Source organism: Eptesicus fuscus, chromosome 2, assembly GCF_027574615.1.
Source record: "Eptesicus fuscus isolate TK198812 chromosome 2, DD_ASM_mEF_20220401, whole genome shotgun sequence".
In the NCBI taxonomy this organism is placed as follows: domain Eukaryota; kingdom Metazoa; phylum Chordata; class Mammalia; order Chiroptera; family Vespertilionidae; genus Eptesicus; species Eptesicus fuscus.
In genome coordinates this window covers 89,162,203-89,234,291 of record NC_072474.1, presented here as the reverse complement: position 1 = coordinate 89,234,291, position 72,089 = coordinate 89,162,203, and the positions used below count along the sequence as shown (strand labels likewise).

Genomic DNA, 72,089 nt, shown 5'->3' with positions numbered 1-72,089 from the left:
TCAATTCCCAAGCCACTTTCTGCTTCCTGCAGGCCTGACTCCCATACTGATTTGTGATTGGACATCTGCATGCTAACATGACAAATTGTGTAAACGTGTTTGCTAAAGTTTTCTTTTCAATTATCCAAGAGGAGCAATACCAACAGAACTCTGGTTAATTAAAAGAGAACATATGTCAACGAATATGTTTATGTCTTGATCTATAATTTTAACAAGCAGCTTTTTTGTCCCCAGTATCTGAAGGAGATAAAACTTCAGAGATTCTGCCCATTAAAAGTAACTTCAATGATATATAGAAAAAATGTTGTTTTGTACTATGTAAAACATGTCAATATTCACAATATCTTTATCTCCTCTTACTCTTCCTATACATGTATTAAAATTTTTGAAAAATGGTTTTGAAATTTTCTCACGGTATAAATTTTATTTAGTAATTAAATATACCACATAGTCCTTCAAAATATATCAGTCAATAATTGTGGAATGATAGCAATGATGAAAATAAAATAGTAATAATAGGTTTTAATACTTAAATATTATATCTTAGGATCAATAGAAAGTATCTTAATTTCTCTCACAGTAGAGAGTAGCACCACAAACCACACAGAGTTGCTACGAGAATTGAATTTGGCACATATTAAGTGCTCAACACACGTTACATATGATCATCAATATATACTCCACTGCTATATAATCCTATCTAATAAAAGGGTAATATGCAAATTAACCATCACTCTGTCTCAAAGATGTCAGTGCCCATAGCCACAAGATGGTGGCGCCCAGTCCTCTCAGCCCTGCTAGAGTCCCCCAGTCCCAGGGGGTGCGGCTGCTGAGAGTGGGCAGTGTGAGCTGCCTGGCGGAATGCTTGCTTCATTGCCGTGGTGATGAGGCAAGCATTCTGCGCCCGGCCACGGAAGGCCTCTGGGCCACGGGGAGCCTCTGGGCCACGGGGAGCCTCTGGGCAGAGGGCGTGGAGCAGCCAGGCCCCACAGAGAGCTACTGGTGCACGGATTCATGGAAGGGCTACTAGTGTAAAAAAAAATATTCAGCATAGCTTTATATTAAAATATGAGAGCAAAAGCGTGTAATGTAAGGGTAACTGTATTCAGGAATTACATTATTGATAAAAGTAGAGGAGAATGTTTTTAGCTTCCTATGGGTTTTCTTTGAAGCTGGCTGATCTAAATAGTTCTTTTATCTTTAAAGACACTAATTAGGGCTTTAGAGTTGACATTTCATAACAAGATCTCCTGACATATCCTGTGGTGGAGATTACTGCTGCTCAGAAAACACATTGCCCGTCATATTATGCTATGGAGGAAAATGGCGAGGCCCATCATTTCCCATGTTGGATGGGTTAATGCAGTTAGCCCCTTTATTCAAATCCAAGGTCAGCATTTCAGTTATTAGGACAGATTTGCTTTAGTGTTTGTTTTTCTTTGACTTAGACAGCTGTAAGTAGTCTCTTGTGTATTGACATTAGTTACATAGCTTTGTTTTGTGTACAAAAATTGAAGGTTTGTTTTATGCACCCCTTGTTTATTTAATGTGTATTGTGAATTATTCTGCCACCATAATATCTCCTAAATCATACTGTTTGCTGTTTACAGAGTACTTGTTATCTCAAGATTAAAAATTTGTTCTCAGGCAACTCCTAGGAAGTAGGAGCATCTCTATGAAATAGTACACCTTATATTTATAAGTAACATTTCAAAAAATACATAGTCTTTTTGAATTCCATTCTTGAGAGAATAAACGTTAAATGAAAATTCAACAGGTTATTTGAATGGTTTTAGTTTCACTTTATCGAAGCCAGATCTGTATCTAGTTGGAGTGCATGGTGAATTTAAAAGAGATTATTTTGTTCAGATCCCCAGTATTTAATACAAGACTTCTGCTTTTCCATAGTTATTTAAATTGTTGCTGTCATACAAATGCTTAGCAATTGTATATTGAGACTAATAGAGAGAGCTCTGAATTGGGAACTTAAGTGTATTTACCTTATATACTAAGGTGAAACAACATAGTTCACTACTCAAAAAAAAGTTTGTTTTTTTTTATTAACATCAAGAATAGTAACAAGTTGTAAAACAAAGCATACCTCTTTAAAAATAATTACATTTTATAATTAATTTAGATCATACTGCTAAAGAGCATAGATTCTGCTGTCACATCATCTGTGTAATAATTCTTTTTAAAAAAAATATTTTTATTGATTTCAGAGAGGACAAGAGAGGGAGATAGAAACATCAATGATGAGAGTGATTCATTGGTTGGCTGCCTTCTACATGTCCCCTACTGGGGATCAAGCCCACAACCTGAGCATGTGCCTTTGACTGAAATCAAACCCGAGACCCTTCAGTCAGCAGGCCTATACTCTATCCACTGTGTCAAATCATCTGGGGATGGTTTAGTATTCTAACTGCCACTGAAAATTATTTAACTTCCCTGAGCATTATGTTCCATGTATCTAAAGTATGGATCATAACAGTAGCCGATGGGATGAGCGTTTATGAAGATTAAGTGTGTTAATATAGGTAAAGCATACGGAAGAATGATAGTATGCATTAAACACTCAAAATATTCTTAATTTTCTTAATATAAAAAGTCAATATAAAGAACAAAATAAGATACATATTTGCAATAAGTATGATATTTGGTTATATCATTTTTTTCATAAATATATTAGAAATAATTAAAATAGATGAACAGAGAAAAGACATAAATAGATCATTTAAAAAGAAGGACATGTTATTTAGGAGAAGGGTAAACTTCATTGATAAACAAAATACTATATATTAAAAATTGAAATATAACTTTAATATTTTAAATTTGCATGGATAATGGGGAAATATAAGAATTCTAGAGGTCCGGTGCACTAAATTTGTGCACTCAGGGGGTCCCTCAACCCGGCCTGCACCCTCTCGCAGTCTGTGAGCCTTTGGGGGGTGTCCAATTGCTGGCTAAGGTCCACTTCCCAGGGAAGCGGGCCTAAGCTGGCAGTCAGACATCCTTAGTGCTGCAATGGAGGCAGGAGAGGCTCCCACCACTGCTGCTGCGCTCACCAGCCCTAAGACCAGCTCAGGGCTTCTGGCTGAATGGCACTTCCCCTGAGGGAGCACACTGACCAGGTCCTGCATTGAACATCTGCCCTCTGGTGGTTAGTGCACTTCATAGCGACCAGTCGCTCTGCCCTTTGGTCAATTTGCATATTAACCTTTTATTATATAGAATTATGCCAGAAATTCATACTTAAAGGATATTTTTGCATAATGCTATTGGTAGTATAAATTTGTATAACCATTTTGAAAATTAATTTTGCAATATCTATAACTGAGTACTAAGATGATCTTATTATTTGACAAAAAAATTGCATTTTGTAATTTTTCTTTTAGGTTAAAAAGCTTTAGGCAAAATTATACTACAACATACCCTGAAATTGTAAATTTTTGGAAAGAATATGAAAGTACAAAATTAACTGTTAAGTATGTTAATTTAATTTTAATTATCAAAATACATTTTGTAAAATAGAACATACACTATGCTTAAGGTTAATTTTTTAAAAATATATATATTTTATTGATTTTTTTACAGAGAGGAAGGGAGAGGGATAGAGAGTTAGAAACATTGATGAAAGAGACACATTGATCAGCTGCCTCCAGCACACCTCCTACTGGGGATTTGCCTGCAACCAAGATACATGCCCTTGACCGGAATCAAACCTGGGACCTTTCAGTCTGCAGGCCAGTGCTCTATCCACTGAGCCAAACTGGTTAGGGCTAAGCTTAATTTTTAATTTAAAAAAGAATTCAATGTATGATATGTGATATGATCACAGTTATGTAAAACAAGCAAAAAAAGTACACATAGATAAAAGGCTGAAAGAAATAGATCAAAATATAATTAAAGGCTATTGTAGATAAATAAAAACATATATATTACTTATCTATTTCTAAATGTCTTATGTTTTATAAATTGAGAAAATACTATCCTACCTAATAAAAGAGTAATATGCAAATTAACCATCTCACTGCTACACCCACCAGCCACGCCCACCAGCCACGCCCACCAGCCAATCAGTGCGAGTATGCAAATTAACCCCAAACAAGATGGCTGCCACCACAGAGAGCAGGAAGGAGGCTTGGGTTTCCCCAGCAATAGTGGAAGCCAAGCTTTCCACACACCCTGGCAGGCCCAGGCCTCCACTCAAGGATACAAAGTTTCAATTATAGAAGATAAATCCCAAGAAAAATGGTGGCAGCCACAGAGCTGGAGAGAGCAGGCTAGGGTTGCCCCCGGTGATCGAGGAAGTCAAGCTTTCAACCTTCCCTGGCCAGCCTAGGCCTCCACTCCAGGCTACAAAGTTTCAATTATAGAAGGTGAATAAACTCCAACAGAAATGGCTGCCGCCATGGAGCGAGCAGGAGGCTTGGCTTCGCTCCAGGCTACAAAGTTTCAATTGTAGAAGGTAAATATATCCCAGATACCAGGGCCTCCGCTTGGGTCGCCGGGGGACATGGCCAGCCTGCAAACCACCACAGGCCCCTCACCCAGGCTGCCCTACACCCCAAGGGAACCCCCCCCCTGAACCGGGACACCCTTCAGGGAAAACCAGCTGGCCCCCACCCGTGCACCAGGCCTCTATCCTCCTATCTAATAAAAGAGTAATATGCAGATTGACCAACAGCAAACAGGCTGGCAGGGAAGCAGTTAGACATCAATCAGGCTGGCAGGGAAGTGGTTAGGGGGTGATCAGGCTGGCAGGCAGAAGTGGTTAGGGGCAATCAGGAAGGCAGGCAGGTGAGCAATTGGGAGCCAGCAGTCCTGGATTGTGAGAGGGATGTCCGACTGCCCTAAATGGGCAGTGGGACCTCCCTCAAGGGGTCCCAGATTGGAGACGGTGCAGGCTGGGCTGAGGGACACACCCCCCCACCCCCATGCACGAATTTCATGCACCGGGCCTCTAGTTTATAAAATAAGAAACCAAAATTCAGAAACTTTTAAAATATACCCTCTGTTTAAAAAATATATTTTATTTTGATTTCAGAGAGGAAGGGAGAGGGAAAGAGAGATAGAAACATTGATGATGAGAGAGAATCATTGATCAACTGCCTTCTGCACACCCCACACTGGGGATGGAGCTCGCAACCTGGCCATATGCCTTGACCTGGAATTGAACCATGACCTCCTGGCTTATAGGTCGACCACTGAGCCACCCAGCCAGGCCTAAAATATTTTCAAATGAAAGAATAATTCATAAACATTTATATTACTAAAAAAACCCACATCTGAAATAAAGTCAATGCTAGAGGAAATATTCAGATCTCATTTTAATTTTGTATATTTCTAACAATAACATATAACACCAACATATCATTTCACTGATTGAAAAACACTTTGTATTCAATTTTATCAGTCACCATGGATTCTATGTAAATATCTTAATTTTAACTTTATTCACTTATTCAATTATTTGTTTTCTATTCATTTTATAGACCATGAAGTTGCAGTTAAGAATGGTAACATGATTTGCCTTTGGTAACTTTGCTCATAGATAGTAAAGCTCGAACCATGGGGTATCTGACACTCAATGTAGGTGTCTTACTTTGTACTCTGCAGGGTGCCCCTCCACTCTCATTTGTAGGAATTGAAGGGGCAAACAACAGGTAAAAATATCCAAGTAGTTTTGTTATTTATTTAACAAGTATTTATTGAGCATAACTTGCACTAGATTGTGTGATAAATACTGACACTAGAAAGCAATTCGTTCCTAAATCTATAAATCTTGAAGTGATTAGGGTGACAATCATATAAACAAATATGGAAAATGTCATCTTGGAACTATGTCACAAATATATCCAAGAAAACTCATCTTGGAAGTGTGTGCCAAGTGCAATAAAATAATTTGCTAATCACGTATTTACTCAAAAATCCTAGCAACCAAATAAATTTAAGGACAAGTGAAAGCTCTTCCTTACAGTAGGATGCTAAGTAATAATTATCAAAATAATGATGGAGTTAGAAAAATCACTATTCCACAAGAAACATAAAAATAAATTTAGGCAAGAATAATCTCTTAAAGAGTGTTTTAGTCTGCATTACCTGTGCCTTAATACTTTGCAAATGAATAATAATTGTAATTTGTAGCCTACACAAATATAAAAGAATAAGGTTTTATAGAAAAGTTTAATAAAAGTGTGAATATAATGCTGATTGTTTTCTTTTTCCCAAAACTATTTTTAATTTAGTGGTGTGACAGAAAGAATCCTTAGCAATATTTTGACCCATTATCTAAGTTCGGTAGTTTTTTTCTCCATTTCTGTCTCTAATCTTCACAGTCATTAACTCTTTTCTTGATGAATTCTAATGTACCATATGTTCTTTTCCAATTTTCTTTTTCATATCTTTTCAGCAAACTGCAGTTAACATCAAAGTATAAAGCTGATCATTTTATCTACACACTTTATTTTTTTTCTTTTCTATAGTTGTTTTATTACTGACCATCTAATGTATAGTACTTTATAGTTACTTTAATTATTTAAAAATTTCTATTGAGAAAAACTGGTAATGTTGATGGAGGCAAAAAAGGAAAAGCTGAGTCCAGTGTATGTGTTTGTTGTTTGCTGGCTTGCAAGTTTTTGGTGGCTTGTGAAAGAAATCATACTTAAGTTGCAATCAATTTGAATAGGAATTAAAACAAAACAAGATTCCTCAAGCACTCTGTGATTATCACAGGCAGGTTGATCATTTATATTTTTTACAGTTTATTAGAAAAATGTAAGTTTGTTGCCTGGGAGGAAGAAAAGGGGATAAGGATGGGGGGAGAGGTGGGGAAGGGGACAGGGGCTTGCATGCTCCCAAGAGGGAAAGCACCTAATTTTTCAGTCTTATTTCATTGGTACTGCTCTCTTTGATCCTGAGGACAATTTGGCTTCAATTTATTACTTTGTTAATTTACTTTTGAGAGTATGTTTAATTTGTGGTATTTCAGTAATTTAGAAAGAAGGTATTGTTCTAAAACAGCATCATTTGTAAATATCCACGATGTTTGTAATATTTCACTTTGAGATCCACCATTCCTAGTGTTGCTGTAACTTGACTCTCCATTTATTTTGCTTTGTTTGTTTGTTTTTGGTTAATCCTCATCTGAGGATATTTCCACTGATTTTTAGAGAGAGTGGGAAGGAGTGGAAGAGACAGAGAGAGAAACATCAATGTGAGAGACACATGGATTGGTTGCCGCTCCGACCAGGCCCTGGGATCGAGCCTGCAACTGAGGTAACATGCCCTTAACCAGAATTAAACCAGGACCGGGACCCTTCAGCCCATGGGCTGACAGTCTACCCACTGAACCAAAGAGGGTAGGGCCATTTATTTCACTTTTTATAGAGGTAACCTATTTGTCTTATCCTTCTTCAGATCAAGCCATGAAAAAAAGCACACATTCACATGCGCGCGTGCACACACACACACACACACACACACACACACAATCATTAGTCAGGCTAATCTAAGTTCAAGTCTTACTCTGCCATTTACCAACAGCATGTCCTGAAAAAATAATTCTCTTCTCCAAACCTTTACTACCTCATTTAAAAATAACTACCACATAGGGAGACTGCAGGAATTAAATGAAATAATGTATCAAGCATTGTCACTATTTAAGCACATGTTGACAATGAATTTTCTTCCCTGACATGGCTCCATTTCCTAACCTTGCCCCTGTCCCTAGCCAGGAATTTTCCAAATAGCAGAACTGAAACATCCTAAAATCATTTAATATGCTTTTCAAGCTGATTGTGAATACAATGCGCTCTATTAAATTTTCTTGTGGAAAATAAGATTATTGAGGGAGATTGTATAAGATTAAAGTATTCAACTTGATATTGGTTTTTATAAATTGCAAAAACACTATGTATGAAAACTCTTAGTACATGTTCTCATTACTTTACTTGGTTTGCAATTTCTTCAGTAATGTTAAAATTGCCTGAAAAAAATAATTTATAAATTCTCTTCTGAAACTTATTTTTCTTGAAATATTAAAAGTATACTTGTATATGAGCACATCTATATTACTAAAATTCTTGAGCTAACAATATTGTTTGAAATTGTCCTGCTATGATTTGTCATACATTCAGCCTGCGGAAATGGAAATGCAGCTTCGGGAAAAACTCTGTGAAGCTACAGCTTTGTGATCTCTGTGAAGTATTGCTGATCACAGCCCTCCTACATTATCATTTCAAAAGATCTTGGCAATAAGCAGCCAGCAATATTCTGTGTCAGTCATGGCACTGTGATTGCTGAATTCGATTTGCTAGAATTTTATGTAAGATATATTACCTACATCATTAAAATGTATTGCCGATACCTATGCAGCAGGTCTATAGTTTTCTCAGTTCTCCTTTTTATTTTTCAGATTTTGAAATAACATTTTTTGAAAAGTCAAATTGAAACTCTTTCAAAACTTATTTCCAGTTTATTCCTTGAAATGTAAGATAATTCCTTTTTATATTTCTCTGGATCCAGTGTCTTTCTCCTTGATTCATATTGTTGTTATAATAGAGAAAACTTTCTCATCAATCACGGATGTTCCATGCTGTCTTGTTACCATTGTGTAACTGTACAAAGTATTCTCAGATGTCTCAAGTCTTTCTCTATTTCATGTTTTATCTTCCTTACATTTCCAACTTTGGTTACACAAGCTATCTTTTTTTATTCTCACTTGTTTTACCAGTGATTTTTCTCTTTTACTTTTTAATTGTTTGCCTATGTTTAGCAATTCAACTCATGTCATGTCTACCCATTTACATACTTCATGTTGTTTTTCTTTTCTAGTTTTTCTTGCATTTGAATGAATTTTAAGTCACTCCATTTCCACTTTTCTACTAAAAAATGATTGTATTAAATGTTGCCCATTTTTCTGATTAAGTATATATTGTGCCCGTGTTTTAAAACACATTTTTGTATAATTATTGTATTGTAATTATGGTATAATCATAATTTTTTTTTCTTTTGAACCATTATTTCAATGATTCTCTTAAATAATAGCTATTGATTTCCTCTTATGTAGTATCTATTTCAGCCCCTAACTTTCTGAGGTTCACAACAAACAGGACAATCAATCACATAAGCAATCAATATATATATATATACATATATTTATAGAAGTTACTAATATAAGTGCTACAAAGTGAATAAATGGGGCTCAGATCAGTTAGATATGGAGAACACAGAATAATTGTGGAGGTTCCACATTTAGAGAGTAGTCAGGGGATGCCTCCTTAGGCTACAAAAAAGCTTAGATCTAAAGTAGAGAAAGAAAGGACCAACCAATCGAATTGCAGGGGAAAGAGTAGTCTAAGGAGAAATAATAAATGCCAAGGTTCTTAGTTGTGAATACCTGAGAGTCTTTGAAGAGGCACTAGACAAACTTGTAGATGTTGGCAGGGCCTGATACTGCAGGACATTCTAGGAAATGAGTAACTGAACTAATTTAAATTAACAAACAAACTTCAAACTTCTATGTAAGTTAAAAGTATAGATTTAATTTAGGAGTTCAGTAGAAATAATGAAGATGCCATTCTCTAGCTCACAGTGGAGCTAGACAGAAATAAATCCTGAAAGTAGAAACAATAGGTATGTAGCAGAAACACGTTTTCCCAGAAAATTGAAATAGATATTGATTTAAATACCTTACTGAGAGTGTGTACTTCTCCATATCTACCAACCCACCAGTCTTAAGTAGGCTGCTTCAGAAATTGTATATTTAGTTAATGTACTTGTCTTAGAAGGCATTTAAATTAAGGGATAAATACATATCTCTACATTCGTGTAGCTCACATTTATTCAGAATAATTGAAGGATGCTATAATAGACATATATAGGTTATAGCATTATTATCACTAAAGAATCCTGAGTCCCATCACTCAGAGCTCTGTAACTTCTAAAGAAGAAAAGTTGCAACAGTTACTATTACTGCTTAAATACCCCAAAAGTTACTGCATGAAATAGCAATGTTAGTACTCTCACACTGTTTGTAGATTTGACTTTGGGTTGTGCATACACTATGCAATATATAGATGATGTCTCATAAAATTACACCCTTGAAACAAAATTTAATTAACCAATGTCACCCCAATAAATTTAATTTAAAAATGAATCTCGATATGGCACAATGGGAATGGCTTGTTTAACTCTACCACGTCCGGGGCTTCAGCAGGAAAAGAGTAGAAGGCTAAAAATGATTCAGTGCCTGAGGACTGAAATTTTCTGGGCTCATCTTCAGTTGAGTAGTTTGATACTGGTTGTCAGCTGTGACTTTAGTTATTCTAATAGCTAGAAACCAGCATATTATTTCTCCATGTGATTTCACTGCTTGGGCTATAATAGGCTTATTCACAGCATACAGGCTAGGTTACAGGCTCAAGTGCCCCAAGAGAGCCAAGCAAAGGTTGTGTTACCTCATAGGCTCTAATGTTGGGTTGCTCATACCACCTTGACTAGAATCACAAGCTAGTCCCTTTTAGAGGAATAACCTAAGTCCTACTTCTTAACTGGAGGAAGGTCAAAATCACATTGTAAAAAGATCATGTGTGTTGGGAAATGTCGCATCCATTTCTGGAAAACACAATCTACCATGCAACTGATCCAATAAGTAATGGAACTCTGGAATTATGATTTGATTAATATACTTTCAAAGAGCCAGTCACATCTTTACTTCATTGAAATGTATCACTTTAAATGTTATTTTAATTTTCATCTGGATCATTTAAAGGAAAGCAGGTCATGGTTGAAAACGACACCATTTAAAGACCATTAGAAACATACATTTTTCCAAGATAGTAGAAAAACATTTCAACTTACTAGCTTTTCCTATCATGAATCACAAAATGAATCGGCTTTACAGTAGGCAGTCAACACGGCTCAATAAGCTAATCAATGAACTAAGGCTTGAGCATATGCTATACACATTCCCCTAAGATATTTTCAGCCCTACAAAATAGTTCTAGCAGATGTGCATCAAATATTTTTAATGCAACAATAAGATCCATAGCAGAAATACTTTTTTGCAAACCCTTTGGATTATTGACTGTCTACTTTCATCGCTGTTCAACTAATCTGTCAGGTTACATTGAAGACTAGATCTGAAAAAAATTGAGGACCCTGTAATACAATTGCTATTTCAAAGTTATGTATTATTGGCAAAGATTACAAAATTGATAAAAATATTGAATTATGACCTCCATGTAGATTGCCACCAATGCATTCTTCTTCTACCATATGCTCACCACTAGAGAATAAGAAACAGAAGGTGTATGAGATTCACGTTCAACTAGGCATATATGTCTGCCAGTAATAATTTGCTGCAGGTAAGTCATGCAATTATTATTTTCTTCCCTTTGCTTCTTTTAATGTTTGCAATAATCCTGTACAGTGCCTTAAAGAATAGAGTGTTACTGTTTTTAAAACCATAAATACATGAAAATTTGGAGTCCAAGGCTTATATGGGAAATTGGCAATGATATAATAACCCTTATTGTTTCTATACATTGACTTTTGCATTATATCTCCAGGTCTTATATCTGAATTCTAAAAAGAGGGGGAAGGCCAAAAGCTGACAGGTCTTAAGACCTATTGCACACACCAGCCTAGTATAGTTCATAAGAAGAAAAAGAAAAGCTTGCTAGAAAGAATACCCAGGCACTTCCTTACATCTAATTAATGAGAATTTAATCAAATGGTCAACCTTAAATTATAAGAAAGATTTGGAAGACAAATATTTATTTTCTTCTTTTGCTTCTATAGTAGAAAAAGGCCAGGGGATAAAGGGACTGCAAATATATAGATATAGATATAGATATAGATAGATATAGATATAGATATAGATGATATAGATATAGATATAGATATAGATATAGATATAGATATAGATATAGATATAGATATAGATATAGATATAGATATAGATATAGATATAGATATAGATATTTTTTTAAGCACCTTCTTCAGTGTCTGCTGAACATCCTAGAGTCAGTGCATTTATTATCCTCCATATTTTACCATTGAGACAAATATATCTTGGGGATGGGTAAGTAGATTCCCCAATGCCATATAGAGCTGAGCAAAAAACTGGGCATCTGAATTCAGACTCACATTTTCAACTGCTCTAAAATGCTGCTTTCTATTATAGCCCGGGATCAAAAAGTCATTATTTCAAGAAATCTCTCTTTCATGAGCTTTTCCCTTCCCATAAATATCAGAGGCCAATATAAACAGTTTGGGAGCATCTATAAGATGCTAATACTTTACATAAAAGTTATCTTTGATAAATCTTTTGAAGTGTATATTAGCCCCAAGTTTTAAATTAAAAACAAAACAAAATACCAAGGCTTCTAAATTTAAGTAATTTATCTACAGCCACCCCAAAATAAGGGAGAGCTAGGATTTGATTCCAATTCTGCATAATTTAAAAAAAAATTTTCCTTGTTTTTGCTGTACAAAGCTTGTAATTTTCATAAATATAATGGTTATTCCTCATGCCATCCTTCTATGCCCGTCTGCAAAGAAGATTGTAGAGGTAATTACAGTAGATCATTGAACAACACAAGGGCTAGAGGCATCAACCACCACATAGTTGAAATCTGTATATAACTTTTTATTTTATTTTATTTTATTTCTTTATTGGTTAAGGTATTACATATGTGTCCTTATTCCCCCATTACCCCCCTTAACAGCTCCCCCCCACTCATGCCCTCACCCCCTGATGTCTGTGTCCATTAGTTATGCTTATATGCATGCATACAAGTCCTTCGGTTGATCTCTATCCCTTACTCCCACCCTCCCCTACCTTCCCTCTGAGGTTTGACAGTTTGATCGATGCTTCTCTGTCTCTGGATCTGTTTTTGTTCATCAGTTTATATTGTTCATTATATTCCATACATGAGAGAAATTATGTGATATTTATCTTTCTCTGACTGGCTTATTTTGCTTAGCATAATGCTCTCCAGTTCCATCCATGCTGTTGCAAATGGTAAGAATTCCTTCTTTTTTACCACAGCGTAGTATTCCATGGTATACATGTACCAGTTTTTTATATAACTTTTACCTTCCCCAACACTCAGCCTTCCTTCAATCTCTCCCCCTCAACTCCCACCCCACCTTTCCTCTGAAATACATCCGTCTGTTTTATGCTTCTATGTCTCTGGATCTATTTTATTCATCAGTTTATTTTGTTCAGTATGCATGGTAGGGCCATTTAGATATTTATAATATCATTCATGGGCCATACAAAATTATTAACTTAAAAATTAGCCTGCTATAATTGGTCAAACATTTAATTAACTCACCCCTAATGCCTTGGCGGGGGCCAGAGCAAATGATTTTGCGGACCTGATACAGATATTCCCCACCCCTGCTGTGGTGAGAATATATTTTCTTATCTTCATTACTCATCCTTGAGGAGACAAAGTAAGGGAAGATGGGAGGGATTAGTTGTGCAGTAAAAAAATATTCAAAAATTTTTATAATATGCCAAAGACCCAAAGTTTATGTTACAAACACAAAATTTATAAGCAAAAGGGTTGAACTTGAGATATGGTATGTTGTATAAATCACCCATGCTCTCTTCTGTCTTCTTATCTGTCAGATTGAATTGCTTACTATTGGTCACTCTTATGCCATAGGTTTTGCTACTTGCCAGCTGAGGTTAATATAAAATGCTTGTATAGTTCAGCAATATGCTAATATTAATGACTAGAGGCCTGGTGCATGAAATTCATGCACTGGGAAGGAGGGTGTCCCTCAGCCCAGCTTGCACCCTCGCCAATCTGGGACCCCTTGGGAGATGTCTGACTGCTGGTTTAGGCCCGATCCTCGGACATCCCTCTCACAGTCTGGGACTGCTGGCTCCCAACTGCTTGCCTGCCTGCCTGCCTGATCATCCCCTAACCCAGTGATGGGCAACCTTTTGATCTTGGTGTGTCAAACTTCGCCAAAAAACTGAGCATAACTCGGGTAGTGTGTCACTTTGAGGAAAAAACTAACTCCAAGATTCTAGTCGCAAATGTTTCATCCTCAGGAGCAGCAAATGTTTCATCCTTGGCATGCGGCCGCCTCAGCAGCCGTGTGTCATCAGAAATGGCTACGTGTGTCAGTGCTGACACATGTGTCATAGGTTCACCATCACTGCCCTAACCACTTCTGCCTGCCAGCCTGGTTGATGCCTAATTGCTCCCCTGCCATCCTGATTGCCCGCAACTGCTCTCCCCTGCTGGCCATCTTGTGTGGGCCATCTTTGACCACATGGGGGCCGCCATCTTTGACCACATAGGAGTGGACATCTTGTGCGAGGGCATGAGGGTCAATTTGCATATTGCCTCTTTATTATATAGGATTACTATTAATGCAAAGTGAGGTTTTCATTGTTTCAAAAACTTTTAAGTCAGAATGAATAATTAAAATTTTAGCAGAGTAATTTGAAGGTTAAAAACTAAAAAATCAAAATTAAAATTCTATATCTTAGTATTAATATAAGAACATTGTAGTAGTATACTTGATTCAGTATTCAGAGACTTGGTTATGTAAATGTTGAGTATCATTACAAAAGTTACCTATTGCATAGTATTATCTTAAAGAACTTTCCTGTATTATTCAGTGTGAAATTTTTAACAAACTATGTTTTGTGACTATTTGAAATGTAAATTTTAAAAAGTAAAGTGCATATTCTGAGATGCAGAGGGAAAGTACATGAGTAATGTGCAAGGCAAATTAAATATTTATCCCAATAAAATTATTCAGAAAGCCCTGCTTGGATTTTAATACTGTGAAAAAATTTAAAAACAAGATTTTATATTGAAAAAAACAAGTTTAATGAAGAAACATACTTTAGGCTGTCTCAGGGGGAAGAATATTAAAATATTTTTAAATTTGCATTTATTACTATTTTTGCTTAAAGTGTGTGTCCATGTTAATGTTCATTCATAAAACAGATTTACAATAACTTCTTTACAGATTCTAAAAAAGTGAACCTAGGGTCAATTAATATCTCTTCGAGAGGAGTTGAGAATATAAAGTACAGTGTAGAGCAATTACTTATATTATTTCACATAAAACTCTTTTCAACTAAGATATTTTCCTTTATTTAAAATTTATCTTTATGTATTGTTGAAAGTATTACGGATGTCCCTTTGTTTTAGGTTTTTTTCCCCCACTGACCCCCTCCACCCTGCACCCGCCCCTCTCAGGACTTTGCTAGACTATTGTCTGTGTCCATGGGCTATTCCTATATGCATATAATTTTTCTGGTTAATCTCTCCCCTCCCAAATCCCTCACCCTACCTTTCCTCTGAAATTCATCAGTCTGTTCCATGCTTCTATGTCTCTGGATCTATTTTGTTCATCAGTTTATTTTGTTCATTAGATTCCATATATGAGTGAGATCATGATTATCACAGAGATGCAAATTAATCGACAATGTGATATAACCTCACACCTGTCAGAATGGCTATCAGCAACAAATCAACAAATGACAAGTGTTGGTGAGGATGTGGAGAAAAGTGAACTTTAGTACACTTTTGGTGGTGCAGCCACTGTAGAAAAGAGTATGGAGTTTCCTCAAAAAATTAAAAATGGAATTCCCATTTGACCCAGTGATCCCACTTCTAGGAATATATCCTAAGAAACATGAAACACCAATCAGAAAGAATATATGATTCCCTATGGAAAGTGCCAGAAAGTAAATATTTAGGCTTGATTTATGTTGCACCTACTTAGCTCTAACATTATAGTGCAAAAGCAGCATAGACATATACAAGTGAAAAGGTGTGCCTTTGTTCTGATAACCACTGCTGTGGCCATAGGGTATCAATTCTCTTTCTAAAAAAGTCAATACTTAGCTTTTTCTGTCTGGCTTATTTTGCTTAGCATAATAAAATCCATCCACGTTGTAAAAAACGGCAGTATTTCATCTTTTCTTATGGCTGAGTAGTATTCCACAGTATATAGGTACCACACCTTCTTTATCCAATCATAGGGTATCAATTCTCTTTCTAAAAAAGTCAATACTTAGCTTTTTCTGTCTGGCTTATTTTGCTTAGCATAATAAAATCCATCCACGTTGTAAAAAACGGCAGTATTTCATCTTTTCTTATGGCTGAGTAGTATTCCACAGTATATATGTACCACACCTTCTTTATCCAATCATCTATCAAAGGGCACTTTGGTTGTTTCCATTTCTTGGCCACAGTGAATAATACTTCAATGAACATAGGGGTGCATATATCTTTGTGAATAAATGTTTTCAAATTTTTCAGGTAAATATTGAGCAAAAGGGTTTCTGGGTCATATGGTAACTATATTCTTAATTTTTTTTTAGGAAATTCCATACTGTTTTCCATAGTGTCTGTACCAGTCTACATTCCCACCAGCAGTGAATGAGGGCTCATTTTTCCTCATATCTCCAACACTTGTTATTACATGTGTTGTTGATAATAGCCATTCTAACAAATGTGAGGTGGTATGATTTCACTCATTTGAGGGATATAAAACTGAAAGCAACAAATAAACACACAAGAAAAACAAACAAAAACTGATAGTCACCGACAACAGTATGGTGATTACCAGAGGGAAAGGGGTGAGGGGGTAGTAAACATTAAAGATGATATGCTAAGACAAGATTTGACATTGGGTGGTGGGCACATAATACAATATGGACATGATGTATAATTGAATTGTACATGTTAAACCTATATAATTGTATGAAACAATGTCCTCCCAATAAAATTAATTTTTAAAAGTCAATATTATATTATGTTTTATTGGACAGCAGGAGTAATTTTTCAGAACACTTTAAGTACATGTTTAAAATGTTTCAGCTGAAATTAAGTTGACATTGCAAATAAGGTGATAAAGATTATGCTCTTGCTGAATAATGTAGCGTTTCTGTGCTTTACACAGAATCGAGTAGGTTGTTTATTTAGCCCTAAATTTCTATTTTGTAAAGGAAACCAGTTCTAGTGTTGGAATATGAAGAATCCCTTTGTCATCAGAGTACTTTCACGTAATTGAAAGAGAATGATCTCAACAGCTAAAGGGATTTAAATTTAATTTCCAGTTACAGCTATATGAGCTTAAAGAATGTACCTAATATACTGTGTCTTGGTTTATCCATCTGTTAAATAGGGACCTTTGCTTTGAAGAGCAAATTATTAATACACTAGAGGCCCAGTGCACGAAATTCGTGCACTTTGAGGGGGTCCCTCAGCCTGGCCTGTGCCCTCTCACAGTCCAGGAGCCCACAGGGAACGGGCCTAAGCTATCAGTCGGACATCCTTAGCACTGCCATGGAGGTGGGAGAGGCTCCCGCCACCACTGCTGCACTCGCCAGCCTGTGAGCCCAGCTTCTGGCTGAGCGGCACTCCCACTGTGGGAGTGCACTGACTACCAGGAGGCAACTCCTGCATTGAGCGTCTGCCCCCTGGTGGTCAGTGAACAACATAGTGACCAGTCATTCTGCCATTTGGTCAATTTGCATATTAGCCTTTTATTATATGGGATAATGCATTTAAAGTTCCAGACACATGGCAGGTGCTCAAGAAACATTAAACTCTCCCTCCATGTTCTTCAGCTTTTTATGAAAATAGCATTGGACTTGAAGAAAGAATCACATTTTTTTTTAGTACTGTGCTTTGGTGGCAGAAAAGGGAGACCTAAAAGGTTGAGGAAGAAGATATCCTTGATCCTGATTTTCTGGTTCTTAATTTTCCTTCACTAACTTTGTTCAAATGGAATAAGATATCTTCATAATGCAGGAGATTTGGAATGGCCTGAGTATTAATCCTAGCTAATATATAGTGCCCTCAGCAACTCACCTGGGGAAGAGTATCTGACAGTTCAAATTAGGTTAAAATCATAGGTTGTTAGAAATCCATAGTCTTTGCAGTGAAAATCATTCATAAACTTAACTATCTTTACCTAACCTTTTATAGTTCAATTTATTTTCAGAACTCTCTAACAAAGACAAATTCTAAATTTATTTTCATAATTAGAAAATTGTGAAATAACTGATCAAAAATTCAATGCTAAAATTATGATTATATACTAAGAATAAAAGAACATATCTGTATGAAACTATTAAAAAACACATTTAAGAGAGTATAACCCTTTATTTCATAACAAGTTACTGAGTTTATTTTGTACTTCTAATCATGAAAATACAGAACACTTTGAACATTTGAGATACCTTTGTCACATTCACAAAATGCTCCTAGAATGATGAGGCAGAAGCAGACAACATAGCCATTGCAATCACAAGCCATAAAATTTTATTGTATGAAGCATCTATATACACTCAATGAACACAAACAGCTGTTATTACAGTGATTTATTAAGACCCAAAATATATCCATTTAGGTGAACCATGTCTTAAAAGTCTGTTAATTAGTCCTTTCTCCTCAACTGCATTGCAGATTCTTCTTAGCCATCCACAGACTCAAAGATTGGATATACATTTCATTGTCCAACAACAAAAATGTATTTATTTTAAGACAAATTTTAAAAAATAGTTTGAGAGTCAGAAATCAAATCCTGGATTTGTCTGGTTCCACAGCAGCCTATTTCTATTCACAGTTCTGTTTCTTTCCTCTCTTTGTCTAAATACACCCTCAGTTAGAAAGAAAAAAAATTATTTTAAGAAAAAGACCTTTAATAAGTAATATTATTTTAAAAATAATAACCTGGACAGAACTGCCTTATGATTTTTACTTTAGGATATTATTTTTTTCTTTATCTCTAATGTGGAAAAATCTAACTTCAATAGAAAAAAATAAGCATTTGAATAACAATGTTCAAAGTAACAACAAATATTGTAATATATCCCGAATTTCCTTGCTGTGGTCTAGTGTCTGTACACACAAATGTGTACAATACAGGACCTCCTCTCCCCTCAGACACTCCATGTTACTCAGTTAACGTTCTCTATTAATCACAGCTTCATGTATGTCACTTGTACTTTCTTATTCAGGGGTTATCGTTCCTCCTTCTCCATTGAACTCCTATCCTATCACCAGAGTACTGACCTTCATCCTCTCTTACCTCATATGGAGCTTCCTAACTGGCTTTTCTTACTCCAAACATCACACAATGATAAGATGAAACTTCTGCAGTATCACTGATGGTTCTTTTGTACTCAGGCATCTTCGTGAACTCTTCAAATGTATGGTATTACCCAACCTCCTCAAGATCATATTCTTGCCTCTCTACCATAGGCCTCTTTCTAGCGTCATCTTTGATCGTCTCCATATAAGTCCTAACCTCCAATAAATCTTAACCTTAAAATAAAATTTTTATTTAAGTCCATGCTTCTATTTCTTTATCCAAGCTGTTTACTCAACTGGAAAGTGTGAGCTCTGTTAACTTCACCTATTGACATATTGAATCTCGAGCTCCCATCTCTAAACACATATCCTCCAAGAAACTTCCCCCAAGTTCTCTTCCTTAAATTGTATAATCATCTGATTGCATGTTCCTTGAGAGTTCATCTTTATGTACTCCCTACTGTATCTATGTATCTTATACATAAAAACTGTATAATATCTGAGTTAGGTTATGTCACTTTCAAAATGCAAACACAAAAGCAGCAGAACTGGCCTTACATTTCTAGAGCAATGTGGTCAATAGTGTTTGGAAACTCCATTTGGAAAGATATTTCGCTTTGTTTTTGTATTCTTTTGTTCTTATAGAGACTTAGTAAGGGTTTCTGTGACATTACAGTGCCTTCTCAAGGGCCTCCTAGCAGTGAAAAACAGTGACGACCAACAGAAATATTATATAAGTATGCCTGGACGTTGTGTTGTATGACATTGAGGAGTGACACAAATTTGATGATGTAAAGTAAAACACTAGTAGCTTGGTCAAAAATTATTTTCACAATGTTTTGGGTGAGATAAATGCTCAATCATTAAACACCTATTGTATCACTTCAACTCTAGCACTATGATCCATGAAATAATTGCAAATGTGGTATCTTGCTACAGGAAATTTAGCAAGAGTCAAAAGAGTCACTGGTATAAAACTTCAATAGCCGAAACCGGTTTGGCTCAGTGGATAGAGCGTCGGCCTGCAGACTGGAAGGTCCCAGGTTCGATTCCGGTTAAGGGCATGTACCTTGGTTGCGGGCACATCCCCAGTAGGGGGTGTGCAGGAGGCAGCTGGTTAATGTTTCTCTCTCATCGACGTTTCTAGCTCTCTATCCCTCTCCCTTCCTCCCTGTAAAAAAAAAAAAAAAAACTTCAATAATTTTATATATGTATGTATTCATTTGTTATGTGATTATTAAATCTCTTATATAATCAATATACAAGATGCAAGTACTCTCAAATATTTTTTTTAATGCTAAATCATTGGCAAGCATGCTGCCCTCAGTTTTGGCCTTGCTCTTTAGCAAATATATAGCATATTTTATGACTATATATTGATGGGAACACATTAAAGAAAAAAAGAAAACCCGGTGATTGCCCATTTATTTACACAAATTTACTTTGCTTTAAATTAGAGTTCATCCATTTTAAAAACTCCTCTATAAAATATGTCTTTAACTTAAAATAAATCGAATAAATTGTGGAATTCCTATTTAAAATAAAACTGTATTTAGACGGATTTACTGAGGAATTTTTCCCTTTCTCTAGTAAATCCCCAGATAATCTTAAGTGACTTTTGTTTGTTTGTTTATTCTTTTCAGAAACTATTTGGTATTTTAGGAATTAATTTCAAGTGAGTCTAAGTTTATCTATGCAGTTGAAGAATGAATAAAGTATTATCATGCAATTGTAAATTCAAGAGAATAAAGGTGTAGCAGTCGTAATATTCCTTCTCAGAATGCCTAGATCCTGGTCACTTATTTAGAAGGTAGTCCATGTAAATTAACTTTTCCCCAAATGATTCTAGATCCTTCTGCTCATTATTTTTCCCATCCTCTGTATTCATTTTTTTTAGGTTAGTGTTAAAAACATTTAAAGTAGCTAGAAAACACAAATTCCAGAGTCCAATAAATTAAGACATAACTTACAGGAGAAAGAGGAGGATTTTTAAACAATTATTTCTCAAATGGCAAAACAGTTTAAAGAGAAAAGAATGGGAATTCCACTGCAGTCTCTTTGAAAATAAGCTCTACTCAATTTCTTGTGAAAGGAGTCGAATTGCACTTTTGCCTTTTTATTCTCACTTTTAGGAATAGTATATGCATACCTCTGTTTCTGATGTACAGGTTTATATAAAACTGCACAAAGTACCACTGGCCTTGAAAACAAAGTGGTTGTTTTGATGGTATGTACAATGAATGGATATAGAAAAACATCTTTTACTATTTTTATTTCAATTTTATTGCCAACATTCAAAGCCAGGTTAATGGAACACCAATGAGAAAATCAAAGCTACTTATACTAAGCATGTTTAAGTATTTTAAAATATAATCATGCTCAGACAGACTTGAAAAAAAATCCCAGAATTAACTTTGCCACCATGATAATGAGCAAGTTGGAGCCAAAAACTGCATTCCCTTTGAAAATGCATTATGGAAATGGCTATCATACATTTGAATGAAGTGTTTTATTCTTCATGGGTACTTTTTTATTTAACTCTAAATTAATGTTCACCTTAAGGATATCTATAAATACTGGATGTTATAAAAATGAATGCATGAATAACTCGTAAATGGATATATTACATGGCCAAAGTTTAATTTGGCTCTCCATTCAAAACAAGCAGTGTCGGTGGATAATTGGGCATTATTGTTCAATTTATGCTTTTTTTCCCCCCAGAAGTAAATAAGCATAGTAAAAATTCAAACGTATCTGGGGAGCACACAATGACATACATTTAGATTTTTAATAACTATATTCTAAAAAACATAAGTATAACATGACTGACCCTCACTCATGTATTCATTAGCCATGTGAAGGAGTTATTGTATTAAAAACTAGAATGTCAAATGTACAGGAGATAGCTTCATCCACTTAACAAGATAGGCCTTTATCAAAACACTTCATCCTGATAGTTGCTCTTGGCAATGGAAACAATTCTTAACTTTTATCTCCAAGACCACTCTGGAGATTTTCTAGAAAATTCGGTGATAATGAATGAATACAGGTTTTTCATAAACAATTGATATGCCAAACCAGTTACAAGAATATAAAGATTAAAGCCTACGGTTAACTCCCTCTTAACAAAAGACATGTGTTAGAAGCTATTGACCAACAGGCTTTACATTAGAGTGAAACATTCTCTGCTCCTGTGTCTGGTAATTTAGAGCCCCCACACTCACGTTCGTTAGAGGTGCCTCTAACAGTACTCCGCCTTTAACCTGACTTTTGGGCCTGCGACCATCTCCTAGAAAAGAGAATATTATAAAGAATTATAACAAATTTGTAAAACTGGCAGGGTCCAAATTTAGGAGATGGGAAAGGCAATATACGACAAATTCCTAAAATGGTGTTTCCGGAACTTTTCTAGTCTGAAAAATGTTAGTAGTTCATATTTAAGACCATGCCCTCAGTATGAACTGTTACTCAATTTGCTAGGTAATAATTCGTTAACCACAAAAGCACAGTTCCTCAGTGTTTTTGTTAATTTAGGGAATGTAACACTTGCAAAGCATACAGAAAAAAATCAATTCTTTCTCCATTTAATTCCAGTGTTGGGAGAGCTAAATGTTTCAGTGTTAACTCCTTTTACTACATAAATGCTAAGAAACAGAGCACAAAATGGTTAAAGGTAACATTCTTATATTTTTTACCTTGTATTTTAAAAAGATGACTGGTGGTTTCCATTCTAGTTTGTAAATCATCAAAAAATTCTATATAATCTTATTAACAAATGTCACCTCAATAAATTTAAGTAAAAAAAAACACACAATAAATGTAACTAGAGTTCTATTTAATACTGTGTCAGGAAATAGACTTCACTAAAACAGATAAAAAATTGGCCTTTTAATTATGTAAAATTGGCATGTTATTATTTAATTAATAAAGGATTTATAAATAAGTTAATTTCTTCCTTGGAGTCAAACATCTTGAAAATAAATCCCAGGAAATCATGGCTTTATGTTTTAAAAGTCCTCTATTCCAAAAAGGGCATACAAATAAAAAGAAAGAAAAAAAACAACAACAATATTTTCTAGGTGAAAAATTACTACATAAATATTAGGCATTAGAATAGGCTCACTCATATATAGATTGTATTTAAATAAATTATGTATTAAAATTATTATATCTTTAAAATATGAATCCAGGAACATAGTCCAAAATCCTAATGTGATTTAAGTAAAATAAATAAAATTTAAGTAAAAATATATGAGTATTTTAATAGACTGCATCTTACAAGTAATCTGTGTTACACAAATTTAAGTAATTTAATATGCAAATTGCTACTTTACCTACCTATGAAAGTCTTAAAATGATTACAATAATAGTCACATTTTGGTCATTGGTTTCTCTGAATTTTAAATTTAAACTTCATGTTACTGAAGTACAAGAGATTATATTGGATTTAGCCAAATTTCTTATGCTTTTTCTTTGCAAGTAGAACTTATAAGTAAAGATAGGCAACCCAATAAACCAGATTGAACAGAGCAAAGGCTGTTGGGAAAAATATTCGAGAATAAGAGTCGATTTTGGCAATGCGGATGTGGATCCTCCCCTTCCTCCAGGACCCTGTCCTGCAGTCTTCAAAGCAGCAGAAGAAGCTGGCACAGTCTTTGCCCTCCAGACACTGGTACCCGTGATCGGCTTCTCCTTGCGGCAGAGAAATGCTATTCATCGGAATCAGAGTGGATCCAGGGTGGAGTCCAGGAGATATCTGTGTAAAATAATGAATGAGAAAGAGAACAGCATTATAAAAAACATCAACCTGTCCCAGCAAGGCGAACTCTAAAAGAACGCAGTGAAAATAATTTTGGTGTGAAAAAAATCAAAGAGGACCCATGGACACAGGCAATAGGGTGGTAAAGACCTGCAGGGGGTGGGTAGGGGTTCCTTGGAGGGGGGTAAAGGAAGGGAGGGAAGAAGGGAGACATCTGTAATACTGTCAACAATAAAAAATAGATATATTATTTAAAAAAGAAAAGTATTCAATTTTAGTGCGTTTTTATATTATTTACTTTGTAACACACAACTTAGTATTATTTAACATCTCAAAGATTTCGCATAAAATACCCTCAGAGATGAAATATATTCTATACTTTCAGAAAGATGATCCACTAAAATATTAACCGTAACTGTAATTCTAAAACAAACTATATTTCTATGATATTTTACTCTGAAACATTTACAATGCCATAAATGTCTACTTGCTGTTATATTACATTATGCAAGTTATTTATTTTAGTAATATTGAGAAAAATAGAAAAGATGACATTTTGATAAACAAGTTTTGAGAAACTGTGAGTGAATTAAAAAATGATATAATGGGGGTTATAGTAGTGGATAAGCTCAAGGCATCATACTTTAGGGAAAGAATGGGCAGGAGTTCAAAACTCAGGCGTTCAAACTTCGTCTCATTTTACCAATGTAGCTATCCACAAAGCTAAAATTGTATTAGCATCTAATTTTTTTTATAGCTGTGATGAGTATATTTCATAACTTACGTAAAATGATCAGGCTTCATCTTGCCCACCTTACTGTTATTATCAGGATTATTTGGGATACATGTCAAATTAACTTTTATGACAACAGGTTCTGAATAATAATTAAATAATAAAATATTTTTAAATATAAAAATTAAGCAATCCAGGATACAATGATACATTAAAACAATCACTTTGGAGTCAGACCGGCTTGGGCAGAAATTCCAGTTCTGCCAGTAGAGTTGTGTGTGACCTTGAACAGGAGATGTGACTGTCCTTATGCCTCTGTGCCTTCTGCTGTACAAGTTACAATGACAATACCTGGATCTATTTGGTGATAAGATGAGATAATGTACATAAAGCAGCAAGCAAACCATTTGAAACATAGCAAGCATTCAGCTGCCAATAGGCGATACTTACTGTTGGTATTGTTACTGCTCGTATTGACTCCTGAACAGCATCTATATAAAAGCCTAAGTGACCATTACAACAGAATGTCTGGAAGGACCAGAACAACCGGTCCTATGATGTGCGCTGACCACCAGGGGGCAGATGCTCAATGCAGGAGCTGTCCCCAACCCGCAGGCCCTGATCGCTGGATGGGGCCAGCCGGCCAACCTTCCAGTCCCTCCCCCCGGCCAGTAGGCCCCTATAACCCAATTGGGGCCAGGCCCCGGGCTGGCACAGGGAACCGGGGTGGATGGTGGCGGACATGGCCCCTTTCCCAGGGGGGCTGAGAGCCAGCTTCCTCCTTGGGGCTGGCGGCCAACCTCCTGGATTCCTCCCTATAGCCAGCAGACCCTGGTAGGCCTGCAGCCCGCCCGCCACGGTGGCGGTCGGGCCCTCCCCCCAGCCAGCAGGCCCTGATCTCCCTGATCGGGGCCGGGCCCCAGGTTGGGATGGGGAACTGAAGGTGGTTGGCAGCAACCAACCTCCCGTGGCGCCTGGACTGGAGGCTTTGACCTCTCGCCGGCTACCTTGGGGCGGGGATGATGGGGATGAAGTGCAGTGAGAATGCAGGGTGTCCGCCGAGTTCTCTCTCACTCCACCTGCCACCCTCCCCCGGGACACCAGGGCTCACCCACCTGGGAAGCCCCCGGGCTCAGGTGCCGGGCACCACAAAGAGCCCACCCCACACCCGTGTGGCCTCTTCCAGGTGAGCCGGGCTGCAGCCACTGGGACCACAGGGGCCAATTGGGTTCCCCATGGGTTCATGCAGGAGCCGGTCTGCGAGGCTGTCTGGGAGAGAGCATGCTGATCGCCTGGCTTCCCTGTGGCGTCGCTGGGTGGCCTAGAAGCCCGTGCTGTGCCCTGGCCCGTGGCGTCCGACCGCGCTCACCACATCTCCGCGTGGGGACTTGGGCACTGAGACTCAGGTGGAGTGGGACACATGGGGGCCCAGGGGCCCAGGTGCTGCTCTGGGCCCAGAGGTCAGCTGGGACCTGCCCTTCCACGCCAGACGCTCACACTTTGATCGCTGGCCAGGCCTAGGGACCGCACCCATGCACAAATTTCATGCACCGGGCCTCTAGTATATCATAATTGGCTATAAAGTATGTTAAAACAAGCAAGAACAAAATAACTACAAAAACCCAAATCTTATAAAAAAAAAAAGGTTATCAGAAAAAACATTAATAACTCATTGAATAAAATGGCAAGTAAAATATGAGTGGAGATTGCAGTTTTAGTAACACTTATTCTTCAAAACCTCTGCATATTTAGGGTTTATCTTAAGATGAGATTTTATAGCTTATTATAATCAGTGGTTTTGTTGTTTAAACAGCAAGTACAATGCGGACATTATTTAAAATGTTTTAACCTTATCTAAATTATTTCTAATGAAAATGTTCATATATTTTTAGTCTTAAATTTAAAATAAATATATCACAAAGCCATGACAAATAAATATTGTACGGGAAGATTTTAAAAGTGAAAAACAAAACCTTATAACTTCTTAAAATGTGGATTTACATTGAAATCCATTTTATTTCTAAAGAGGAACATAGACTCCAAACCACTAAATTATAAAAATTCAGTGTATGCAAAAAGAAGCAAATAATCACATTTTGTGATATTTCAAAAAGATAAATGCATCAGACAAGTCATAATATCCATATTAAAAACAAAATGTGCAGTCTGGAGATAAGGAGAAATACCCTAAATACAAATAAATTCATGACTCCACCAGCTTAGATGTATCATAAAAAGCAGAGACAGCGTTTATTAAATGTTAATGAAAGATGTTTTCAGATTGACACTGGGGATACTCTATGAGACTCCTAAATTTTAGTGGAGCAATAAAATGATATAAGAAATGAAAACATTTGTATTTATTTCCCTGTCACTTAATACTTAAATAGATAGTTCAAATGCTCATCAGAGTGAAAAGTGATTAAAATACAAGTTTGTTATTTGGGAAGTTCAAGGTTATATGGTATAAAACACATTTCATGTATCACTCAGAACTGCCATAAGTGGAAATATAGTGTGTTTGTCAGAAAATATCGATTGTATATGAAAGGGATGATTAAACACTGAAGTGCACAAAGATAGAGAAAAATTGCAAGTGAGTCACTTAAAAAATGGACTAATCTCTAGTGGTCAAAATCTTGGAGACCTCCTATTACAGTGACACCTTATACTGACAATTTTCTGGTTTCCTGCTGTCCCCCCAAAACACAAAAATTCAGAAATTGAAAGAAACTAAACTTTAATGATTGATTAATGTGAATAGAAATAGTCATTATAAGTGCTGAAAAAATAGTCTAAGAGCTGATGAGGTATCAATAAAATGAATATTTTGACTGGCAGATCTGTCATCCAAAAACTACTGAAAGATTAATCTGAAGAACACAAACATTCCAAACCTTATTTATCTGAAGTGCAACTATATAACCCAGCTTGTAACTCTTCAAGTAAATATCCTCTTCCCCCCCCCCAAAATAGCAAGGATTGAAAAAATAAAAATAAATCAGTTTAAGTGATAAAAAAGAAATAACAAAATTAAATAAAATTTACTCTTACTTTGAATGATAAAGTTTTGAGAACATACCTTTTTATGTTATTTCAAAAATCACTAAAAATATAGTTGAATGTAACTTTTTGAAAAATGGATTACATTCTTCTTATTACATATGCATATTATCTGGTTGTATATTAAATACTATATTACATATATTAGTAACTTGGTAAAATATACAAAATATATTTTAAGTACCAAGACATACTTCTATCAATTGAATAGTAAATAATTAAATAGTAAATAAACATTTATGTACAAATTATATATATATATATGTGTGTATTCACATGATATAATTATTACATCATATGGTAACATCATTAATTATATGTTATCAAATATTAGTAATATGAATAGAATACATTATTAGGTCATGTTATTGATATTATATAATAGTGACTAATATTACTATTATTACATTTTTTATTTAAAAAGTTGTACTTGAAAATGCTAACCTAAGCATATGTTTTCTCCTCTCACAAAATCGGGCAGAAATTCAAAACTTACAAAATGCACTTCAGTGTTAAAAACACATAAAGGTGAGGCTTGGTGATGCTGAGCTGCCCATCAGCATGTCAGAATTTGTGATGAGTTTATAAAAGGCAAAGAACAGATGGAAATAGGCCAATGGATAAAGTTGACTCAAGGAAGCCGCATTTCACAAAAGGCTCAGGAAAGAGGAACAGGATGTGGGATTTGTTCTGTCCATCAAAGTTTCAGAGTGTGGGAGTTGTTTTGCCCATCACCACTGACTTTAGGTAGGAAGAATGGAAATGATAAACAGGACCACAATATGGCCTTAAATGTTTGACATGTCCATCTCCAGAAGAGCTGCATATAGCCTCGTCTCAGCACTACACACTTGTTAGTCAGAGTTTCACTGTGTTGGAGCATGAAATCAAGATATTTCAATAAAACATATCCTTTAAAATATATTTTACTTATGCACATCATAGAAAAAATTCTGCGACTGAAAAAGTATTTGAAACCAGTAGTTTAACTGCTAATTCCCTTGGAGTGTCTGTTTACTTTTGACTTTTACATTGGATTGTTATTTGTATTGCACTTTGTTATCTGGCATTTACATGTCGAATGTGTTTTTTCTACAACTAGATTTAAAGATCCTGAAAACAGAGAACACATTCTATCATTTTTCTCTCCAGAGTGTCTTGTTCATGGCTGTTGAAATAAATTTCTGTCATTTTACATTTTAATCAAATTGAGAGATTACTAGTAAGTTCTGTCCTCTAATGGGTATAACAAGCCACTGGTGTGAGTATAAGATGGTTTCCTGAGATTTCTAATCATCTATAGGCTGAGTATTCTAATTTCATAATTAACTACTCTTCAGTTGGTAATGACTAGTTTACTACTATTGTATTTCTGTGACCTTTACCTGATTCATAAATAATGTTAATTACATGTTCCAACATAGTTAACTTTTTAGTTTTGGGTGTGTGTGTTTTTTGTGGGTTTTTTTTGGAAAATATATGTTGACACAAACATACACAAATCATATTTTTAATGAGTAGAAATAAAAACATAATGATATATATTAGATGGGAATATGGACCAAATCAAAATGTCATTGACATTCACAATGAAAATGAAAGAAGAAAGGAAAAAAATATGTTGAAAAGAGAAAAGAAGAACTTAAGGAAGAAAGGATAGAGGAAAAAAGGAAGGAAGGAAGGAAGGAAGGAAGGGAGGAAGGAAGGAAGGAAGGAAGGAAGGAAGGAAGGAAGGAAGGGAGGAAGGAAGGGAGGGAGGGAGGGAGGGAGGGAGGGAGGGAGGGAGGGAGGGAGGGAGGGAGGGAGGAAAGATAGAAAGAAGAGAGGAAGGAAATGAGGAAGAAGGGCAGACTAATATATCATATGGCTAGTAAAGTAGAAAGCCTCTTAATTGATTTATGTTTTTCTAAGAGGGTTCATTGAAGCCAAAAATCTATTGTGTTAAAGTATCACCTGTTTCTAATGAAAATAAATTGGGGTACTCTGAGATCCTCATTTAAGTTGTCATAGACACATCAACAAAGGGGATTTTCAGTTTTGCTCAATAACAGACTTATTGACCTTTCACTGACTCTAGTCAAAGTTTTTGGTCCTGGTCTGACTATTGTCATAGTAATTTAAGGTTAAAAAAAGGAAAAATACTGTACTTTAAACTACTCAGAATTTTGACCTTATTTAAAAAAAAATGTAGGGAGATGGAAGGAAGGTGAAAGAAGGAGGGAGGAGAGAGGAAGAAGAGGGGAGAGGGGTAGAGAAAGAGAAAAAGAGAAAAATGAGAGAGAGAGAGAGAGAGAGAGAGAGAGAGAGAGAGAGAGAGAGAGAGAGGAGACTTCTCTATCTCGGTTGTGCATTTGATTACTGTGGCTGAAATAGAAGAAAATCAGATGCACAAAGCTCTTAGATAGGACATTTGAGAAAAGAGCAAGCAGAGGTGTCTATTCTTTATAAAAGTGTACTCATATTGATTTATCTGATTAGCAAGAATATATGACTGAACCAGGCAGGGAGTCAGATTTGATTACTTATCTCAGTTTTTCACTCTAAGTGACATTTACTATTGAAAGAGAGCATGAATCACAGAAAGTAAAGACTATAGAACTTTCTTATGGAGAGCTCTAAAGAAAATAATTTTTGTACCCAGGTAGTCAATTATAATAGGTCAAATTTAACTTTTATCTGGCTTTGAAATATAGTGCTTCAAAGGGCTCATTTATTTTTTAATGTGTTATATGTATTTTTTTCTTTATTGATTAAGGTATTACATATGTGTCCTCATTTAATTTTTATTCCTTATTTTTTCATCTTTAGTGTTTTGTTTCCTGGGCCTTGTGCTAAATTTTGAATTCTCAGCACGTATATTTTGTATTAAATAACTATTCTAAAGCAGTGCTTAGAACAAGGGTGACTTTAATAAATATTTGGTGAATAGATGATTAAATAAACATCATAATAGTACAGTTTGCACTCCAGTTTGTAGCTTCCTGAGTAAATGTGCCATGCAATGTGATTGAGAGTGCATGATGTAGAATCAGAGTGATTAGCTGCAGCCACTTACTGGTTGAGTGTCCTTAGATGCTCAAAAATAGTACCTACATTATATTCTTAGAATGAGATTAGAGAATGCATGTGAGATTGTCCACTGACTGGCTTTCATTCCCATTTTCCAAAAGTAAAATTTCAAGGTAGTATCTGCACATAGCTATGGATGAATATATGATGAAATGGAAAATCCAGAAAAGGATGATTGGCTTTGATTCAAGGAAAATGACAGAAAACCTGCACTTTTCCTTTCCTAAAATTTAGCAGATCGATATTAACATTGACATTATTGTCCTTTGACAATTTGTCCATTTAGGGGCTATAATATGTGCTATGCATAAGTTAAAATAATGTTAACTTGAGACACTCATAGGCTAATTCCACAATGTAAATTCTCAAATGTGTACTGCAAGTTTATCCACTCTGCTTTCTTGGAATATTGTGGGAATCTGAAAACAAATTCACAAAGATCTGTGCCTTAGAGTATAACATGAAAAGTAAAGTATAATTTATAAGTATGGCAAAGCTTTATAAAGAAACTAATGAAAAAAGGGGGAGGGAGAAAAATCATCGAATCCTAGAACTTACAAGTTTAGGAGATAATATGGCAAACTCTATGCCTCACTGTATAAACACTGCGGTAAGCTTATCATGGCTATTTTATACAGTTGTCATTTATTTGGATATTTTGAAATAAATCCACATTGAAGACATTTTCTGCAGTCAGCAGCGAAGTGCCTTTTTAAATTAATATTGGGGAAACGGATCTTTACTTTCTGAGTTCTCTGAGAAAAGGTAATAAGGGTTACAAACTTGAGCTCTGGCACTAAAAAAGACCTGGGTGTGAGTCATGGATCCTTCACTTCCTGCGGCTGTCCTTGGGCAAATTACTGACCTTGTACTCTTATGAGCATAATGAAATCACACATGTAAAATACTTAGAGGATCAGCTGACGTGAGCATTGTTAGATATTACTTTAAGGTTTAAAAATGGCCATTATAACAAGGAATGATAGTCAATCACCAACACTTGAGTATCTTAGAATCAATTATATCAACTTGATGTGACATAAGTTAGGATAGAGACATGATAGGGAAGAGGGAGTAGTAGAGTATAAATATGCAGGAACCAAAAAAAAAAAACAAAAAAAAACCAACAACACAAAAAACTGTATGGCTATGACTTTCAAACACAGCCGAATACCAATGTTAAGGAGGAATCTTTGTCTCTAAAAGGTAAGTTAATTTTGTGGGACACCTGTTTTTCACATTCTAAACACAAACGTAGGATCTCTTTAAAAAATAATCTCAATCAACTTTTTAGGTATAAGAACCTAACACTTGGAGAAATTCACAGCACATGAAACCAGTCTTTACAAAGGTGATCCAAGAGTGTCCTCTAAGAGGAAATACACTAGTAAATGCTCTTTCCTGGGTGGGCCACGTGAGGTACTCCAGTTTCATTTGATTTTTGTTTGTGTTTTGTCAGGGTACCTCAAGCACCCATATTTGTCTAAGTAAGTGTAACATGAGCATTTAAACAGTACCTCTAATATTAAATTGCCATTCACAAAATAAAGATTTTTAACATACCGAGGCCTTGTTTTTTAGCTTTCTGTCTCTAGCAGCCTTTGCTCTTTCGTTGCTGGTAAAATAATGCAAGGTGCCATATTCCATCAAGGCTGCAAAAACGAAAATGAAACACACAGAAACAAAGAGATCCATCGCAGTCACGTAGGAAACCTTAGGTAAGGACTTCCTGGCTATGGTACTCAGCGTGGTCATGGTCAAAACAGTGGTAATACCTGCGGAGGGAGGGAAACAATAGACGAAAAATAACCTAACAGACCATTTTCATCCTTCTGATTTTGCAATATTGTGAGCAGCAATAAACAATGGACACAAAAGGGTATGATTACTGTGATTTACAGGGGGAAAAAAATACTGGTAACCATAGCTACATTCTGTTCAATGTGTTCTCCTGTCTGTGTTTTAGTCATCTAAATTCTCTGGACTGCAAGTACTTGACTCCCTGTACCCATCCTTCCCTTGCTCTATAGTAACAGCCTATTCAATTTTTAACCGTCACAAGGCTGCCTATAAACCTACTTTTACCCCATCCTGTAAAAAGGAATTTATTTTATTTGTTCTTTTTTTTATTTCTTTATTGATTATGGTATCACATAATTGTCCTCATCCCCCCATTCCCATCCCAAACCCCTCCCCACGTATGCCCCCACCCCGCTGTTGCCCATGACCACTGGTTATATATGCATGCATACAAGTCCTTTGGTTGACGTTCTTAAAGGGGATACTTAGACTATAGACTTTAAATCTTTCTTCCTTTCTAATAAAATAATCCAGGCTGGGATGGCTAATTGGATTGAGCGTTGTCCCATGGACAAAGAGGCCTTGGGTTTGACTCCCAGGTCAGAGTGCATGCCTTAGTTATGGGCTCAATCCCCAGGAGGGCCATGCAGAAAGTAGCCGATCTCTCATCAATGATTTTATCTCTTTCTTCTTCTCCTTCCCTCTCTCTTAAAAATAAATAAAAACATATTTAAAGCTATAATTTTCCTTTAAGCAACACTTTACCTGTGTCTTGCAAATATTTATATATATTAAATATCTATTAAACTTATTTTGAAATATTTTCTACTTTCTCTTTTGATCCAAGGGTTATCTAAAAGGTCATGCCTTAATTTCTAAATATATGAGGGCATTATTATCCATATTATTTTTAGAAATTTTTTTTAATTTACTTCTATTTTGGTCAGAAAATATACTCTGGAAAATTTTAGTATTTTGAATTCAATCGCGTTATTAAGTAGATTCATTAATGTTTCCTCTATGGCTTTCCTGCTCAAAATCCTATAATAATCTTCTACCACATTTGGAATAAAAACCAAAAAGTCCTTAAAGTCCTTAGAAAAACCTACTAAACTTTATGTAATCTAACCACTGCCCACCTCTCCAATCTCTTTTTTTTTTTTTTTTTTTTTTTTTTACCACTTGTCAGTCAGCTCTAGCCACAGTTATCTTTCTGAACTCCAAGCATGGCATGGTGAGGAAGATCCAACTTCAGAACCTTCTATTCTCCCTGCCTGCACCATCTTTCTACCAGTTATCCGCCAGGCTAGCTCCCGCACTTCCCTAAGTCCCTGCTACCTCCTCAGAGAGGTCCAGCCTAACTCCACAGATAAAATAGCAAACATTATGTTTATCAACCCCTAGTGCTATTCTCTAGCTTTTTTTTTTTTTTTTGCTTTCTCTTTATAACCTTTATTACTCACTGACATTTTTTCTATGCTTTTTATATCTGTACATTAACTCTATATGCCACAAAAACATAAATGCCATAGACATGAGGATTTTATAAATATTGATTGTTCACTTGTTAATACTAAAGCACCTAGAACACTGCCTCTTTTATCAAAAGCATTTGATACAAGTTTGTAAAAATGCAATCCTATATAATAAAGAGCTACTATGCTAATCAGACCGGACGGCGGAATGACCTTCTGGGCAACCTTCCAGAATGACCAGTGGGCGGGGCCATGAGGCCTGGAGGAGCCGGGCTGCGAGGGCCGAGGCAGCCAGGGCTGTGAGGACCGAGCCTCTTGCACAAATTTCGTGCATCGGGCCTCTAGTGTTGAATAAATGAGCTCAGGGAATTTTCCTTCAAATATAAAAAACTTTATATTCCAACTACATAGGATCCATAATTATAAGATAACCTTCAAGTTAGATCTATCACTTATCTTTACACTTGATATACTAATATTAAAAATATTAATTCATGCAAAAAAATTCCACAATTGGCTATTCTCTTTCATGAAACTGTGGAATATGATATTTGGCTTCAGACAAACCTAATAGTATAATTAATTTATTCAAATCCTTTTTGGATAAATACAATAATGTTAAAAACAAAAATATAATATTTAGTTATATTCCACGTAGCATATAAAAAATCATTTCTTTTTCCTTGACATGAAATGTAATTTGAAATGATAATTATTTTAAATAGGAAACAAATCTCAGGTATGAGTGCATTTTATCCACTAGCTATGTCTACACTTCTTCTTAGACTCCCAAAGGAAATGCATTTCCAAGCACAGAGCTGGATGCCTCAGGCTTTATCTTGCTACTTTTATGAGATTTGCATTTTACTGTATTTATGAGTAAAGTTATTCACTGCTATCATAGAAACAAAATGAAAACCTCTTTGCTGTTGAAAAAGCAAAAGCTCTAACTTTCTTTGTAAGACACAATTTTCAGTAATGTGATTCACTTCCTGCACTATTGTATTCTTGGGAATTGATCAGTGAGTTGTCTTTGTATATTAATGCATGAATTTAAGGTGTCATCCATAATAATAAAAGTGTAATATGCTAATTAGACTGGACGTCCTTCCGGATGACCTTCCGGATGAAGCCAGGCTGCGAGGGAAGCCCAGGTCCCGGGTGCCAGAGGGAAGCTGGTGCTGGCAGCCGAGGGAAAGAAGGCCTACTTACTCTTGCATGAATTTCGTGCATCAGGCCTCTAGCTTTTTAACAAATGTATAGTAATTAGAAAAATTTTCTTATATGATGATTATTGTAATGGGTTGCTAAAGAATGAAAACAAAAGTCTATTATATCAAGTGTGAATTACAAATTACCTTTTAAATTAGTGTTATATTACAGGAAACTCTCAGAAGTATTCACAGACTATGCCCACAGTCTATAGATTACCAAAGCCTATAAGATAATTGTTTCTGTCCTGGCCAGTGTTGTCAAGTGGCTAGAGCATTGGCCTGTACACCAAAGGGTCACAGTTTCATTCCTGGTCAAGGAAGGACACGTGCCTGGGTTTCAGGTTCTATCCCTGGCCCTGGTCAAGGCTCATGTAGTACACATCGATATTTCTCTCTCTATCTCTCCCCCAGCCTCCCTCCCACTTTCTCTAAAAATCAATGGAAAAAAAATATCCTTGGGTGAGGATTAATAACAACAAAAAGATTCTTATTCCTTTCAGCAACCTGCCCTTTAGAACAGTTGACTATTCATTAGCACCATTGTAAGAGTAAGGCACTTCAAAGTCTTCTTAACACACACTAGTCAATAAATTTTGGCTGTTAATGATCCAGCTAAAAAAGAAAATAAAATCTTGGAAAGTGATTGAAATTGTTGACTAAATTAAACTCAGTGATTATGTATGATTTTTATGTGTTAATTCTTGCTGTGTATGCATGCTTTCCTTGGCCTCTAGTAATGGAAACAATGAAAATATTTTCTGAAGTTCTAAGTTCTTTGCATTTCTATTTCATTTTGTTTTTCATGTATGCATTTCAACACTATATTGCAATAGAGTAACTTAATTTTTGCTTGATTGCAGTGTAGAGGAATATTCTAATAAATTCAATAATAAAGTTTATCACATTAAAATATTTATAAAAGTTCCATGACACTTAATGGGACTTATAGCATAATATTATATGTCATACCTAGTGAGGTTCTTGCAGGTACTGCATCTTTATTGATCCAAAAAGACACCCAAGAAAGAACAACTGTCAGAATGCATGGGATGTAGGTCTGAATAGTGAAATATCCCATTCGTCTGCTCAGGTCAAAAAAAATTGTCATGATAACATAATCCCCTGAAAGAAAAAAAAAAGTTTTATTTTGGTTATAAAATAAATACAAAAGTATAGATTCCAACCCATAGGTTGAAATACAAATGCTATTTCACTAATTTTGTGTTTCTTTCTTACCAGACATTGTGTGATATATTTGGGTTGAGTTCCGCAACCCTACAAATGCAAACTGATATAATCTCCAATATTTAGGATCAGCCACTTCTACAGAAGGTTTTTTCCACTTATATTCAATTTCATTTTTAGGGTATCCATCTAGATAATATATTAAAATAAAATTCATAAATTAGCAAGATCCAAATCTGTTACAGTTGCCATATCAACATTATCCAAAGACAAATTTTTTGAAATTCTTCTTCACTGTTCTACTATACTATATGTCAAAAAATACCCCATACAATTTATGTGTATATTTTAAAGAATAATGATAATTCCTATAACTCCACATAAATTAGGAAATAGAACCCTGCTAGCATCCAGGAAATCTCATATGACAACCCCAATATAGCATTTCCTCTCCCAACTAGAGGTAAACACTAACCAGCTTTCTTGGGTAATTCTTTAATTTTTTTGTAGTTGTTATAGATATTTTGGTATGCATTTCTGAAAAATAGTTTATTTTTTTTAACTCTATTTGATTGCTGCTTTACTGAATGTATTATTTTATATTTTACTTCTTTTAATATATTTATGCAGTGGATTTTATTTTTTTTGCAGATTTTTTGTATAATGATTTTGTATCCTGCAACTTTACTGTATTTATTTATTGTTTCTAATAGTTTTTTTGGTGGAGTCTTTAGGGTTTTCTATATATAGAATCATATTATCCACAAAAAGTGATAGTTATACTTCTACCTTCCTTATTTAGATGTCTTTTATTTCTTTCTCTTGCCTTATTGCTGTTGTTAGGACTTCCAGGACTATCTATATATATAAAAGACTAATATGAAAAGTATCCCCTCGGGAGTTCGACCGGGAGACCGGGAGTTTGATCACTTGCTATGACGTGCACTGACAACCAGGGGGCAGTGGGGAATGAAGCAAGGCCCCAGCTGGCAGCCGGCAGCAGGGGGAAGGAAGGCCCCAGCCAGCAGCCAAAAGGCCCCAATCAGCCCTGATCACCTGCCAGGCTTAGGGACCCTACCTGTGCAAGAATATTGTGCACTGGGCCTCTATGTTGAATAAGAGTGGTGAGAGTGGGCATCCTTGTCTTATTCTTAATCTTAGAAAAAAAAACTTTCAGTTTTTCACAATTGATTATGATGTTAGCTGATGGTTTCTCATATATGGCCTTTATTATGTTAAGGTACTTTTCTTCTATGCCCATTTTATTGAGTGTTGTAATCATAAATGGATATTATATCTTATCAAATGCATTATATATATCTATTTGATAAGGTCATATGATTTTTAATCTTTTGTTAATGTGATATATTATATTGATTGACTTGCATATGCTGAAACATCATTGTGCCTCCAAAATGAATTCCACTTAATCATGATATATTAATTGTTTAATGTATTGTTGTATTCCATTTGATAATATTTTATTTAGGATTTTTGCATCTGCATTCATCAGAGATATTGATCTATAGTTTTCTTTCTTGTGTTATCCTTGACAATTTTTTATATCAGCATTATGTTGCCTCATAAAATGTTAGGAAGTATTGCCTCTTCATTTTCTTTGGAAAAGTTTGAGCAGGATAGGTATCAAATCTTTTTGAATGTTTGGTAGAATTCACTGGTGAAGCCATCTGATTCTGGACTTTTATATTTTGGGAGGTTTTTGATGGTTGTTTTAATTTCCTCTCTGTTGACCAGTCTATTTAGATTTTTCCAATTCTTCATGATTCAGTCTAGAAAGGTAATATATTTCTAGGAATTTATCCATTTCTCTTAAGTTAATGAATTTGGTGGGATACAGTCTTTCATAATGTTCTAGTATGAACCTTTGTACATCTGCGATGTCTGTGGTAACTTTTCTTTCATTTCCAGTTTTGTTTATATGAGTTTATATGAGTTTTCCTCATTTTTCCTTAGTGAGTCAGCCAAGGGTTTGTCAATTTTATTAATCTTTTCAAAGAATCAGATCTTTGTTTTGTTTTGTTTTTTTTTGTGTGTTTGTTTTTGTGTGTGTGTATGTAGTCCTTTTGTTATCTATTTATTTTAATTTGGCTCTAATTTTTACTATTTCCTTGCTTCTGTTGATTTTGGGTCATTTTTGTCCTTCATTTTCTAGTTCTTTAAGGTTTTTTACTTGAGATTTCTCTTGTTTCTTGAGATAGGCCTGTAATGATATAAACTTCTCTCTTATTAGTGCTTTCACTACATCCCAGACGTTTTGATATATTGTTTAGTCATTCTCATTAGTCTCCATATATCTGTTGATCTATGAAATCATTATGTATTTTATCACTTACAGCTTGAAAATTCTAGTGGACAGGAATGTTCATCCATAGGAAAGTTATGAAGCTGAAGATAACATTCTGCATTAATTGTCAATCTATTTAGATGGAAAAAATAAATATTAAAAATGAGACATAATTTCAAGTATTGAAAATATTTTCTCTAATTATCAAGCATAATTTTGGCCTATAATAATGAACTTTGATATACTAGGAAATATTAATTCTATAATCTTGAAGTCTTTTGTGGCAATATTATAACATTCATAAGTGAGTTAGACAATTCTAACATTTCCCTCTCTAGCCAACTAAGCTACCTCTGTATCCGTTTAGTATAACTTTTTTTTAACCATTAAAAATTTGTGCTTCAGGAGACCAATACACATACATATGGGCTTGTGCATGTGCACACACACAAACAATTAGCAGAGTGTACATGGTTAAGTATGATAAGTTTTTCTCTTAATTTATCATGAACATCTTTCCATTATGGGTTATCCTTAAGAAGTAGATATATTCATGACAATGAATTTAGATAAACCCTAATCTTACACATGAGCATTCATTTAATCTTTTCTTAAGGGATTTTTTTACTACATTATAAAAAATCACTGTGTTACTCTGAGCTTAAACAAGAGTTTGTTTTTTTTTTTAATGTTACCATGCTAGATTTTAATGTATAAAAGGAGCATCATAGTTCTTACTTACTCTGCAACTTTAAAAATGAGAAATTCATGAGTTGACCAAATATTAGTATGAAAAATAAGTTAGAGCAATGACACTTTTTAAAACAGTACTACCTTAAAGTATATAGGACTCGTCCATCATTCCAAATTCGAAGTAGACGATTAGGAGTCGTTATCCAATGAGCATCAGATTTTCTTGAGTTTCTGAAGAAAGTGTCAGGAATCCAAATTTTTCCAACCATATTACTGTTAAGTACAAGCACTTTCATTGTACTATTGAATTTTAAACGACTATCAAACCAGGTTTGGGCAAAAATAATATCAATTGTGTATTCCTGAAAGACAAAAAGAAGAATAATGACTTGTAATAGCAAAGCCACTCTTTTACATGTTTTCTTTAGATGTTTGAATTTTTATATTAAAAAAGTTTCTTTAAGTTAATAGCAATTAAACTTGGTCTTTTGGGACAAAAACAAAACAAAACAGAATGTCATAATCCAAACCTTTTTTTAATTGTTTACAAGAGTCATGTAAAAATAATCCAACATTTCTAGTAATCACTGCTGCTTAATGTGGCTTTATTTTTTGGAAATTTTATTCAAGACTTTATAATATGTTGGATATTATCATTAAATACAAAAGCAAATCATCTTAATGTTAACAATTATATTACTTTTGTGATATTCACATAGTGCTTAAGTCACAGAAAACAATATGAAGTATAAAATTAAGATGCTAATATTCACCAAATTACCTAAAAGCCCTTACATTGTTTTTTTTAAATATATTTTATTGATTCTTCACAGAGAGGAAGGGAGAGGGGTACAGAGCTAGAAACATCGATGAGAGAGAGACATCGACCAGCTGCCTCCTGCACACCCCCCACCAGGGGATGTGCCCGCAACCAATGTACATGCCCTTGACCGGAATCAAACCTGGGACCTTCCAGTCCGCAGACCGACGCTCTATCCACTGAGCCAAACCGGTTTCAGCCTTACATTGTTTTCTGTACAAAAAATTAATTACGATTACTTAGATTACTCTTTTCAACTGTTTTAAAGCAAAGACACATAAACACACATACCACGATATTCTTGTGTTATCTTCACAATAGTTATCGTTCATGCCTATCCTGACCTCCTGCTTCTCAGGCTGGATGTATTTTCTTTGGGAGAAATTATACTTGATCCAAACAGCCTCTTCGTCTGACACAACTGATTAACCATTCAGAATCTAACAGTGTAACCTGGGTTAATGACATGGTTTCTGGTTTTAATAGTAAATGAAATAGAAAGAAGGCTCATGCTCATTCTGATGAGTAGATCATCAGTAGATATGGTAGAATTTGTGCCAGAATTTTTTTGTTCGTTGGTATGTAGTCATGTGGCAGAAACAGCTTAAAATAACGGAAGAGGCATACATATGTGCCAGGATTATGGGTAAGCAAAGATCCAACATTGGTTGCTAGAGGAAACCTCATGCTACTTGGTAGGGATACTTGGCTGCAGTATTCCTACCTAACAGGGCGTTAAAAGTGACACTTGATAACTACCTAATCTAGGGGTGGGGTTTATCAAGCAGCTGTGAATTTTCCTTAGGAGTAGCTGACAGAATCTTCTTTAGAATACCTGTTTATAAAAGTGCTAACCACTGTTGAAAGAGCTATGACTTCCAAAGGGTCACATTCTCCCAAGCAGAGAGGACATGTGAAAACTTTTCTATTCAAAATTATCCCCTCAATCCAGGATCAAGAAGAGAAAGATGTCTTGATAATCTGTCCTTCCCATATCCATAACAGAGGTTAATAATTCCAAGGTCTTTTAAATTACTAATCCTTAATAAGTGTCTCACTAAAATAAGAAGGTCATTAAAGTTTGTGCCATTTTATATGTAATCGAAAATACAATTTTGTTTACTCGTTTGTATTAGTGTAATTTCCAGAACATGATTAAACTGTTCTTGTACTTCATGTTCCCATTTAGAGGTTATAATAAGCTGCATAATAAGTAAGCAAAGGAAACATGAAAAGAAAATTCCATTTATCCAGAACAAGTGCAATAGCTTCTAGGATAGACATTTGGAGATAAGGAACAGGGCTTTTAACATGTGAGAGCCAATGAACATTATGAAATTTACTTTGCTTCCTTGAAAGTTAGTTGAGAACACAGCATTAGTAAGTAAAGATGAAGAAGTGAGTCATTTTGATTTCTAACTCCATTAAGTCAAACCGTAATTGATGAAAGTTTATGTAGTGTAGTCTTCCCATTACACTGTCAGCTTTCCAATTATGCATGTGTCTCATACTTAACTAGCTAATTCGATATTACTGTCTTTCTAGTAATGAAAGAAAACTTCATATAAAATGCAGACCTGCCTAAGAAATTATTGTAGGTGAATAATTTCATTACAAAATTTGGTTGATTGTGATCTGGTCTTTCCACCTGGAAATTAATCTCTCCCTAAACTATCTATTCACATGTCTGGATATTATGAGGGGCCAGATAATGGTTAGCAGCAAATCAAATCTAAGGGCTACAGACATGTTGAGAAAAGGTACAAGTGTAGTTTGCCAGGAGGCAATGAAGTGTCAGTCTTGAGTCAAATAGAGTCTGGAGAAAAAAATCTCTCTTCCTCAAGGGACCTCACTCAGTCCTTTCTCTTAAAGCTTTCATCTGATTGGATGATATCCGCCTACCTTATAAGGGATCATCTGATTTACCTAAAGTCTAGTGATTTAAATGTTAATTGCATCTAAAAAATGCCTTTACAGCAGCATGCAGAATTTATTCATCAAGCCAAGCTTGATGTCAGAACTACCAAGCAGTACAAGGTCCATTTTACCACATTAGCATGCCTACAAATCCATAAAGACAAAATTGTAACTAACCCGGGACTCTCTATCTTGAAAACAATTCAAAATAGACACCTCTAAAATCTGACTAAGATGTATAAGAGGTCTCAAAGGTGTAAGTGGAATGACAGTTGTGATATAATGAGTGAAAAGACACAATACTATAAAATATGCATAATAGTATGGTATTTAGTAAAGCTATCTACATAGAGTTATTAAATTGGAAGTAGCAATGGTGAATCCTGGATAACAACAATCTAGAATATTTTTTTTCTTTCACTTATATCAAATTTATAACTTTCCCATACTGGACATAAATTCCTTCTATAATAAACAGATACATTATTTTTATGACATTTGTTTTCATAAAAAACAGCATGAAGTCATCATTTGCAACTTAAAATATATTTGGGCTCATACACAGCCTTTTTCTTGGCCTTTGACCTTCTGTATTGCTGTATTTTTCATTGTTTAGCCGTTCTCCCCGCTAGGTTTTAGCTTCTCTGAAGGAAGGAAGCAATATATTTTAGTGGGAAATAACCACCTGTAACAATATAGGTAATAAACACGTGTAAGGCAAACAAAACCATGAAATAAGAGAGAAATATATTTGTTTATATCAAAAACTAATATCATTTTTATATTATTTGAGGATCAGAGGTTAATTTAATTTCAAATTCTAAGATCTTTAATGCCATATAAATGGGTAAATGAACATATTGAGTAAAGAGGCATAGAAATGAAAACAACACTATTCATTTATAATTTCTTATTTGATCTCTTGGTGTTGAATCAAAATGTACCTATATTTTATATTGTTTTAAAATAAAGCCTGTGAAAAGAACTAGATTTAAGTAGCTAATGCCAAAAGTAATATGTTAATGCAATATAAAAAAGTAAAGAAATTAAAACTATGGTAATAAGCTTTAAAGTATTGTACAAACCAAGAAAGTAAAGTTTAAACTGTTAAATATAAATTCTTTTTTTTTTCAATTACTTTAATTCATCAGATCTAGAAAGACTAAACTCCTTCTCTTCCCCTCCATTAGCATATGCAGGTCAATTATTCAGATAGGAAAAAAAATCTTGTTTTTTATGGATTTGCTAACTCACAATTTCTCAAATTAATATACCTATTAAGAAGTAACAGTTTCCAGTTAACAGAGTATAAAGAATAAACAGGGTTTATTTGATATGTACAAGCTAAGTTTCAGATTCTATTTTCTTAAATCTAGAAGCTGCAATAACAAAAAACTAGAGGGAAGGAACAAGAGGTACAAGCAGAAAAAGAGAGAGAGAGTGATAAACATATTGAACATTAGGACTCATTGCACAAATCATGCTGAAGAAATCTGTTCCTTAAAATTGAAGAAACTCATGGAGAAAAATTTGTCTGTGAGCATCAGCTTCTCTAGTATATTTAGAATGTTTGAACACAGTTATATGTCTCAAGGTTTTATTACCAAAAATGAGGTTGATATAACAAGAGAAAGCAAAAAAGACTTAAAAGTCATTTCTCACCATATTTAAACAGATTATTAAACTATACACCTACCCGCCCTCCCCACACACACACACATTTGATACTTGGCCATCCCACTTGTAAAACCACCCTCTTGCTTGCTTAATTATAACCAAGTCTGCCTGCTTGATTGCACTCACATTCAAAGCAATTTTGTTCATTTGATGAAAACTGAATTTTAATTTTTCTGTATTATTTAGTTAAAACAGTCTTCTATGTAAACTGCTCCTCAATAATCCCTAATACTTCTCTTTTAATAAACAGTATCAAACATTCTTAATTTTTTCCTGTATGTACTTTAGTATCACCAGTTTTAATAACAGTTTAATTTAATTAGTCTTTAAAAAAATGATCACTGTCCCAGGTCATACGTGTGTAATTATGTCACTGGGAAAATGAATCTTCAGTACTATGAAATTTTTATATAGTTAGATCATCATAAATGGCTCTTGGTACCCATTCTTGTCAAATATCTCTGGAACACTAATACAGCCTTGAATCCTATTTCTGTTTATTTTAACAAGCATATATTTTTCTTTAATGAATTCATTAAAATGGAAAACAAAGGCCCAGAGCAAAAAATACACAATTCATGAAACTGTAGACTTCCATATGCTCTAACAGGCTTATTTCCTCTAAGCATTGGTTAATTAAAAATGAATATTTTAAGGTTCTCCTAAAAAGAAAATTAACATTTCAGTTATACATTGTTTTATGAAATCTCATATTTGCATAGTGTTAAATAATATACACAGATATTTAGTATGATTTGTCTTTACAATAATCAACTGGTTGTATAGGAGTTTGCTTTAAACAGAGCTAATATTAAAAATTTCAGTCAAACGTTCTTTTTTCTTGGCTTATTTGCCTCTGTTTTATCATAATTTTCTTGCCAACATTGGTATTTTATTTACTACATCAGCCTCATATTATGTACAGATTCCTTAAATGTACATATTCCTTAAAGTCTGATACTCATTTCTTTTTTTCTTTTCTTTACAAGATTGTTTTCTCCATGTCTCAGGATTTAGCTAATTACTGACAGATATTTGCTCCAGTGCTAACATTTTTCTGCGAGTTAGCTTCTAATTTCAGACTGTCAAATTCAACTTCTCCACAGCCTACTCATACTCATTTGCAATGAGGTAACGGAGATGTCCGGGTGTGGCCGCAGTGCTCTCAGTCAGCGCAGGCAGCTGTGAAAGTTCATGACAATCACATGAACATCATATCGAGTAAGAAAAAAAACAAAAAACATAGCCTGACTATAATACCATGAGAATGAGCAGACACAGGCGCTTGTTAGGTATGATGACTACGCAGATATAAAGGGGTTAAATCCTTGTAATAAAGAAACAATTTGACTGCTGTAATATCGAATACGTAAAGTAAGGGAGCAAATCAGCAAAATCTTAGAGAATTCTATTCAGATGGTGCTATGGGCTGAAGTGTATTGCCACAAAATTCATATGAAGCCCTAACTCTCAGTACCTCAGAATGTGAAGTACTTGGAGCTAAGTCTTTTAAGGGGGTTATTAAATTACAATAAGGTTATTAGACTGGGCCCTAAGCATATCTGACTGGTGTCCTTTTAGAAGATAAAATTCAGACACACAAAGAGACACCAGGGATGTGCTTGCAGAGAGAATAGTTCATGTGAGGACACAGCAAGATGGTAGGCATCTGAAAACAAAGGAGAAAGGGTTTTAAGAAACTAAACTTGCTACAATCTTGATTTGGGCTACTGTGTTTCAGAACTGGAGAAATAAATGTCTGTTGTCTGAGCCACCTAGTCTGTAGTGTGTTGTTGTTGTTTTTGGTGATTTTTTTTGTTTGTTTGTTTGTTTTTTGCTGTCTTGAAAGACTAACAGAGATGACAAAACTCAAGGGAGATGAATATAAGACATTACTGAGTCCACTAAATGAGTCCTAGTAAGTAATTTGACTCACAGAAATGGGATTATTAGGGTTTAGGGCAGATCATTTTTAACCTATTTTTAAAATTTTCTATGGGTTCTATTGGAGGAGTTAATTATGTCTTTAAATCAGTAATAAAATGCTATTCTTTCAATTTATAAAGATAAAACATAAATAACAGCCCAAGCTGGTTTGGCTTAGTGGATAGAGCATCAGCCTGTGGTCGGAAGGGTCCTGGGTTTGATTCCAGTCTGGGGCACAGGCCAGGTTGCAGGATCCATCCCCAGTAGAGGGTGTGCAGGAGGCAGCCAATCAATGATTCCCTCTCATAATTGATGTTTCTATCTGTCTCTCTCCCTCTCCTTTCCTCTTTGAAATCAATAAAAATATATTTAAAAACCACATAAATAACACACTTTATCATTTTCCATCCTAAATGACCTTCCTTTGAATTTTCTCTCCTTTCATCTCTCCCATATCTACCGCAATACTCATCAAATTCTCTTCTAAGTGAAGTATGTCAAAATCATAAAAGTAAACTACATTCCCACTATGGACCTATCAACACATGTTGCATGTCTATTCCTATAACCCATGTCTATTCCTATAACCCATATTATGTCTTCAAGGACCTGTGACAAGAAGTGGCATATGAGACCAATTTTGAGGATGGAGGAGGGATGTAAAATTCAGTTGTTATTTCTTTTCTACCTTCACCATTCCATGGAATTTCATCTAGCAAAGACAACCAGAAACACCTAACTGCCAACAGCAGTGGGCCCAACTTCATCCATTTTTCATTGGATTATCACATATCTGGACAATTGATTATTAGTTCCTTCTTCTTCATAGTCTTTAATTTTTCTGATTATATAATATCATCTGTTCCTGGTTCTCCTCCTACCCCTCTCACTTTTACACATCCCTTTTTGGCACCCCTTTTTCTTCCATCTGTATTTTATATACATTGATTTCATTTTAACATCTGGTCCTTAGATCTGTGTCCTTCTTCATTGCCATTTTCTCCTGGATCATTTCATGTAGTATTGAGGTTTTAAGTATTCTGTATTCTGCTTGTCCCTCTTCCCTTCCCATTTACATCTATATTCACTCATAACCTCTTCCCTGACCAGCAGACTTAAAATCCAAATAATTGCTGGACAGCTCTTCTGGCACATATCTATATTCCCTGTTTCTAAATAGTAACTCTACCATCTGCAAAGTCTTCTCATTTATATACCTTGGAGTCAGCCTGTGCACAACCAATGAAACTCTAAAGTCTGAAAAGTTCACTCATCTAGTATTTCTTAAATGTACTAGTGTCTTCTCCAGCTCAGTTGCTACTACTCTAGGTAAGGCCTTCATGATCTATTGTCCAGATTAATGCAACAACCTCTTAAGTGGTCACTTTAATGCTGGCTTAGCCCCTTACATCCATCTTCTATGTTTTTGTAAGAATGGTCTATTAAAAATATAAATCTGTAGCCCTGGCCAGTGTGGCTCAGTTGGTTGGAACACCAACCTGTACACAGAAAGTTTGAAAATTCCATTCCTGGTCAGGACATAACCTAGGCTGTGGGTTCATTCCTGGTCAGGGCCCTTATGAAAGGCAACCAGTCAATGTTTCTCTCTCTCACCCCCCTCTTTCTCTCCCTCCCTCTCTCTCTCTCATCCTCTCACTCTAAAATCAATAAACATATCCTTGAATGAGGACTATATATATATATATGTATATCCATGTATATCCTACCTAATAAAAGAGTAATATGCAAATTGACCCCACCTCTGCTACAACCACAAGCCACGCCCACAAGTCACACCCACCAGCCAATCAGGAGCAGATATGCAAATAAACCCAATCAAGATGGCTACAGCCACAGAGAGCAAGGTTTCCCAGGCAACGGAGGAAGCCAAGCTTTCTGCCTGCCCTTGCAGGCCTAAGCCTCCACTCAAGCTACAAAGTTTCAATTATAGAAGGTAAACAAATCCAAACAGAAAAGGTGCCAGCCATGGAGCTGGAGAGAGCAGGCCAGGGTTGCCCCCGGCAATGGAGGAAGCCAAGCTTTCCACCTGCTCTGGCTGGCCTAGGCCTCCACTCCAGGCTACAAAGTTTTAATTATAGGAGGTGAATTAACCCCAACAGAAATGGCTGCCAGACACAGAGCGAGCAGGAGGCTTGGCTCCGCTCCAGGCTACAAAATTTCAATTGTAGAAGGTAAATAAATTCCAGATATCAGGGCCTCTGCTTGAGTTGCCAGGGGACGTGGCTGGCCTGCAAACCACCACAGGCCCCTTGCTCAGGTTGCCCCACGCCCCAAGGGAACCCCCATCCTGATCCGGGACACCCTTCAGGGCAAACCAGCTGGCCCCCACCCCTGCACCAGGCCTCTATCCTATCTAATAAAAGAGTAATATGCAGATTGACCATCACCCCAACACACAATATGGCTTCCCCGATGTGGTCAAAGATCCTGCCCCCATGTGGACACAAGATGGCCACCACAAGATGGCCAGCAGGGGAGGGCAGTTGAAGGCGATCAACCCTACAGGGGAGGGCAGTTAGGGGTGACCAGGCCAGCAGAGGAGGGAAGTTGGGGGCAAAAAGGCTTGCAGGGGAGCAGTTAGGCATCAATCAGGCTGGCATGGGAGTGGTTAGGGGGTGATCAGGCTGGCAGGCAGAAGCGGTTAGGGGCAATCAGGAAGGTAGGCAGGCGAGGAGTTGGGAGCCAGCAGTCCTGGATTGTGAGAGGGATGTCCGACTGCCCGTTTAGGCCTGATTCCATGCCAGAGTTTTGTTTTTTTAATGTTCATTACTCACCATATTTATGGGATCAACTGGTCCAATGCTGTTTACATAAATATCAGTTTCAATTACTGTGGGCCTCACTGCAAAACATCAAAGAAAAAATGGTCAAGGACATGACCAGAGGTTTCATTAAATAGAACTTAGTTATAAAAAAATCTAAATGAGTATTACTATTTATTTTTTAAATAATAAAGCATCCCTCACTAGAAATTAAGAAACATAAAATTTTACAGAAACATAAGCACCTTTCAGTTTACAAATTGATTTTACGATGCATATTTTTGACTGAAAACATCCCAGTGCACAACCTAAAAATATTTTTAAAATACCTAAATAATTTATTAAATCCAAGGAAGTGAAGTCAATAAAAATTGCTAGATAATCTTCTCTATAACAGTCATAGAATTTTAGAATTTGCATGGATTTAAGAGCCTATTGTTTTCCTAACCCTGTTCTTCCCTTGTTGTTAACAATATTTCTGTAGGTTTTTCATAATTGGCTCCAGTTTAAGGTAGATTTTTACTTAATTCTCAGGGAGTATATGTTATGAATGTCACTATGAATTTCATGTTTATACATACCATTTGTGTTTTTACAGTATGTTTTTAAGGCATATAAACAGTATTTTATATTCTATCAAAATGTGTAGCACAGGTCAGCATTACAAACATCTATCAAATGATATAATTAAATAATATCCATAATCTTGCCATATTTTATTATAATTTAGGCTTTCAACCTTTACCAGGTATTTTTGGATCCTATAATGAGATTTACTGTAATAATGATAATTTCTACTCATAAGATTTTTTGTTTGCTATGAGAAACATTCTCACATAGTTTCTTTTATCCCCTTTTTCCCACAAAATATGATATAAGTGTTTTATTCTATGATATATCAAATGCTTCTTGCGGAATATCTGTAAAAGTTTCACAAAGTAGACAAGAAGGAAAAAAATTATATATATCACAGAGTTTTATAAAGAGAGTGCAAATGAAATAAAGCAGAAAAAACAAAATTGTAGTATAAAAGTTTCTAAGGTAGCATGTTATTGGTAATATCTACTCAGTTCTCCTTTCTAAGTTTTGATTTCTCTTCCTGGCCTAGCATTTCCCACTCTTACAATTCCGATGCTATGTTCCCCCTGCAGCATGCTCCTCCTCCTCTAAATCCTGGCTGAGTCTGCCTGTCTGAGCCTCTGTTCAGTCCTGTGTCTCCCTGTCTCTGTACCTTCCAGTCTGGCTGTGCTCCCAGCCTAGCAAGCTTCAGTGGAAAACCTGAAGCATTTTGAAACACAGTGCCTGTACAATTACATGACAACATTTAATCTTAACCTCTGCAATAAAAAAAAAACAACACACAACACTACACTTAGAAACCCATAACATTTAAATAGTTCGTTTTTCTTCAAGCAAAGAAATTATTTTATGGCATACATATTTCTTAGCTAGAAAAAGAAATGATTTGTTAGAAATGGTTTTAGTACAAAACTATAGGTTTATAGACCTATACATGACAGTGTAATTTTATCTGCTATGCAACAATTCAATTTCTTCAATAAAAGTAGCTCATATGATTTATACAAGGTTTTGTAATTTAACTTAAGCTAATGACTTCTGAGAGGAGGTGCTTTAACCACTTGCCATTTATTTTGACTAGCTATGAATTGCAGCCAATAACTATAATGTAATTAAGCAAATTATAGCTAGATTTACCGAATGGTTCTTATGAAAGTCAATTAATAACTAGGCAATAGGTTTATTAGTTTCACTCCTAAGTATATTCCTTACCATTTATAAGCAATTAAGTGCAACATACCAGTCTTACTTAATTAGGTATTTTCAGTTCATTTGATAAATCAACAAACACTGACTACCTGTTCTTTATTTCATGATACTAAGGACTGAATAGTTCTATGCCAAGAAGTTAATGATTCCTGAGGACATTTTTATATGTAGGACATACTTTTCACAACTACAGTGTAGAAAGTTTTAGATATGAGTGATATATCCTGGTTTTCTGATATCAAAAGAAATGTATTTATACAATGTATTTACACTTGCATTGAAACTTCAAATATAGAGAATTAAATCTAGTAAAATATATTTAATACTTCTTTACAGGAAACACTAATAAAAAAGAAATATGTACGTTGAACAACATATAATGCTCATGAATTTGGTATAATAAAAATTCAATAAAGTGAAGATTTCAATTTCCCTATAATTGGCCATATATTTAATGCAATCTCAAAAATAATATTTGCTGTTTTATATATTTTGTTTGTTTTAAGGACTTGGTGGAGGGGTTTGGAAGTTAATTATGTTATAAAATTTACATATAAAGGCAAAGAACCTAGGATAGCAATCTTTTTTTTTTTAATATATTTTATTGATTTTTTACAGAGAGGAAGAGAGAGGGATAGAGAGCTAGAAACATCGATCAGCTGCCTCCTGCACACCCCCTACTAGGGATGTGCCCACAACCAAGGTACATGCCCTTGACCGGAATCGAACCCGGGACCCTTGAGTCCGTAGGCCGACGCTCTATCCACTGAGCCAAACCGGTTTCGGCTAGGATAGCAATCTTAAAGTAGAACAAAGTAGGATTAGTTATACTAGATAATAGAGGCCTGGTGCACAAATTTGTGCATGGGTGGGGTCCGGCCAGCAAGGCGGAGGGGCCCTGAGCAATTGAGGGACCGGCCCCACCCCCTGGTCAAACTCCGGTTGAACTCCCAGTTGAGGGGACAATTTGCATATTACCCTTCTATTATATAGGACTAGAGGTCCAGCACACGAAAGCACACAAGACCCAGATCTGCCGTGCCTGTGGGAACCCAGGCCTTACCACTCGGAGCCAACAGGAACCCAGGCTGCTCAATGCAGAGCCGTGGGATCCCAGGCCATGCTGCACAGAGCCGTGGGCCCTGCCTTTGCGCCGCATGGAGCCATGGGCCCCGCCTCCATTGCGCAGCTCTGACCGGTTGTTTGGTTGTGACGCCATTAGGGCCTCACGACCTCAGGCCTTTTATAATATAGGATAATATCAAGGATTATAATTCTACATTAATTAAAACACAGTGTGACTTTGGCACAAAATTAGAATTCCTGTGTCTCAAATGTTCTCTTTTAAAAAATATCTCTCTAATCCTTAGATAGTTCCATTAAACTTTGCTGTGGCATCTTTCATTGTAGCAGTTGTAAAATAATTACATCAGACATGTTTACATGCCTTTATTCTCACATCAGACTATGAACCTCACAAACTAGTGCTATTCCAATTAATACTTGTCATACCCAGCACTCTAACATACATCCGACACTCAAGAAATATATGACCTAAAATTAAAATAACATCAGTAAATATGGCTCTTATAGTCCCCAAATCTCAGAAAGATAACTGAAAACTTACCTCCTATATCTGGGCGAAGTTTATTGTCATAGCCTTGCAGCAGTGAATTGAGAATTTGTGTTATATCTCCTTCATGAATCTTTGGTGCCAAGACCCAGGTTTTGTTCACTGTTAAATCCTCATCATCTTCATCATCTGCTTTATCGACACTAAATAATTCCGAAAATAAAATGAACGATAGGAAGTTAACCAAATTGCGTATTTAAAAAAATAGTTCAAGATTATTATACTTTTGTTAGGGAATAGTAAGTAAGAGGGGGAAAAGAATTAGAAATATTTTATACTCAGTAAGACTAGTGTATTCATTATATGAACTCTACTAATATGACAATACTCAAATGTTAAAAATTTATTACAAGAAATGTAACACATAAAATAAAGTGATATTAAAATAATAAAATAATTATTGGCCATCCCCACAAGGGTCATTAAAGGCCATAGAAGTTATGCACTGAAAATGTGAATGCTGGGCCTAGGTTTGTGCAGGACACAATCTGGACAGCCATAGTGGTGACACTAAATAACCACACCCCAAAATAAAAATTAAAAGATAAATGAATACAGGTATAGTTGTAACATTAGTACGATAAAATGTATAAAAATGCATGCATACCAAAGAAGAATTGAGGAAAGATGAGTGAAGAAAGGGTTGAAGTAAAAAGAAATAACTATTGGACACATCTATGCTTATTCCTTTTAAGTTAGAAGAATGGAGACATCTTTTTCCAAAAACTTCATCAAAGGTTGTCGTATCATCAGATCCAACATGGGTGACACCCTTCATGTATATTTGGGGGGCAAGACTCTCAAATTTTAGACTGAGAAGTTAGAATTTAGGGACCAAATAGCCTACTGCCTTTATAATGCAAAGTAGAACCCTGGAAACAGCGGGGAACTAACCAAGCACAACCCTGAGAATCAAGCTCTCACTCCCCAATTAATGCTTCCTGCTAAGAATGCAGCTTACTTCTGAACCGTGGTAGAAAATGAAGTGATTAGATATTTATCTACAATTCATCATAAGTAACAAGCTACTCTTACTTTAGTACCTGTAAGTAACTCCATCTTCATTCGAAGAAGATAATCTGGGACTTAACACACCCTACTTTAGTAAACCTTAGTCCTCCAGTGAAAAGGGTCAAAACACTAAACACTTATACTAGTAAAATCAGGTAACTTCATTCTATAATTATTTACATATATTTCAAAGATTGGCTTCTGTCCAGTAGTGAATATGCAAGTTTATGTTATCTGCAGTTAATCTTTCTACATTATCCAGTCAGACCTATTTTGCTTTGGAACTTAAACATCTTATCAAATGCAGCTCCCACACCATTTAAATTTTTTAAATTCCAGTTTTATTCAGATATAATTGACATAGAATATTGCATAAATTGAAGGCATATAACATAATGATATAATATATGTGTATATTGAAAAAAATGATTACCAAAATAAGTTTAGTTAAGATGCATTCTCTTCATCCTTAATGAGTACAAATTAGCATTAGAAATTATAACTTAAGTTTACATTATTTGCTATCTCATTTTATCTTCACAATAAGTCTACTGATAGTCAATATCAACAGATAATGTAATGCATTATTCTTCTCAATATTTCTCCTCTCCTTCCTCTCTGCCCTGTCAGAGAATTATACTTTCCATTCCACTGACTTCTAACTTAGACATATGGCTTGAAATGCTCCTTCTTGCAAGAGGATTATACACCCCTGTCGCACTGAACTTGTGTGGCTCTGTGCTTTGCTTTGACTAATAAAAAATATGTGATATGTGTCACTACTGAGCAGGAGGCTTAATGTAAGTTCATGATTCACAATATATCTCTTGTACTTCTACCAGAAGACTATCCATACTGACAGAGGCTACTCTATTACTTCACTCTGGGAGTGAAGGTAACATGGACAGAGCCACAGTTAACACACAATGAACATATAGACTAAACAAGAAATAAACAATTAGTGTTGTAAGCCACTGAGATTTGGGAGTAGTTTATTACTACAGTATACAACTTTTATTCCTATGTAAACTATGAGGTGCATTTAGTTAACAGAATTTTGAAGTGCTTATTTATATTAATTGTTGTGACATATTTAACTTCAAAAAGTATATACTAATGGTACAGTAGTATGATTTCCTTTTACATATTTGTATTTTTTACAGTATCAACATCCTTGTATTCCAGAAAGCACATGCTCATAGTGATTTATATTCCCCTTTTCCCGGCTAGCTCAGAGGTAATATGAAAATTGACCTCAATGATATTACAAAGCTATCTTTTCTCATTTTTGGCAGTAACAGGAAAACATTTATTAAGGTTAACTTTTCCTCATCTTCCTTCCAAACTTTTACAATTATCTTCAATCTGTTCATTAATTACCTTGAATATCATATTGGTATTGGTTTGGTGATTAAAGAGTACTTATCATAATTTCTAAAATAGTTCATATAACATATCTGATATCTCAATGTCTTTCATAGACTGAAAGACGTTTGTAGCATTTATATATGTTGAGTGAGTGAGTGTTCAAACCATTTTGGGAAAACAATTATGATTTTAAGTAATATTCTGAGAAATTCTACACATGTTCAAGGACTTCTTTTAAATAATTTGAATACACATAATCTTATCATTTACATTTAAGCTCTTGAATATTTTAAATTACTAATTGCTTATTTTAAAGATTGATGTATTGCTGTTATTACCTGCTACTGAATGCATATAATGCATCAAGTGCCTGCCATGTTTCAGAAACTGTGTACTAAGTTCCTTCCACATGTTATATAATTTACTGCAGAGTAACGTACTGAAGAAAATATTAATATTTCTATTTTACAGATGTAAAATGGGTTTATAGATTTCCAAGGATACACACTATTAAATAATAGCCAGGATTTAAAACAATACTTAGTTTGAAGACTTGTTTCCTCTTTCCTTTGAAGTTTGCACAATATAATTTCATTTTATCTTTATTACACAAACCAGGGTGGTTGGATTTGGAGTTTTCTAATTCATAAACACATACCTCAATGATGGTAAGCAATTTGAAGTGCATTAGGATTGTGCATGGGTAGGATGCCTTTTCTCTGCCTTTGAGTTCCGAGAGGTTAAAATAATAATCTCAAGGAGTCACACACTCTCTCTGTTGAGAATGACTATCTAACGTGTGTCCAATCCAATGCTGTAATTCACATATGGAAAAAAATATTATATACTACAAATGTGGTAAGTGCTGAAATACAGAGACAAATAACATTACATTCATGATCTAGACTATCTTATTTTTTAATAAAGGAAAAATGAATAAAATGATACATAACTCATGACATGGACAACTGTGTGGTGACCCAGGGGAAGGGGGAATGGAGGTAGAAGAGGACATAGAGGGGATTAATGGTGGTGGAAAAAATAAAATAAAATAAAATAAATGCTTCAGAAAATCATCACACACAAAGATGTTAATCACAGTATTATCTGTGGCAAGCAAATCTTAAACATTGTGAGTATGTTTAAGTAAATTATGATTTATTCATATGATGCAATTAACATTATCTGAAAAATAACATGTAGCACTCAATTTTTATTAAAACTGATTTATAAAATGGCTAAAGATGTAATGAAAAGCAGATTAATGAATACACTAAGTATGCTACAATAATAGAAACATACAAAATTTATTTTTTGGTATATTAATAGCATACTATAACCTTTCTGTATAATTTTGAAATATAAATACACAAAAATGAGTTAATTTGACATTCCTTCCTATCTTCTCCTATACACCACCAGATAGTGCTCTGAAATACGCTTCTAATCATAAAAAATAAATAATTAACTATAGAGAGAAGCGGAGCTTTATAACCTGCCAAGAAATCAATAGTGGCAGCTCTGAAAATTTGCAACTCGATTCTCCTGCCATGGGGACATAGCTGATTGACAGCCCCGACGCCAGTCCTCTGGAGGATCGCTGTGTTTGCAATAGACCACTAGCAAGTCAATCAATTAATGTAAATGATTTTTCCTACATACGACAAACATTCATCGAGTTTTACCCAGGATGGCCTGGTTTACATCGGTTTTTCCAGAATAATTATTAATAGCACCCTCTTTCACTGGCAAAGTGACCTAATTTGGATGATAAATTATACAGTCACCCTGAGCATAGTCCATATAAAAGTGGTTGTGAATGTCCTGGTTCTGACTCCAGGGGAAGGCTCTTCCATTAATCTGTTAAGAAAAGGCAGATGAAACTCCAAAGCCACGTCTCCTCTGTGAGCTATTGGTCATGGCAACTCAAATTGTGTTTATTTATAAACATCAGCTCCTATAAGCGTAGTAGTCAAGTGACAAGTTTCAGTAAAGAACATGCCAGTTATTATATTTTAGAGGAGAAGATACCCTAATGTCAAGGCCTCTAAGTACCAGCTTTTAAAGAGTATGTATAAGCACTGATTTTAGATCTAGAAGTCAAAATAGAAGTAAAATAAGAAATTTAAGAAAAAAGGGTTTGTTATTTTCTTTTCACCTTTATATTGCATTTGTTAAATTCTTTTGTATAAAAAATTCTTTGTAGGTTTGTAATGTTTTTATTACTTATAAAAGTTGGTAGGGCCCTAGCCGGTTTGGCTCAGCCCTAGCCGGTTTGGCTCACTGGATAGAGCGTAGGCCTGTGGACTGAAGGGTCCCAGGTTCGATTCCGGTCAGGGGCATGTACCTTGGTTGCGGGCACATCCCCAGTAGGGGGTGTGCAGGAGGCAGCTGATCGATGCTTCTCTCTCATCGATGTTTCTAACTCTCTATCCCTCTCCCTTCCTCTCTGTAAAAAATCAATAAAATATATATATTTTTAAAAAGTTGGTAGGGAAGTAAAATAACTAAAAAAGTGATATATAACAGACTTATCAACTTGAACCTGCAGGGTTTTAGGGAAGTAAAATAATAGTCCACTGGATGTGGTGGTTATTTTATTAACACAAAGGAATATGGCGCCCATGATTTGACACACAGAGAGAGGAATGACTTGAAATTTAGGAGGGAAAAGGAAGCCAAGCCAAGAAAATTAAGTAGCTGTTCTCTGCTATGTGTTTCCAATCTGTTCAGTGCTTAACTATACCAGTAAGTTGATCACATTGCATCTTTTTTAAAAATTCTTTATTGTTTAAAAGAATTACATATGTCTCCTTTTTTCCCTGATTGACCTCTCCCCAGCCGTTCCCACCCCCCCAGCACATGCCCTCACCCCCCTACTGTCTGTGTCCCTGGGTTATGCTTATATGCATGCATACAAGTCCTTTGGTTGCTCTCTTATTCCCCAGCTCCGCTGCCTTCCCTCTGACATTTGATGGTCTGTTCGAAGATTTTGTCTCTGGATCTATTTTTGCTTATCAGTTTATGTTGTTCATTATATTCCACAAATGAGTAAGGTCATGTGATATTTATCTTTCTCTAATTGGCTTGTTTCACTTAGCATAATGCTCTCCAGGTCCATCCATGCTGTTGCAAATGGTCAGAGTTCCTTCTTTTTTACAGCAGCGTAGTATTCCATTGTGTAGATGTATCACAGTTTTATTATCCACTCATCTGCTGATGGGCACTTAGGCTATTTCCAAATTTTAGCTATGGTAAATTGTGCTGCTATGGAACTCTCATTTTTAATTTTATATTGCATCTTTAAAAAAACACACATTTTTATTGATTTTAGAGATGGAGAGAGAGATAGAAACATCAATAATGAGAGAGAATCACTGATTGGCCACCTTCTGCATGCCCCCTCCTAGGGATCGAGCCTACAATCTAGGCATGTGCCCTGACCTGGAATCAAACTGTGACCTCCTAGTTCATAGGTCCACTCTCAACCACTGAGCAACACCGGCTGGACTTTTTTTTTTTTTAATATTTCACATCGAATCTTAATTGGCTACTTCATTTATGGCACTAATCTCCTTGAAGCCATTCAATGTCATATCATTAGTACTTAGTTTACTCCTTGACAAATAGCAGGTGTTCAATAAAAAAATACTTACTGAATAAATGAATAAATGGAAAGAATATCAAAGCTCATCTTGCTATTTGCAGGTAAAATTACAGTGAATGAAAAAAACAGCTAAAAACTATTATTAGCCTTAATAAGATAATTAAATTATTGTAGCTTACCTAATATAAAATTAGCTTTTAAAAAACACAATAGCTGAGTATCAACCTGTGAACCAGGAGGTCACAGTTCCATTCCTGGTCAGGGCACATGCCTGGTTTTGGGCTCAATCGCTCAGTGTGAGGAATGCAGTAGGCAGCCGATCAATGATTCTCTCTCATCATTAATGTGTCTCTTTCTCCCTCTCCATTACTCTCTCTAAAATCAATAAAAACATGAAAAATGTGTTCTGCCAGAATACAAGGAAAACAAAGTTACTGTATTCCATACCATATTGTAGTAATAAGAAGGAAATCAGTGTGAACATAATCTAGCCCTCAAATTCAGATCCAAGTGATTTGAAATTTACTATATGATAAAAGTGACTAGCCAGTTTGGATATGAAAAAAATAAATTATTCAATAAATTGTATTGAGATGCTTATTAAGCCATTTAGAAGAACATAAATTAGAGTCCTACTTATATAAGAAATTACAGATTATATAAGAAAAATCAAAATATAATAAATAAAGTATGAAACTATTAAGGAAGATATTGAGGAAAAAATTGACCTGTGGGGTAAGGGGGCCTTTCTGGGTAGCATGTAACCAAAATAAAAAAGAAAAAGAAAGATATAAAAATAGAAAAAGAATAACTTATGGATGACATGACACAATTTATTTTTATTGTTATTTTTTAAAATATATTTTTATTGATTTTTTACAGAGAGGAAGGGAAAGGGATCAAACCTGGGACCCTTGAGTCCGCAGGCCGATGCTCTATCCACTGAGCCAAACCCATTAGGGCTGACATGACACAATTTAGAAAAAGACTAGAGACACAGGATAGACTGAGACAAAGACATTACAACATACTTGGTATACATTACTCACAGGAGGGAAAAGACAAAAAAAATGATAAAATCATGCTAACATTTATTGTTACCTAGGGAAAATAAGTTCGTTAAAAATGTGACAAATTTTAGCCATCACATTGGCAGAACATTAAAAGTTTCATTACTTCAAGTATTGATGGTAATATGGAAAAGCGGCATTTTTGCAACCATTAAGAGAAAACTGAATTATTTTATGGTAAGTAATTTGGAAATATTAATGAAATATTGAAATTAAAGAGATGTACATATATATGAATGTACACAAAATGATGTGTGATAAAATAGAATGTATTATGAAGTAATTTAATAAGTTGTAATTCTTCTATAATATAGAATACCACATTGTCATTGAAATGTATGTACAACTGATTTCTAGATTAGTATACTAATCAAGAAAGATATCTCTAATATTAAATATGTGCCAAAAACAAGTGTTAGATTTCACTTACATAAAAATTTAAATATACAAATGTGCATACACCTGCAGGTTGGTGATTGATCTTAAATATCACAGTAAATATTAATAATAAAACAATATATTTTGCCAATTTTAGGAGTATTGTCTTTGTTTTCTTTATTTACTTTGTCAGGCAGGCCTACTCTGTTCTTTAAAAACGTTTAGCGCCCTGGCTCAGTGGGTTGAGTGTCAGCCCTTACACCAAGGGGTTACAGGTTTGGTTCCTGGTCAGGGCACATGCTAGTACCTGGGTTGCAGACAATCTTTGGTGGGGGGCATGCAAAGGCAGCCAATATATGTTTATTTCTCTCTCCCTCTTTCTTCCTCTCTCTCTAAATATAAATAAAAAATGTTTTTTTTAAATGTTTCGAAATTGGAAACCATGAGTCCGATGAAAAATCTTCAGGTAGTTGGTGAATATCCAAAGATTATAAATGTTCTTTTGGAACCATTTCCTTGTGTTGTTTTTGTTTTGTCTTGTTTTTGAGGATGGTAAACAAACTTTAATTTTCATTATGGTCTCTAAAGAAATGACAACTGGATTGAAGGACTTATATGCATGTATATTAGCATAACCAAGGGACACAGACACTGGGGCAGTGGGGGCTTGCCCGGGGTTGGAATGGCTGGGGGGGGGAGTTAATATGGGAAAAAGGAGACATATGTAAATCTTTAGACAATAAAAAAAATGAACATCAAATTCCCCACTGTTCCAATTTATATCCATAGAAATTGACAACATAAATTGGACTTACAAACAATACAACTCTTTATGACATTCACATTCTCTGTTTTATATGCTCTTCCACATCAGATAAATTCTACAAGGCCGCTAAAAATTCGACAAAGTGGAGGCATAATATTGACATTTGTTACATTATAAAATTTATTAAAAGATTTTGAAATTAAATGATAGAAAGTAATGGGAATTAGATTCTCTAAATGTGGAAAGATATACCTTTCCCCCTAAATCTTGGGGTCATCACATTAGAGATAAAACATTTTCATTGACACAAGGATCCTTTCAGATTATTCACTTCAAAATGGAGAGAATACAAATGAGTAGAACAAAAACAGCAAAAACACTCTAGTTAATTCTAGTTATGACAGTTTGAAGGTTTTTCAAAACAAATTCTAACTAAGGAAATGGCAGAAACAAATGCACATTCATAAGCCACCTGCACAGAGCAACAAACTGGTTTAAAGAACACATGTCTGAATAACACAAATGTAATCCAGAAAAAAAGCTTTGTGCTAGTCGAATATGGCTATTTTGTGGAATAGGTAATCCTTATTCAAGAAACTCTGCTGCAGGTGTTGGAAATTTTTTCTAATAATTATATACACCTAGAAGGACTGAGAGGTGAATGATGTCCTTGTATTTAAGCAATTCACAAATTGTACAACAATAAGTGATGGTTTTAAAAAGGTGGCCAAAGATTTAACTCTTTGGCTAGAGACCCTGATTCTAGCAGGCTTGGAGAACCAAATCACACCCTGATCACACCAATATTAAAATACGTATAGCCTTTAATAAGATGTTACCATTCTACTGTCGTATGTTAAATGACAAGAGTAAAGGCTCTCCTAGAAGGTATAGGTATATTGTTTTCAAAAGAAACTACCGAATGTTGAGACCATACCTGGGCCACATAATAGCAATGCTCTCTCTCTCTCTCTGTTCTTCAGTAACATTGACCCAAATTATCCCACTGAAAGCTGAGACTCTTCAACCTTTTGCCAGAGTTGCAATTCCCAGCCTCCTTGGTGTCCCCACTATAGCTCATCTAGAATTCTGAGTAGAATTTATGGCATTTTATGTCTTTGCTTGTTTATATTAATAAATAAGTCTCAACATACCCTTCAAGAGTTTATGTCCACTGGGAGCAAAGACGCCGCCCTCCTTGTCCTGTGTATCTAGCATATATACCGTCGCACATATGTCCTATATACATTGTACAAACACTACGAGGGCAAGGATTGTCTCCTGATTGCCACTGTTTCTCAGCTCTCAGAACTCAGCACATAGTAGTCGCTAAATGAATGCTGAGGTGGACTAAGGGACGAGGGGAAAATGGGGGACATCTGTAATACTGTCGACAATAAAAAATACAATGAATTTTTTTTTTAATTTTTACTGAGTGAATTAATAGCTAAGAGTACTTCCTGAAACATAGGGCTTCGGTTGGTAAAACTATTTGCGTACCGACAGGATTAGGTTCTGAGATATTTAAAAGTAGAAAAAATACCATATATTGTCATTTGCCTCCCACAGAGTACAAGAATTCTAACAAGCTTTTGCTTGAATGAGCTTAGTGATAAGGCATCTTTGGTTCTGTTACAGAGCATTTGATTTAGAAGAAAAATCCCTGCACACAGTTTTCACTACTTGGTTATGGTGTGTCTATTTCACATAGACATAAGAAGTTTAACTCTGATTTTTACATAGCATCCTTAAAAATAAGTATCCATCAGACTCCTCAACAAAACTTAGCTAAATTCCAACTTTCTTGCTTTTAACCCTTTATCTTATGATTTTTTATAGAGCAAGTACTCCAATTTGTTAGTTTTACCCAAATAATTAATCTAGTACTATACATAATATGTCAGATCATGTGATTGGTACACAGTAGACTTTTATACTTACTGTACTTCTATAGATTGCACTAGCCTCCCTTTCCTTTCTTTTCCTCCTTCTCTCCCTTCCTTTTTGTTTCCTTCATCCACAGTCATGTGTGTGTGTTTTTAATTTCTTTATTGATTAAGGTGTTACATATATGTTCTTATTCCCCCATTACCCCCTATCCCCCCACTCATGCCCTCACCCCCCTGGTGTTTGTGTCCATTGGTTAGGCTTATATGCATGCATACAAGGCCTTTGGTTGATCTCTCCCCCTTTACCCCCACCCTCTCCTACCTTCCTTCTGAGGTTTGATGGTCTGATCAATGTTTCTCTCTCTCTGGATCTGTTTTTGTTCATCAGTTTATGTTGTTCATTGTTTTTTTGTTGTTGTTTGACTTACATAGCATATGTAATCTGAGAGTTGTGCTGGTTTAGACTGAATACTCTGGGCATAGAATACGTGGATTTGAGTCTTGGATTCAAAACTTATCAGCAAGATGATCCTTAGTGAATTTCTAAAAATTGTTGTGCCCCTGTGTTCCCATCTGTAAAATGGGGAGAATGACAGTATATAGGCTTTATTCTTCCTTCATATTTGATTGGTAACTTTGCTAAGTATAACCTTCAAGGCTGAACATTTGTCTTTAGATTTTTAGAGACATCTCCCCCCTAGTCTTCTGGTATTGCTGAGAGACATCTCATGGCTCTCTAATTCTTTTTCCTTGATCATGATCTACTCCATCACCATTCTCTATCCCTAAAAACTCAGAATTTCCAGTTTATCTTTCAAGTTCAAAGGTATATTTTCTTATTTTGACTACAAGCTGTTTTCTTTTGATGCCATAAGTCTAGGTTTTTGCAGTGAGTATAAGTTCTCTCTCTCTCTCTCTCTCTCTCTCTCTCTCTCTCTCTCTCTTACACATGAACTAAACTCATGTCTACTTCATTCACCACTGTAAACCTAGCATGTTACAAGTTTTCAATAAATATTTGTTGTAAAAGAATGAATGATCTATTTTAAATCCAAAAGATATTAACGCACAAGAATCCAAGGACTTCACTTTATTGCACTTAAACCACTGTAACTAGGATAAATAATACTAGAATCAATGTGACTCCACAGGGTATCTGCTATTATGTTTTTTTCAGTTAACATTTTCAGTGTTATGTTCTTTCCGCATATGTTTTATCTTGATCTTGAAACAATCTGGAAAGGTAGATGTCATTTTTATTTTTCACAAATGAGGACTTTCTGCCTCAAAGATTGGCCTGAAATCACCCTGGTGGGAAATGGTAGAGCTGAAACCAGAATTTATATCTGATTGGAAAGTTTAGGGTTCTTTACTGGTACCATGCATATACTGAGTTATTCTCCTGAAGCCAGTATGTTCCATTTATGTCCACTTTGTCTTTTTCCCCCATGGTAGTGATTTGTCATATTTTGATAATATCGTCAATTTTTCAGTTTTCCACCCTGCTATTTTTTCTCTCCGTTGGGACTCCACCTTCACATATTATTTTCTTAGACAAGTTTCAACCACCTTTATATAAGTGTACAATATTAAATTAGTCTTCTCAATGTTTGAATGAAAGGTCAAACAGTTTCTTTCATTAGTTAGTCAAGTGTGTCTCATAGTATAAAATAAAACAAAATGATGGCATACCCAAAAGACTCTATACACAGGTGATTTATCAATTATAGCATTTGAATTTTAGCTTCAAAAACCTTTTTCACAGTCTTTTGAAAATGTAATTATCATGAAATATCATACTTAGTTTTTTTGCCTTCAAGTTTGGTTATCATTAGTATCAGAAAATTAAGCAAATAATCTAAATGACTAAGAAAAAATTCATTGACAACCATCTCCATATATTTAGTCAATATATATGACTAAAATTACTTTGAAATTATATATGTTATAAAGCGAGTGTATTTGAATATTTTTATTTGGGCAACTGAATGCTAAATTGTATATAATTGATTCATAAAATTGTTTTAAAAAATGAAAAACCTGTTATTTTCCTTGCGCTCTCTCAAATATAGCTTCTTGGTCAAAGCTTACAATAAATTACTTTTTAAAACAGCTGATATATCAAAACACTTCTCAACTCTTTTAAAATTTGATTATAAATAGATTTTTCCCAACATTAAAAATAAGTTAAATCAAGCTTAAGAGATTTTAAGCAACTTGTCAAGATGCCATACAGTCTCGTGGAGAATGAAACGCAGGAACCATAACTATAGCTTCAGTTACAGTAATGAGACAGGTTTTCATAGTTCAGGAATATAAAAATCAATATACTGTCCCTCCTTTGTGCTCTTAAGAGAAACTAACAATGAAGTAAGCTCTTGTCTCTGCTGAGATATAAGAAATAATAGGCCCTAATTTGGTAAATCTCAAAATAGATGACTTTGATGATTTATTTTAGAAACCAGCATAAGAAACCAAAATTCTTACACACAGAACCATCTATGGTTAGTTTTGAAAAGGCTCCTCAAAAGACAAAGAAAGGGAGAAAATACATAAATGTAAATGGTTTATATATGATGACATCAATTATCCCAAACTAAATATTATAAAGATGAAAAGTTCACCACACCGTAACTACTTTTAAAAAAATGAAGACATGAACTCTCATAATTGAGGCCCTACGAGTTCATTATAACAACAAAATATAGTTTTATTTTTTGAATATTTGTCCACTGGCTAGAATAATCCAGATTATCTATAGTACTAGGATAAAATGAATCATTTTTAGATTTGAACAGCATAACACCTCTATCTGACTCACTAATACAGATGGTATGAACAGCATAGGGAATTTCCTACTAGAACTTCCTTCTTAAAAAGTACTAAGAAAAAGACAGTGAAACAACTATTGAGTTATTTTTATGTTTCAGTTCATATCTTGGACATATTGCATGTGAAAAGTTAAGCAATCATAAACCATCTACTACTGCCCTTCATTTCCTAGATGAAGAAACTCTCGAGAGGTTAAGGATTCTTGACACATAAAATCATGTCTCCAGACTGCCAGAACCCATCTCTGTCCACTGCAACACACAACTTTTTAACAACTCCCAACTTTTTAAATTATGAGCAGCTAGAAGAGAATTCTGGGGCCAATTATGATGATCACCACATAAGTACTATCAAACACAAAATTACTGTTTAAAACAACACGTCTCTTTATGCCCTTAAGTAAGCACTTGCCTGTTAGGTTGTAAGGAAAACTTGCACTTCTAATGATAAAGGAGCACACAGGTTGTTATTTCAGAAAACCACTGGCTAAATCTGCTTTTATTTATGAAAACACAGATTCGTTTGTAATATTGTGAAGATGCGTGAGAGCCCTGATACCTATTTTACAAAAAAAATTTCTGTAATTTTCCTATAATATATTCAAAGCAATAAGCCATTATGACAAAACTTATATATAAGGAATAATTAATCAACTAGCACATTTGTGTCCATGCAAAATGTTTTAGTTTCTAAAGAAAAAGTATAAATAAACTAAAACTAAAAAAAAAACAAAAAAACAAACACACAAAAAAAACATTGAGTGTCAAACATTTTCTGGCATGTCTAGTATTACTTAGCATAATTCAATCCATTCTCTATTTTCAGAGAGAAAATATAGTTATTCTATCTGCTGGTATTGACAAAACTATTCACTGTTGGCATATACTAAAATTAATCATAATAATAATTCATTTTAGCAATGATGCAAGTAGTTATAAAGGCATGTTTTCATCTGCATAGCAATTGTGTTTTACTCTTAAGGGTCACATCATACAACAATATAATTTTAACTGTAGATTTATATAAAACAAAATCACACAACATACTCAGACTTGAACTACTCGGTATGTCCAAGATCTTTATAGGATCTAGGTCCTAATATATATATTTTAACTTCATTCATCAACTACTCCTATAGCTAGATTCAATACCTGAGCAGTTTAATTATTTTTTCGGAATGATTTAAAAGTTTTATTGAAAGGTATTACAACCCAAGCAGACCTATTAAGTTGGAGGTGTGGGGTTGATATTCTCAGTCTCTCTCTGTCTTTCTCACACCACACACACACACACACACACACACACACACACACGGCCAGAACATCATTTCTATCCACACACAATTTTTATTTTCATGTAGGCAGCCAATTAAAATAAAAATCTTTGGAATCTGGCTTAATAAAATATGCATATTTATTTCTAACATAAATATAGCACATGAGCCTGGTAGATTTTAGCCATATTTGTAATATACTTTGATATAAAGCCCTCCCCCCCATAGCAAAAAAAGGGGGAGGGGTAAGGAAAACAAAAACATTTGTATATAGAAAAGCATCCTACATACCATGCTATGAAACTCCTTAGTTTCGAAAATAGCCATTTCTATAAAATGCGGAATCATTAGAAAGTTCATCAGTGTCATTTATTCACTACATTTAGTAGGAAACCCATTTCTACTCCTCCTCCCCACTCCCAGTAACTGAGTCTTCACTAGTTTTGACCACGTTTCCGATCGAAAACAGCTGGACTAACCACCTCCATGCTCCACACATAGGTTCATGCCATTCTATCTGAAAATGGGTAGACCTAATCAGACAAGAAAATGATGGTAAAATATTGCACAGGTACCTGGGGAAACGCAAATGACTTAGACTGGTTTTTTTTTTTTTTTTTGGAAAGAAAGAAAAAGCGAGAGGGAAGGGGGGTAGGCACGAAAGAATAGTTCTCCCAGTCCTTGCATTTACTCACCAGTTTCCCAAATGCAGGGTCAGCAACAAGAACATCAGCCTCACCCCTCTACTTGGGCTCCACAGAAGGAAAGGGGAGAAGAGAAAAGCTTTCCAAGAACCCATCAGACTCGCTTTTCTCCGCTGCCTGCTTCAAGCCGGGACTTTTTCTCCCACCTAAGCTGCAGCCCAGGGAAGGAGCACCCGAAGGGAAAGTGTGGGGAGGCGATAGATACACCTCCCGACCAGGTAGGATGCGACTCCCAGCGGAATGGAGCCGGGGAGCCAATCGGACCGGGAGGATGCTGGCATCAATTATCTGGAAAACGTTTGGGCCAATCAGCGGCCCCGAGAGGCGGGTCTCCCCCTTACTAGAAACCGAGCCCAGTGGGGAAAAGGGCTCCGTCTTCCTAAAAGAAAAACAAACCTCGACTCCCTCGCAGCCTCGGGAAGCCAGCGTTGGAGTGGCCTAGACAGATTTCCTCCCGAGGGAAGGAGGGGTCCCTCTCCCTCCTGGCTGCCCTCTCGCCCGACTCTTCGGGCGCCGCTGCCTCCTTCCTCTCCCGCGCCTGGATTCCGAAACCTGTCTTCCGAGACCCGCGGGGAGATTGCAGCCCCTCATTGGGTTTCCCCGGGCTCGCGAAGGTTCTGCTAATTGTGGTTAATTATCATTCATTTGGAGTGTAGGATGGTGTCCCCTTTCGCGAAGCAGCCCCAGCGCCTGGCACAATGCCCCGGCGCAAATGAGTCCCTAAACATTCCGAATGAATGAACGGGCGGGCGTGCTCAGTGCAGTCCTGGGAATCGCGTTTCCTAACTCCTTTTCTCCGTCTTTAGTCTTTATGAGTGAGGTGATTTGCATTCTCCTCTCCCAGGGTCACCAGAAGATGACACTAATGAATAATGCCAGGCACGAACTATCTCGTTTTTATAAAAACGTAAACAAAAAACCCGGTGTGGAAGAGGTCCGGGGAGCCATGGGAGTTATAGATCTAGTGCACGGGCAATGCTGTTCTCTTCGCCCTCCCCAGTTGCCTTTGCATTTGTTGAGCTCCAGTGTTTGGTACCCAACTTCAGAGGCTCAGCTCTGAGTTTGCAGCAGAGCTCAACAGTTGCCAGGGCAACCAGAAAGCCTCTGGCAGCTCGAACAACTGTACAGGCGAAGACAGTGATGGTGGTAGCAGCAGGCTCGCTGCCCAGCCATTTCTGCTTTTATGCCTTCCTGAATCCCTGCTTCCCACACAGGACGCTTGGGGTTGGGTCTTGGACGGTCTCGTTAATCACCAGGCAACCACGTGGAATTGGCCAGATTCGTGGGGTGAGCTACAATTTGCCACATAGTTACCCCAAGAGCATTGGTCTCCCCGCAAACAGTTCAAGGCAGAAGTCACAGTGTCTGCCCAACCTTCTGAAATCACTTAACTGGTTTGGCGGCAGCAGCGTTACAGATATTTTCTTGCCCAGGATAACAGATGGTGCAATGCTGGGCTTTTCCTCCCTCTCTTTGATTGATTCTCCATCTTTTCATTCTCCTCTGAAAATAGGTATTGACCCCCCTTCTGATTCTTCTACTGAACGTTAATTAGGCAGCATTACTCTCTTCCACAAAGCACGTTAGTCAAGGCAGCTAATACCAAATAATTTATATAGCAATAAAGTTCCATTATCATTGATTTTGAGGTGAATGAATTAGTTAAAGGCGATGCCAATATAAATGTGTATTGTTTTCTTTCTATTTTTCCTGCTTCCATTAAGAATGTGCTTTGGATAGCTAGTGCAACTGTTTTATTGGATACACACACTAATTCACTGATCTGATTAGCCTAGTGAACTAGGGATTAATTCACTAAAAGTACATAGTGAATAACAATACTTATCTAGGTATACTTTGTGTTTCGATAAGATTTTTGCATATATTAATGGGAATATGATATTGCATAGTGTTGCACAATAGTAATAATGGTTCCTCCATCAAAAATATGTACTGAGATTTTACCCTGATTATTTTTATATATAACTGAAAGATACTGAGAACAGTTAAGAGAAGTTAATGGAGGGGAAAAGTGAAGGATATACCCCCTTCTGTAGTTACATGTTGCCTGCTTATTCTTATAAATGATAAAGAACTAGAGTAATTTTCAGACTGGGAAATTTCCTGTATTTTCAAAATCTAGTTGTTGGCCAATTTTGTGCTGAACTTTTTCAGGTTTATTTCATTCCTTTCTTTCAAGCACTTTTATCTGACTCTTTATTTCTATGTCTCCTCTTTGATTTTTCTTTTCTTTTTTACAATATATGTCTCCTGGGAAGCTGATCTTATTCTGCTGTCACAGTTAGTTACAATTCCCTGCAAACTGTGTAAAAGGACCTGAGCCCTCGAGAACCTAAAGAAGGAACGATGATTTGGGGTATCAGTCAGGTGTCTTGACCCTGACAGTCTGTCTCATTCAATGTAATAAATCAGCTGTGTGGGGGTGGAGGGAGAAGGATGACATATATTATGAGTCCTGAATAAAGCTAAGAAGGTACACTGTGCTCATCAAACAAACCATAGTCTCTCATAGAGGGAACACTCACCGGGAAACATCAGGTGTCTTACACGATTCTAGATTAGAAGGCCAATGGCTGCTTACAAGTAAGGGACTGGAGGAAATTCTCTGTCTTCCATTGTGGTAGAGGATTCCAACTACAGGTAATTTGACAACATTAATCAATGTCAAAGATATATTCAGTATCTTGGGAAGTGGGCTAATCTACTGGCACCTAGAGGGTATAGTCCAGAGTTCCTGATGCACAATAAAAAATGCAAAAGCAAGCTGTCACCCAACAAAGTATTATAAGGTTCAAACTTTCAACAGTACCAACGTTGAGAAGCCTTGCAATACGGATGGGGAGCCAGATTTCATTGCAGCTGAAGATTTCCTTACATTGTCACTGAAGTCACCATTGTCCTTCTCCTTCCTTTGAAAGACTGGGCCATAACCATTATCCAGTAGTTTTATCTCTAGCTGTAATTCTTATCAAATCATAGTGAGCAGCAATAGTCATTTTTGCAAAATTTGTACAGGTATCTCCTTAAAACAAAATGCTTGGGTTACCTATTAACAATGCAAAGTAATGAACTTCTCTTCAGATCTAAAAAATTATAATTTTTAGTAATTATAATTTTGGAGATTAGCATGCCTCAGAAAGTTTGAGAAATATTGTCTTATAAATGTCTTACAAAATGATGAGTGAGACAGTGACCTGATTCTGAATGTGCTATCCTGGCCCTAGCAAAGTTGATTTTTGGCATGATTCATCTGTCCATTGTTAATTTATTCATCCAAAATATTAATTAAGAAACTCTGTGCCTGATATTAGAAATACAATGGTGAGCAATATTTACCTCATTGTGCCTCAGTTTCTTCATGTGTAAGAGGGAGATGAAAATTCTACTTAGCTTCTAGAGTTGTTTTAAGGATTACCTGGATTAATACAAGGGGGTCACTTAAAATAGTACATGTATAATAGAAATTACTCAAAAAAAGGTTAGTTGCCATTGTTATTAACTCATTGAGAGTAGGTTTCAAATCTAATTTATTCACTCTAACCCTTAGTACAATATCTGGAACAGAATAGTGAGAATGCACAGTCTAATAGGGAAGATGTAGGGGATCAGGAGACACTGGTGTTCTCATCCACCCTCAACATTATCCTGATAATGTTGACCTGAACAAGAAGATATTTTGAGTCATGTTCCAGTTCTCCCAGTGCACTTCTCTTATTTTTTAAAATATATTTTTATCGATTTTTAGAGAGAGAAGAAGGGAGAGTGATAGAGAGATAGAAACATCAATGAGAGAGAAACATCATTGATTATCTGCCTCCTGCACACCCCCTACTGGGGATCGAGCCTGCAACCGGGGCATGTGCCTGCACCGGGAATTGAACCAGTGACCTCTTGGTTCATGAGTCGATGTTCAAACACTGAGCAACAGTGACTGAGCAGCACTTTCTTTCTTATGGCCACAAGCTATATACTTCAGTCAAGACAACTGCAAGTTTCCAAACTTATCACTCACTGTCATATTTTATTGTCTTGTCATGCTACTCCCTCAGCTTAGGATGCCCTTACCTCTTCTTCATCTGTTTAGGTTCTCTTCATTCTTCCCGATTAAGTTTAGGGGTCACTTTATTTTTTCCTTTATTGATTATTTACTGCATGCTAGCCTGTGGTATAGGTCTGTCTATTAATAATAATTGATATTTATTGTGTTCACTATGTGTCACCAGGCATTATTCTTAATGGTTTCAAATTATAGGTGCATATAGTTCTCTTTTCACTTAAAACTACCACTTCATATTTATATCATAGAACATATCATTTTCTGAAACTATCTGTATTTCTTCTCAAACTGTCAGTTATGTGTTTTCAAATTTTATACCCTAAACACATCAATGTATTTAATTACTATATATATTTCTATAGCCTTTAAGGGATCTCTTTTACTAGCATAGGTCTCAAGGGCTCATATCTAAATAGACAAAAGTCAGATCTTGTTGCTTGATTTATTCCTTCCCAACAGAACATGGGAATCAATTATTTTTCCAATTTACAGGTTGCCATGATCAAAACTTTAAAACCCAGGCACCTTAGTTTATGCAATCAAATTATTATTTAATGTAAACAGAAGAAAGGGCCAGCACAGAGATTTCAAGACTGAAGGCACACCCCTTTCTTTGTTAATCTGCTCAGTCTCAATCTTGTACTTGGCCCCTAGAGAGCAGCCAATAAAGGGAATCCAGAAGCTGGTCCTTGGTGGCAGGTGGCAATGGACCTATCTATCGCTTCTAACCTTAAGTCTATCCCTTTTGTTGTTGTTGTTTCTGTATTATACTTTCTGAATCTGAACGTTTGCCACTTGTTCTCTCCACTCTTTCTTGTATCTTCCATATTTTCCTTTTTACACCAGCGTGTAAGTGTGCTCATGCATAACATTGAAATATACATAGATGTTGTATTAACCTTCTTTCTTCCAGGCCTATCACTTACTCTCATTAATAGTAGTCTTTCTCTACTTGTTCACCACCCAAACACTCATCAGTCTTTGTGGTCTGACTTGTGTCCCCAGGACACCAATGCCTCTAGGTTGCTAACTCCATGAGCAGTTTTTCATACTCACCTGTATGGTCTCTCCTCTGCATTCAATCCAGTTGACCATCCCTTCTTCCTCAAAACACTCCCAGAGGTTTGGAAGCAATGCTTTCCTGGCTTTTCTGCTAAGTCTTTAGCAAACACTTTTTAGGCT

The 72,089-nt window shown here is 35.6% G+C and overlaps 1 protein-coding gene across 1 annotated transcript; it reads right to left on the bottom strand.

Moving 5' to 3' along the window:
* Window positions 1-23,577: 23,577 nt before the first annotated feature.
* GABRG1 (gamma-aminobutyric acid type A receptor subunit gamma1) lies at window positions 23,578-66,924 on the bottom strand. The gene is made up of 9 exons (XM_008140269.3): window positions 66,821-66,924; window positions 51,926-52,074; window positions 48,523-48,590; window positions 39,529-39,749; window positions 38,744-38,826; window positions 36,441-36,578; window positions 36,174-36,326; window positions 32,279-32,490; window positions 23,578-23,847 (listed from the first exon to the last, which is right to left on the bottom strand). Exons 1-9 carry the CDS (start codon window positions 66,922-66,924, stop codon window positions 23,578-23,580), a joined length of 1,398 nt encoding a protein of 465 aa, XP_008138491.2.
* Window positions 66,925-72,089: the final 5,165 nt, after the last annotated feature.

Coding starts and splice junctions, on each gene's coding strand:
- GABRG1 (XM_008140269.3), bottom strand. CDS start 66,924: ATGGGTTCTTGGAAAGCTTTTCTCTTCTCCCCTTTCCTTCTGTGGAGC. Junction 39,750..48,522: donor CAGTTGATCCCATAAATATG/GTGAGTAATGAA, acceptor TTTGTCTTTCAG/GAATACACAATTGATATTAT. Junction 38,827..39,528: donor CGAGTCCTATATACTTTAAG/GTAGTACTGTTT, acceptor CCATCTAAATAG/ATTGACAATTAATGCAGAAT.